The sequence below is a fragment of the Ictalurus punctatus genome, chromosome 6 (genome assembly GCF_001660625.3).
Source record: "Ictalurus punctatus breed USDA103 chromosome 6, Coco_2.0, whole genome shotgun sequence".
Taxonomy (NCBI): domain Eukaryota; kingdom Metazoa; phylum Chordata; class Actinopteri; order Siluriformes; family Ictaluridae; genus Ictalurus; species Ictalurus punctatus.
Genome location: NC_030421.2, coordinates 22,374,831 through 22,428,886, shown reverse-complemented (window position 1 = coordinate 22,428,886; position 54,056 = coordinate 22,374,831). Strand labels below are relative to the sequence as shown.

The window sequence follows — 54,056 nt, the reverse complement described above, 5'->3', positions numbered from 1 at the left end:
ATTTACTTTAATACCATCAAATTTTATACAAACGTTTGACTATAAATGTGCTGATGTGATGTGATTTTTCTTTCATTCCACTAGAGGGCGTGCTGGTAATATGAAATACAGTGCATAGTAAACCTGCTAAGGTTTCTGGAGAGCATTATTTCTATAGAAGCGTGCATGTAATTTGTATGGTGGAAGTCAGGCCTATTATTATATTGTACGTTGTAGGAGCTCTTAGGATGGTAGAAATAACTCCGGTTTCAAGCTTTGTGTTTAGTTCTGGAATTAACAGGTAAGTCGTAGTATATTGTTTGTATGCTTCAGATGGGGAAAGTGCTTAATCTTAATCACTGATCATGTGCTGGACAGAGGAAGGGAGTGTGGGACTTTACATAGTACTTTTAGAAGCACAGATGGTTGGAGGTATCATACTGCCCCACTAAGCATTCATACAAACAGCACAGTTTTGTACAGTGCTGCGAAAATGTTTTTACCCCCATCCTGATTTCTTCTGTTTTTGTGTATGTTTCATACTAAATAGTTTTAGATCTTCAAATGAAATACAACATAAAACAATTGCACCCTGAGTAAACACACAATACTGGTTTTTATGTATTATTATTTTTTTATTATTATTGAAGCAAGAACAGTTATCCATCACCAATATGAAAAACTAATTGGAACCTTAAATTTAAAATCTGGTTGTGTTACCTTTTAGCAGTAATAACTGCAAACAAACTCTTCCGATAACTGGAAATCAGACTTTCACTTAATTCTAGGACTAGGACTTACTCCTTTGCTTTGGATCATTGTCTTGCTGCATATCCAGTTGCGCTTCAGTTTCCATTTACAGACTGAAGATCGGGAATTCTCCTTTAGGATTTTCTGGTAGAGAGCAGAATTTATGTTTCTGTCATTTATGAAAGTTGCCCAGGCCCTGAAGCAGCAAAGCATCCCCACACCATCACACTTCCACCCCCATGCTTGACCGTAGGTATGATCCTCTTTTTGTGGAATTCTGTGTTTAGGTTTACGGCAGATGTAACGGGACCCCTGTCTTCCAAACAGACCTTTTAGCCAACTTCATGCTGTTGAAAAAATTCTATTTGAGTGTTGATTTGATTGAAATATATGAGATATACACAAAACCAAAAGAAATCAGGATGGGGCACATATTTTTTCACAGAACTATATAGTGGCATTGACATTTTAAAGTACTGTTTGCTATGATAACATGCAGTTTATCGTGTCTTCAAAACCATTAGCTGCAATTCAATGAAAAAAAGTTTAGTTTTAAATTTGATTACCACTCAAGTATCTTTCTTTCTTTTTTAATATATACAATATACCAGAGTTTACCGTGCACAATGTGTACATGTTATTTTATATTATTTTATGATTATTTTGCAGTAACTGTATATTATGTAATTCCACCCTAATCCTTCCTCTTATTCACCAATCCAAGCCCAAACAGTAGAGTGCAGTTTATTTCTGTCTAGTTCAAATCATTTAAACCATGTGACATTTCTCTATTCAACACTGAAAAACACTGATTTTTTTTTTTAGTTGAGCACTGTTTTTTTATTCTTAATTCATAAGAGGTTCAACTGAATGCTTTCAGGCTCTCACATATAAAACTTCATTGTGATGGGCCATGATCTCTGGCAGGAGCCTGGTGTTGCCTGTGTAGGAAAGTACTGTGACATTGGGTTTCCCTATTGAATGATTAACAGGTTGCCAGATGGGAGAACCCACGTAACAGGGCTGTTAATGAGTGTGCGTGTATGTGTTTCTGTGTAAGAGGAAAGGGTAGTCCGTCACATGCTCACATTCCTTCACTAGACTCCATGACTCTGATTCTCATGGTACAGTCATTCTTGTCTTGCCTTGCCTTAGTAATGAGGTCAATTTGGGACCCAATTGGTTATGGTTTGCCTAACAAAAATATAAAATCTTTTATGACTTATCATATGAGTAATATTAATGCAAATGTTCAGCATTTTTGCTTAATCTCCTTCATGTCACAGGATCTATCAGTGGGTCTAGATACACATTCCTTAGTCTAAGAAGTAACTACATACTTTTCCTATTAGTCTCACTGTAGTAGTCATTGCATTGTATGCCTTACGATGAATACCTAAATAATGGGAGAGGATTTAAAGGGCTTAAAGTCTGGAATTCATTGGCATAGTTAATGATGTGCTGCACTGCATGCATCTGCACAGCTCAAAAAGCCAGATGCTTTGTGTGGGGGTGGTTATATTATGTTCTCACACAGCATTTTTTTTTTAACTTCCACTGGAACGTTTTATTTATTATTACCAATTATATTAATAGACCTTAATTATATTTTCTGTGAAAAATGTTCAGAATTTTAAGCATAAGAAAAATATTTTAGCAAAGGCTTAGATTTATTCAGATTATTTGTTAGGGTAACTTACACTGATCATCCAAAGCAGTAAATCCACCTGCCTAATATTGTGTAATTCCCCCTTGTGCTGCCAAAACAACTTTGACATAGAGGCATGGACTCCACAAATCCCCTGAAGGTGTGCTGTGGTCTCAGGCACCAAGATGTGAGCAGCAGATCCTTTAAATCCTGTAAATTGTGAGGTAAGGCCTCCATGGATCAGACTTGTTTTCTAGCACATCCCACAGCTGTGCGATCAGGTTGAGATCTGCGAATTTGGAGGCCAAATTAACACCTTGAACTCTTTGTCATGTTCCTCAAACTAAAGCCTTATTCCTGAATTTTTTTTGCTGTGTGGCAGGACGCATTATCCTGCTGAAAGGGCCCACTGCCATTAAGGAATACTGTTGCGATGAAGGGGTGTGCTTGGTCTGCAACAATGTTTAGGTACTGCAATTGGTACTAACTAAACATCCGCAAAGTCAAAGTAACATCCACATGAATGCCAATGTTTCCCAGGAGAACAATGTCTAGAGCATCACATTGCCTCTGCCAGCTTACCCTCTTGCAGTAGTGCATCCTGGTGCCATGGTGCCCCAGGAGTGTATACATGATGTAAAAGAAAATGTGGTTCATCAGACCACGCCACCTTCTTCCACTGCTCCATAGTCCAGTTCTTATGCTCACATGTCCATTGTAGGTGCTTTCAACAATGTACCAGGTTCAGCATGGGCTCTCTGACCGTTCTGCAGCTACGCAGCCCCATACGCATCAAGCTGTGATGCACTATGTGTTCTAACACTTTTCTATCATAGCCGATTTGTGCTGTAGTAGCTCTTCTGTGGGATCGGACCACGGTAGCCTTCACCCATGACCCTGTTGCTGGTTGGTAGGTACTAACCACTACATACTGGGAAGACCCCACAAGACCTACTGTTTTTGAGATGCTTTGACCCAGTTGTCTAACCATCACAAATTGGCCCTTATAAAAGTCACTCATAAATTTACACTTGCCCATTTTTTATGCTACATCAACTTTGAGAACTGACTGTTCATTTACTGCCTAATATATCCCACCCCTTGACAGGTGCCATTGTAACAAGATAATCAGTGTTATTCACGTCACCTGTCAGTGGTTTTAATTTTATTGCTGATCTCTGTATAAAACAATAAACTGAGAGAAGCATCATTTTAGCCCTCTCCATCCTAGCACACCATTATCTTGCAGAATGTTGCTGTTGTTTGTTTCTTCTACTTGTTTCTGAGAATGTGTATATATGGGTGGTTCATAATATTGTTCATAAAGCACCTGTATAGCTGCATGTTCAACCAACCAAGCAGGGGCCGCACCTGTTCAACGGTGGTTCGAAAAAAGAGATCATATGATTAAAAAAATGCAACCAGATTTGTTCATGCTTGGTTGAAAATATAAAATTGCACAAGTGTGATCTAACCGAAGAGAACAAAGATTTCAGGATATTTAGGCAGTACCTACTGATCCCAGCTTAGCCAGTTTTACTACTTTTTACACTGCACTGTCCTGACTGTCATTACCATTTAATTTCAATGGATAGGCAATTACTGATCAATGATTTTCAATGATCATCATTATTTTTGTGTATGGTCACTTTTTCCAATTTTGTAAATACATATTTTATGTTTTTACTAGAAATACATCATGAAGCTCATCTTGAAGCTCATATGAAGGCTTCAACTTTCAGATTTTGCCACTAAAAGTTTCCTGGACTAATTGCAAAACACAGGCTTACATTGCTCTCATATTTATTCCTATCTACATTGGCATGAAAGAGTGACCTGTTCCTATTGTAAGAGGATATCGTAAAACCTCTGCAACCTTGTAGCAAAGCAAAAATAATCTCCTATCTTCTTGATAAGACAAAACATTCTCTCACTGTCTAATAGAACATTTTTGTGGAGCTGTAAACAGCCCAAAGAACACACTGTAAAAGGAGGTATAAAAACAACTTGAGTATTTCCTCTTGTGCATAAGAAACAATAGGGTGTCTGGCTATATCCTGCATCAATTGCTTAAGATCATTGGAAAGGCATGAGGCTAGCACTCTATTCTGTATTGTTACATTCTTTTTAAATATTCTTGTTCTCTGTGGTTTGGCTGCTGGGCTCCGGCCCTGTTTGCAGAAGGACTGGCAGAAAAGTGAGGTGAACCAAGCGAGCCAAGCCTCTGCTCCAGAAGCTACACCGTGTTGGTGTGTGGGTCAGTTTAGGATAGCAGCTCAAAGTATGGAAAATCGTTCCTATTGCACATTTTACCTTCTCACCTACTGTAGCTTCCTGTGTTTGTTCTGACTGTACATGTGGTTACTAAGAAGAGGTTTAGGAGCAGAGACTTCCGGAGTTCTCTCCAGAATGGACTTCTTTGTGTTGGTAAGTAACACTGTTTCTCTGCTAGCTTTATGGTGCAGCTCATCAAGTAGATCCCATTAAAAACGTGTTGATTTAGTTTTGTTGTGAGCTATCAGAACTGTTTTCCCCATTGCAACAACTGCTAAAAAATATAAGCATCATCTCAGTATTGTATGCAACAGTGTATTCTCTGGTGTTCCAGAGAAATGATTATTTTCATGTAATGCATAGAAATTGTTTCTGTGCCTTGTATGACATAAGTGTCCCTTAGGTTACATATCTATTATTAGGTATATACCTGTTATATACCTATTATTATATTATACCTCATATAATAGGTATCCTATTATATGGCTGTCCTCTCTGTTAAAATCTGTATAGTATCTCTTCTCTTACATTAAAATCAGGAATGCCTTAAATCTCACCATAGCCAATATAAAACAGGTTGTGTAGAGACAATAGTAAAAGGGCATATTTTTCTGGGTGTTGTATTGTTTTTGTTGTTGTCTGAATAGCTCTGTCGCTGTTGTACTGAAAACTCTTCTGCCCATTCCAGTAATTCTGGGTTAGGGCATTAAAAGCAACCAATTTTAGCTCATAGGATTTAGACACAGCTGAGCACAACATTAGAAAACATGCACACTGTAGATAATATCAATGGTGATAGGGAAGCGTGTGAGGGACAGTTGTTATTTAAATGTTTCACGGTCACTGTGTTCAGAAATCTGAATGGCATAACATGCTGTGAGTGAGATTCGGCTGTTCAGTGAAGGTGAGGTTTTGTCAGGGCTAGTGCAAGCTCAGGGTTTTTAGGTTTGTTTCTGTTCGTAACCGGGCACTTTTGGGCTGATGCGTGGGCAGCAGCATTTCTGGATCGACACCCTGGTGTCACATCTGTGAGTCAGCATCCTGATGAGAGCAGTTTTTACATCGCAACTGCTTGCTGCTCCCTCCTGAAACTTCTAGTTGCACATGTTCTGCTGCTTGATTAGTCTCAGTCAGTAACGGCTGTGTGACATCACATGATATTCATATCAAAGTATTTGATCTAGAGATGCACTGATACTAAATTTCTCAGCCGATACCAATGACCGATTATTCAGAGTGATATCGGCCGATACAGATAGTTCTGCCTTTTATGCCTTCTTTTAAATTAATAATGATTTATTCCACAATTCTGAAAGAAATACAAATAAAAACATTATTCTCTCAATTTCAACAAGTAGTTTCACAGTAACTGGTCTCATAAACAGAAAACACATTACTCTAATTAATATTAACACATTAAAGATTAAAGTAAGATTTCTCAACTTATTGAATGTTATTAATTCATATTAACAGAATTAACTGACTGAATTCTAAAAAACCTCCGGTTAGTCTCATATTCATTCACCACAATCAAAAGCATTTCTACTCCATCAGTGACATCAAACTGGTAATATATAATATAAACTTTTTATATATATTAACATTAACTGGTTATGAAATATACTACTCTACACATATATTTTTCTGTTCAATATACACTTTTTTTGTCAACGCATCTTCATTTAAATCTTTCAATAGTGTAATGGTGCTTTAATTCAGTGCGAGCAGCGCGTCCAAAAAAATGTAGACTCGACGATGAAACTCCCGTTTCACTGCTGCAGCGTCTAGTGTAATATTTTAGCAGTGTAAAGATTACAAACTGCAGTTTTGTCATCATTCCACACGAGACATCATCTTTACACACAGCACAAAATCAGTGTGTTTTCCCGCCCTCTTTTGGTTGACAGGATATAATCGGCCCTGATCATCAGAAGTTTTTAAATTAATGGCCGATAGTGTGAAAAATTGCCTTTATCGACCGATACCGATTATTGACCGATACATCGGTGCATCTCTAATTTGATCCATATCAAAGTACTGCACAGAGTGATAAATTTCACATATTATGATGGACATCTTTAAATGTATTTTTTTAACATTCAGAAAAGTCACATGGTAAAGATATATAGTACATACTGTATTGTGATGTTAGTATTGTAAGGTTCTATCTGAATAAAGAATGAATGTCCCAATAGGCTAACATTTATTTTTTGGATTCAGATGTTTACAGTAAAATGATCATATTCTAGATTCTTTAATAGCAACCCGTACAAACAGAAGCTCAATTTGGTTTTGGTCAGATGGTTTTGTAAGTAAAAGGCGCATATTAAACATTAATGGAGGCCATAGACACATTTAGGTGGACCTTACAGTGCATCAGTATGTTTGTGAGATTGTTCATTCTTTCCCTCCTTCCAGTCTAGTTAACGAGATCAAGCCAGGGATAATCAAGAGTATTAGCAGAGTTTCCACACCTACTGCTGGCCTGGTGAGTTCCTGTTTTTTATTGCATTTTTTAAGTGCAAGCATAATTACGCACTCGAACACACCCTGTTTCATCCATTGGTGCTCTAAAAGTATGCAGCTGAACCAACCACAGTAAGACTAAGTGAATAAAAATTTAGAAATATCACATATTATCTACCCTTATTAGAATTATATCAATTTGCTTGTTATGGAAATGTAGAAAGAAAAAACGTTGGGGTTGAGAAAAAAGTTGAGAAAGAAAAGAGGAAAAGCTTGAGTAGGTGACTGAGCTATTTTAAGCCAACATTAACTACCGTATTTATTTAAAAAATAAAATAAAATAAACACTGTAATATTTGACCTTTTCTAAAGAACATAAATGTTGTCCAAAGACCTGGGTCAAGCCAAAATTGTGGCAAAGCATGTCATATTATATGTCATATTATTTGGTGCCCATTACTCTTTAAAACAGCAGGATATTTACCAAGGTAAACCTGGATAAGCATCTCCATGCCTAAAAAACATTACAGTGCTATTTCCGTGAGATAGATCCAAACCTGAAATTTACCAAGTATAAACTTTCAACTGGGAATTAAAATACCCTCACACAGGCATGCTAAAGAAAACATTTAAAAACATACCCAATTTAGAGTATATTTTTACTGTACTAAACATCCATTTGAATGGCTCTATGTTGAGATCCTGAACTGGAACAAAAATGTGCCATGAACACAGAGCTCTCTATTTGCCTGTGTTTATGACTGGTGGAATTTATTTTTCCCCTTATTCAGGCCTCTGAAATCATATAATCACAATTACTGTCATATCATTCACATTCATAGGCTATAAATCTTGAATAATGAAGGTTTATTATGGTAAGACTCTCATTCTTTCCAATTTTAATTTATTGACATTGACTTGCGAGCTGTCACGTTATCCATGAGTTTGTTTTGGTTTGTCCGTGGACCAGGTTTCCATGGTAGAGGGTTCTATGTTCCAGCAAATGCCAAAGCTGTGGGTTTCCTCTCTGTCCCATCACATAGCTGATCCTCCTTTTAAAAATCTGGAGAGGAAACCTACACTTATGTGGTGTACTTCTGGGGCCGCATTAAAAAAGTCATTCTGCATAGTCCTTACATAGAGGTTGAGTTGAGAGATCATTGAACATAGCTCCGAGCTCTGTAAACAGGCTATAATTGAGCTGGGTGGATATATCTGAATCAAACCTCACCACTGGCAAAGGGGATTATTTTAATAGATTTTTTTCCACAGACCACCAGATGTGTTTACTCCATAAACTAATGTCAAATGTTTATTATAATTTTACGATGGAGTTTTATTGTGTTTTTGTAATTACACACAAGCGTCAGGGTGTTAGAACATGTTCTTCCACATTAGCTAGGATACTTTGACATGATTACTGATAATACACAGTTAAACTGGTTTCAGTATGCTGTGGCTTGTTTTCAGGTAAGGATTTTAGTGTACTTTGGTGTACACACTTGAGCCCTATGAGGCGATTATAAGTCACTTCTGTTAACACTTAAGGTTATTTACATTTGACTTAACACACTGACCACTTAATAATTACTTTTGAATGGACTACATTCCTATGTGGATTATAATTGTTGGATGGGTGCAGAATTTTTACAGGATTATATCTTCTGACTACAAAGTGAGCGTTTTTTCCCCCACAAAAAGAATCATTATCTCTACATGTTTTGTTTTACAGCTGAGTTTTAATTATGTTCAATAGAACTGGGTTTCATATGCCAGGCCTGCTGGAGTCTAATAAAAGGCCCACTCTGTGGGAATTGTCCATCTTAAATTACCTTAGGAATTATTAACCACTACAGTAATGTCATAGATTAAATGGGTGTGATTGGGAATTCACCAATTATGTTATTTTCAGCATAGTTTACATTCAGATATAAGTCACAGGAAAAGGAATGTACAGAACACCGTGTCTAGCTATTTAGGTCCACCCAGTATGCTACCTGTATGACCTCTCTTGATTATTTTTTTATACTCTTCAAAAGTGATAACACTTACCAAAATCTTCAAGTATCAGTTAAATAGGGCATATTTATTTAAACACTGCCCATCTATTGTGTCCTTCAGCCGCAAAATGACTCTTTCCAGTAAACAAGTCCTATTACTGAAAGACAGTGACCTTGGTATAATCCTTTACCCAAAAATACCAATGTTCCATCAGTCTATTTTTGACTGGCATGTTGAGTCAGATTCGAGAGCTTAATTCTGCATTTCCTTTTGCTAATAACATCTTGCTGTTTAAGCCATTATGGATTTTTAAAAAAAATTTCCTTTACTACACCTGAGTCCTAGAGCTGTACTTTTTTGTACTTTTGTAAATTAGGTGGGACACATGAAAATGAGGTTACCCTGTCTTCCTATCAAAGTTTTAAATCACATATTTGGCATAGGTACTTTTTTCATTTGCTCACAAAACAGATTAGCTCGAATAATGCAAATTTATGTTAGCTAATGTGTCACCAAATGTCATAGCTACATCATTTGAACTTAACTTTAACAACAATTTTCATGTCAATGCATAACGTCAACAATGATCATATATTACATGTGTAGAAACTGCTTGAAATGGAAGCTACAGTTAGTACCAAATTCTCATTATGACGACAAAGAACAACTTTGCCTATAGGAGTCAGTTTATCTATCTAACATTACAGCTATCTAGCTAAAAAGAATGCCCATAGACACAATACTTATTCTAAACATTATCCTAGCTAATAGTTAGCTAGGATAGCATCTTTTATGAGAAGAACGCAAGAGAAATCTTTCCTTTTAATAGTTTCCTTTTAAAATTTAAAAGACCTAGCATAAAATATTCAGCTAGCTATAAGATACTTACACTCCATTCATTAGTTCTTTCAATCCCTGATTGGGTAACGATTTCAAACTAGAGGTTTGCACTAGTGAAAAAAGTTGTGAGAGTGGGTAGCTTTTATTTTAATGCAGGCACAATTCATTAACATAGTAGTATATTAGACATGGTAGATTACTTGTGCAGCAATATGCGACACATTTACCATGCTCATTCATTCATCTTCAGTAATACTTTATCTTAGTCAGGGATGCCTTGGTTTAAATTAATCACATGTATTACCATCGCTACCCGAAGCTATGCATATGGGTTAAAGCACCCAAATCACCCTGTAATTATTTCAGGTTTTAATCCACACAGACAGATTTACACAGATAATGCAAAACAAAATATAAAACACAATTACCCTGAAAGATCTAAAGTTATATCTGTAACCTAATGCAGAAACACTATGCATTATACTGCGTGTACATGCACATAATGTGTACAGCCAGCTGAAACAGGATTTCTAATGCATGCAAACCCAATGGAACAATTGCTTAGGGGTAAAATAGTTTGCATGTCAGTCACCTGTTCACTGTCATAGCAACCACAGTCTCCAAAATAATCCACCCACTGCTGCTGCCACAGGTATGTCATGGCAGTGTGCAATGACAGTTTCTGGGTGTGAGAAGAGCATACACACTTATGCTTGTGTGACTGTGTGCCTGTAAGGCGGGTCATGAAATGTATTTGAGTGCCTTGCATGACTGTGGGAGGGGCTTTTACGAGACTTGTGATTAGACAACCTCTCAACTTTGTCCTAAGGCCAAGCTCCTCCTCCCACACATCTGTCACGGACTGAGCAAGCCCTGCCTTCTTTCTGTAATGTCATTTTATTTGCTACCTGAGGTACATCCTCTCCGCCCCCAGCTGAGCTCACAGAAGCTCTGAACTTTGGATGCAATGATTTCTGAACTGTGTGTACAGAGAATTCCTGTATGATTACAGACTGACACAGACGTTTGGCACATATTCACTCTCGACAGGACAACATCAACATCCTTCTTAAGGCTTGTGCCTGGACTTAAAGAAGCCCTTCTTTTTCATCCTGGGGACCTGCAGGACATATACACAAGTGCAACTGTCAGGTAAATTTTGTTTTAAGGGGTTTAATCGGGTATATTTTGTTTGAATGTTTAATGTATCTAAATTTGACCCTCTATCAACTGCTGCGACATTGTTAAATATGTTTGAATCCTGTTATGGCTTAAAACGTGTTGACAGATAACCAGTGCTGTCCACATGTCCATGTAAAATGATCTTGTGCTACTGACCCTTGGTTTAAATTTAACTGAGTTGATAATCACATCTACAGCTTGTGCTCTGAAATTCAGTTAAACAATCTTTAGGTAGAGGTGTTGCAGTTTTTGTCACTTTTTTTTGTATTCTAACCCAAAGTTTAAGATTAGCTTATTTTGTTTGGAAAAAGACGACCTTTAATTACATCAGAAAGGAAGTGAGTGCCAAATCACTGTCACTGAGATGAAATTAGAGTCTTGACTTGGCCTATCAGGAGATTATAGACTGAAGGAGGTTAGAGATTCCCTCAAGGTTGCGTTGTTTTGTTGTATGTGTTTCATCAAGCTGTTTTAGCCTCAGAGTTGAATTTGCTCCTCACCTGTGACTAGAGTGAAACAAACATGGCATGTTGAACAACCTGTTCAGTTCTTTGACAGGTGTGTCTCTGGGTGGTCCTGCACTAACATGTTCACCATGCGAGCAATGCTGTCTTGTATATGTAAAGCAACACAAGTGTTCTCTGTGTATTAATTATTGTGACAGCTTGACCCTTTGCTCACTTCTTTGCAATAACTAAGCAGGACATGAACTTATTAATTAATTATGCAAATATTTAAAATACACAGTTCTTAATAAAGAGAACTATTAGATCATTCATAATTGAACTATTATAAGCTATGCATTTCTGTTTTGTTTTCTCACCTAAGTGAAAGTGTGGTCAGTGTCACAACTGTGAGCTGAGTACAACAAAGTGAGCTTTGCTAATGACGGTAACCATGCCACACCTTCCTAGCCCTAGCAACCACACTGATCAGCTGTGGTTTATCTGCTCCCTGTGGTTTCTGTGTGTGTGTGTGTGTGTGTGTGTGTGTGTGTGTGTGGTGTTGTGCCTGTTCACTATCAGGTCTCTTTCAGTGTAGGCAGGGTATTGCTTCTAATTATAGAATGGAAAGGTCACTTTTTGATAGTTGGGGTAAGACATGATTAGTGGGTTGTTTTTTAGCTTGTGTGTTTTTTTTATTTTTATTTTTATTTTTTTTATAAACACTCTTATTGTGTTGCTTTAGGTTCGTGCTTATGTTTACACTTTATAAACAACGGCCTTTTATGTTTTTCATGACATCTCTTAAATTGAAACCTGAAGCAAGAATATGCTGGACATGTCAAATGGGAAGCTTATATAATTTCTTCTGCTTTTTAGATGATCGATCGTTAATAACCAATTACTGGATAATTAGTAATGACTGAATTTCGTTATGGATTTATAGCCATATAGGCATGTAGTGCACTTTGGTGTGCATAATGAATCCATATCGACAGTGTGCTTGCTTTTGACTCACTCAGAAAACTTAAAACTATGGCCTTAATACAACTCTGCCATCTTCCCAGATCTTTGCTAGCAAAAAGAGAAAAGGTTTTTCATAGCACCCAGATGGCAACAGAAAGAGATGTTAATATAAGGAACTGTCCAGTGCATTATTGCATCATTACTCATCAGACCATGAAAAGCAGGTATCTCAGGATAGGCAGCTTCCAGTCATAAGCATCTGGGCTTCTCCTTTGCTTTATTCTACTAAAATGTCAGCATATGTCAACTTGTGTAGTGTCTTTATATGTGGATTAGGAACAAATATACCTTGATTTGATGCCTAAATTGCAGGAAAAACTTAACTTCTTCACCCAGTAACATTGATCACCAGGCTCAGACTTACTTGGAAGTGCATACTATTAGTTCTTGGGTAGTTACTGAATAATTGATAATAATTACTGAATAATATGCTTTATGATGACTAGATGACTATTAACCAGAGAGATTAAGCATTTCAACATTTATATGATGTAGGTAATGTCAATCAAATGCCTCACTGTCTCTTTACAGGCATTTTCAACCAGTAATAGCTGATAATCACATTTTAAGTTAATGGGAGTTACTGGACTATGGCCTGAACACATCTTGGTGAAATGTCAGATCATATTATTACTGTATCATAGTTCAGAGGTCTTTGTTGCTGTTTCATATAATGACAATGAAAATTAAAAGTGCTATATGAACTTTGCGCTTGGGTCAGTGTAGTCCTGTACTCAAAGTCCACTTCACAGATTTCCCCTTTCGCCCCCAGATATATTTAGAGAGATAAATAGATAATTACATTCTCTATTTCATTTTATGTTTAGTAATTAGTATTACGTAATTATATGTTCCTTCTTTGTCGTCGTCTAGGGAATTTTTTTTTGCTACTTTTATTTTTAAGCTACATATTTTCTGTTCAGGTCATACTTAGATATTTCTTAAACAATAATTAGCATGTAACTTAAGAAATTATGAAATATCTTTTAAAATATATAAAAGAGTCTGGTATGCAAGTTGAATTATGTAACTACACACCTAGAGCTGTCTCTCAAAAGCAACCAATCATCTTTATGGAACATTTGGATCATTTTAATCCATCATTAGTAAAGTAACCTTCAGTAAAGCTTTTACCAGTGTTATAGTATTTGTCAAAAGTTTTTCATGTCTTGTCTGTGCCCTGGGTTTGTCTTCATTTGATTTTCAAATCATTTTATGTCTGCTCTCTCACTTCAGAGGCATTCAAACTATTGAAATTTGATACTTGAGTGAAAAGGAAGGGCAGATGCCTTGATGAATACAGTGTTTGCTCTTTGGGTGTGTAGTTCTGTATGGTCATCACTATCACAAGAGCACTGATGGAGTTATGCATTGCATAATTGTGAAGGAAAGGATTTTGGTGAATAGGCTGTGTCATAAATGGGCACACAGGAGGGTTGGGTTGTGTATGGGTGTTGGGCCTCTTGAACAACTCTCTTGAAAAAATAAACCTTCAGGGACATATTAGTGTCTTCACAGCTTATGTGTTTATACATGGACAAGATGTGAGCTATTAGGAAGAAGTGTTTGACATCAACATGACTGATGATAAATGGAAAATTTGACTGGAGATAATTATTTACCAGCTGAGTGTTAATGAGCAGTGCCATGAAGTCTTAATAGCTCAGTAGGCAGGGTTAATATATATTGTATGCATGCATGCATGCACACACACCCTTTTACTGACAACAAATTGACAAAAAATTGTTCTGAATGGAAGTATTCGCATTTTATGAAAAAAAAATAAAAAATTCCTGCCTATTCTCACATCGCATTGCTTAGTAGGGCTTGGTGAGGTTTGACTGGCATGTGAAAGAATAACATTCTTTACAAGCACTATGCATTATGACCAGAACACAAGCAATGCCATACTTAAACTTGAAAACCAGACATTCATATCATTCATAAGTGAATGGGTTGCCTCACCCTTAAAGCACTCTATCTGTCTTGTACACATACAGAGCATTTGCATGGGCTTCTGTGATTTGGAACATCCGCCTGCTCTATCCATGATTGCATAGTCAAGGAATGAGTTAGAAATGAGATATAATAGTGATTTTATAATATTTGTATCTGTATGCATCTGGATGGAAGTATATGCCACTGTTTTTATCTGTATGACTACTGTTGTCTAATTGAGGGGTTGCGAATTCGACGAGTACTCATCGCATAATGTCAGGAGGAATTCTCCCATTTCAACTTTAGGTCAGCATTTAAAAAATGGAAGGTTTTCATTTGAAATGAAAAAGAAGTAAGCTGTGTTGTATATTATAGGCCCATTTTTTATTAAAAATGCTCAAGATTAATAATCAGAATTTGCATTCTCATTTGTCTTTCTCAGGCCATCTGTATGAAGTGGATGTTTAAGTAGACATCACATATTAGTCTTAGTACATCTTCTATTTCAAACACAGATTCTATTGATAAAGCATCAAATCATTTAATGGATAAAAATATGTCCAATGTTCTGTACAAAGAAAAACAATTTAATGTTGTCCCAAAGGTTTAATTAATGGTTTTACCCATTTAATATGCTTGTAAAATCTGAAAACCATTACATCTAAGATAAGGTTTTTCCCGTGGTTTTCTTTTGAGGGAAGGAAATAGCATTTTTCCCCTTACAAGTATTTTCCTTGGTCTTGGATGGCAACATACACAACCCATAAAACCAATGGAGCTGCAAGTGTCATGATAAGGTGGTAGAGCATGTATTTGTGGACCATCTTTGATTGTTATAGTGGTTTCACATAAATGTCCACAATTATATAGCTGTTTCATTAAGTATTTATCACTTTTCTTTTGCTATTATCTCCTTTTCCCCACTCCTTTTTCAGCCCATCAGAAATATGAAATGGAGTATGGTGTATGTGGCTGAGAGACAGTACAGCACTCCATTTAAATCCATTTTTATATCTCTTTTTCACATGAGCTGATCATGTGAGTCCACAGTCAGGCCCCTCGGATTCAGAGCAGAAACCTTTCCTTTATTCTGAACTCATTCCCCTGGGAAGTCTTTAGCTTTTGCAGAACACTTAAATTAATATTAGGCAGTCTGTGCTGATGTAAATTGTTCCTGAAATTTCCATACCAACATCCAGTGTGGACTTTGTTACAACCTATGAAAGGGAGACGAATTTCTTCCCCCCTCACAAGTTTTATTGGAGCAATAAATCTGTATTATCTGGTTGACTGAATACCTTGTTTAATTCACTTCAAAGCACCTGTTGTGTTTGTTCACCTACTACTGAAAAGCCACAGGCCACAAAGCACCATCATTATCTTCAGATCTGACTGGCTGAAGTTCTGATTTTAGATATCAGGCCAGAGATTAACTTTGTTACAATGTGTTGATGAGTTTTGTTTCATTCGAAAAATCAGTTTTACGGGGTGTTGGAATGCTGCCACTGTTGAGTAATTGATTTTCCATTGGCACGATATGTGAAGTTCATGCTTTTCTAGCAGGTTCATCCAGCTGTACCACTGTTATCACTTCAAAGGTTCCCTGGCATGTGCTGCTCCTGCTATTGTATTCCTAACGTCTCAAAGAATGTACCATATGGAGATGGTCTAGTCACACTGTGTGTGGCTTTTCTTTTCAAAGTTATTTAGCCCTTTACACTCCCAGAATAACCAAATACAAATTCCCCACTGTTGCATCTACATTCTTTAGTTTAATTGTAGTTACTGAATAATATGCCTTAAGGTGAATAGCTGAATAATAAGCAGAGAAGTTAAAGGTTTAAGCCTTGTTGTGTAGCCTGTACCTTACAAAAACACAGTGGGAAATGAGGGCCAGTGTCAGGAGTTGTTATGTGCGGTGATTGGAAGTACATAAGAGTGCATAAAAATCCTATAATCTGCCTCTTTAGCTTTTATTAATGTTTTTATACATGTCACTGAGGTGACAGAAAGGACCAAGGAAGAGCAAATAATTTGCAGTCCAGTGGAGGCTCCTGGGTCCAACTCTGCTATGTCAGTTATGTTTATGGTTGCCCTTTGAAACCTTATGTGACAAAGAATTTTTATGATGATTTTATTTAGGAGCGGCCACACTTGTGAATGTTCAGGTTGTACGTGTTAATGTGGTTACCACTTTGCTGTTGTAGTTGTGTAAGGCCTGTGTATATAGGCTGGTGAGAGTGACTGTGTTTTTCTGCCATCCTGCACTGACATGGATCCTTTTGTGCAGTGTTGTGAGGGGAGCCTGGCACCATTTGGATTGTGCTCTCACTTTCCAGCTCTTTCAGTCAGAATCACTGTATTCTTTTATTGTCCTTTTCCCACGCTGTGAGCAGTTAATAAAATACAGCTCTTATCTCATGCAGACATCAGAAGACCAGCAGGAGTATTAAAAATGTAAGTGTAAATGCTGCCACATTCCTGTTAATGTCAAATGTTCATGATTCTTATGTCATACACTGACATATGACATACATGTCATACATGTCATACAGGGATGCATCGTTTTACTGATACGATCTGGAATGGATATCGTTAATAGTGGATTTTATTAGTTTTTCTGAATCTGTAAAACCTTTACCTCAACTGTTTCCAAACAGTGGTATGTGTATTATGGGCTCCTTATTGCCTACTAATATATAATAAAGGGTTGCATCGACATGTGCAGGTTTCAGGGTCAACTTAAATACAATTAATGCTTCTGATATGTATGATAAATATAATACACTAATAGTTACATTCATACCCAACTATTCTCCTTCCTGACAAAAAGATTTACAACTAGGTTTTGTGATGAAGCTACAGTATTGAGTCTTTATTGTAATTGCATTTTCAGGTTCTGATAATAATCTGCACAGAAAGGCACAAGTTGATCCATTTTATAATGGAGCTTACTTAAACCTAAAGGCTTATGAGGGATTAGTAGGCAAATCAATTTATAAGGTGAAATAGAAAAAAACACATTGCTGATCTTTTGACATGTATAGCACTTTTAACCTAGGGAATTCTAAACAGACATTGCTCTAAATCCTGGTTTCTGCTCAAAATTTAATTTTAAGCATATTTACTCTGGCATTGCAAACAATTCCTGTTAAGAGTTGAGCAAAGTGTTTGCATGAAATCTTAAATTACACAGTAACATGAGCACATAGTTGATATTCTGCATTCACTGTGTTTACAATGTTCATTTTATGCGGTATTATACATATAGATATTTTATATTTAGGGCAGTGGTGGCTGGGTTTGGGTTACTGATCAAAAGGTCAGGGGTTCAAGCCCTAGCACTGCTAAGCTGCCACTGTTGGGCCGTTGAGAAGGACCTTAACCCTATCTGCTCCAGCTATATCATGGTTGACCCTGCACTCTGACCCTAAATGTGACAAATAAATACGCCATTTTCTTGTATAGATATTGAATATTTTGAATAAAAATTTTAAATATGGTCAGGCTCCAAAATGTATTATACATCTACCAGCCAAAGGATGTCTCAGCTGTGGGGGTCAAAGCCAGTGGCAATCTTCTTTATACAATTTCTTTAACAGTGAGCACAGTATATCCATAAAAAAAAAACATGGCTGAAGTCTTAAGTGTACAGGTTCTGCTCCATGAAGCAGTGTCTGACTGAGAATTTATACTGACAATCAGAGAAATACTGAAGAGCTGAGTCAAGTTGTGTGTGTGTGTGTGTGTGTGTGTGTGTGTGTGTGTGTGTGTGTGTGTGTGTGTGTGTGTGTGTGTGTCTGTCTGTCTGTCTGTCTGTCTGTCTGTGTATGTGTGTCTTCACGCGCATGCGTGTGAGTGCATGGGTGACATTCTTCCCCTTCTGTATTGGACAGGCACTTGAAGATTACGCTTCTCAACGGGGCAGTGTAAGAGACAGCGCCATTGGAGACGGCTGGTACTTTAAAAGACACAAGCTCTACCCACTACAGGCTGCAAAGCAAAGAGAGGACTCATTGGACTGCTTGAACTCACTTGACTCTGGGACTTGCAGAAAATCCCCAAGATACCCCAAGACTCAAAAACAGCACTAAGTGTAAGACCCCATATCTCACAACTCTTTACCATTTATTTATGATATTTGTGCCTTTTTTCTAAAAATGATTCTCATGAATACTTCTAGTATGTAATGCATTCTGAGCATGCAAGTTGCATATTTGCCTTGTTAACATTTGCAACTGATAATATTTGAAATGCACACTTGACACTGCTTGTATAAATAGTGTCGGATGAATGAAAAGAAAAAAAAAAAAAATATATATATATATATATATATATATATATATATATATATATATATATATATATATATATATATATAAAACAAGTTTCACACATACACAGTTCTGTGCAGAAACCATCCATTGGTTTACAATCAAATGGCCATTCAGTACTAAATTATTTAATTATTTGCTGTTAAACAGCCAAACAGCATTTATGACGAGCATTATTAAAGCTGAGTATGACAAATAAAATATTTACAGATTATATGAACACATGGAGGGATACTGCACTTTAATATTGACCTGCATAAGTAAATGTAAATGTGCTGTTTGATTGAAAATGGAATTAATGTGCTGTACATTTTCCCATAATTAATGTTTGCCACCAAATAATTGACAATGAGTACTAAATGGCCATTTGATTGAAAACAAAAGGGTAGGCTCTGCTTTGACAGGACTGTTATTGAGGATAACTGGTATGTTTTTGTCAAACTGTGATTTGGCTACATAGTTTGTAAATCAAATGCATAGTGCCCCCTGCTGGTTTGACTGAGGTGTTTGTCTTTAAACAAACTGAACACAAGAACACAGTCCTGCAGTTGTTCAGACACCCCCCACCCATTCCTACATTGTGGTACAAGTGTGATATTCAGCAGACACCTGCTGGTTTTGGTAGTTATTCCAAATGTCCTCCTATCACACTTTGTCGATCAGAATTTTGTTTTTCTCTGCAGGAGGTTAATTAGGCAGTTCTCTAGACTTGCTCTATGTTCACCTCAGTGAGACATTCCCCTATAGACCACACTAGCTTATAAATGAGCTTGCCGCTGTTGTGTATGTATACATTTCTAAGAGAGACATTTCATACTCCTGAATTTCACTGTTCTCTACTAGGCTGTCTCAGTTACCCTGAAACAGAGCTGGTTTTCATGATGGCAGAAAGCAAGGAGTATCGCCGTTCGCTGGTGGTCACTCCAAAGGCCAACACTCAGTTCAACCAGTTCCTGCCAAGCAAAGAAAAGCAGACGGGCTACGTTCCAGCACCACTACGCAAGAAGCGCTCTGACTATCGCACTGATGAAAACAGACGCAGCTGGGCCAGTCCCATGTTTACAGAGGAGGATGGATCTTTCTCTCGGTAATTTCAGTCCTCTTAAACAGATATTACAGTGATTCTTTATTTCGAGGTGACCCAGGTTGCAGGCATTATCCATCACAGTAGAGCCTCCTTGACTAAAATTAGTCTTTAATTCTGCCAGGGAGCTTTAGCACATCAGTGTTTCTGCTTGGAGAAAGACTAAAGCTTCACTGTTAGAGCACAGATGACTGAAAGGTGATACTTATATGAATGTCTTACAGTATATGATTGGTGAGGCTTTGTGTTTGGCTAGGACAAGTGGAAAATTTCAGAATGCCTTGCTTTTTCATGCCACACTGTGTTGTACGTATGTGTGTGACTCTTCTGTATGAATGTATGTCTGTGCCAATTTATGGATGATGGGCATATGGTAACAGGATAGGCACAGGCTCGTCCTCCATCAATGAACTAGGCACTCAAAGTTCTACACAAGTTGCCTGGCCGTTCGGGTATGAGAGCAGTGATTCAGAGGCAGACCGTCCAGACCCTGACCTCCTCCTTGATGATTTGGCCAGCCGCCGGTTTCACACCCCATCTGTCATCACTCCCACCAACTTTGCATTACCCATGACCTCAGGGGATTCCACCACTATGCCCCAAACCACCAGGCCAAAGGTTATGCTTACTAATGTGCCCCGACCAACGTTGACCTATCTCAGGTCAGAGACACCCCAGAGACTGTTGTGCTATAGTATAACATAACCATTGCTAACATCCTCTTTGTTGTGGGTTGTTTTTTGTGGAGGGTAGCGTTTGGGGGGGGGGGGGGGGGGGGGTTAATTTTTTTTTTCCATGGTTAAAATCTGTGGCCGCCTTCATTTTATTACATTTTGTTATGTTTTGTGTTTAATATGTTGACTTTTATGGATGATTTAATGTGTTCTGATGAGTGGCCATGTGCAGTTACTCATGCATTCAGCTCTCTCTTGAGCAGCAGTGAAACTAGACCTCCTCAGAAGGCTGCTAGGAGGTCTGCATCTGCTGATGTCTACATGTATGATGACTCGGCGGAAGAAGATGATGAGATTGGTTATGCTGATCCTGTTCAGGATGACCTTTATGCTCGTAAAGTGGGCCTGACAGTATCCCAGCCCATTTCCACTGTACACCATGATAAATTTCTCCCAAAGTTCTGGACACCAGAGGAAGACATACATGTGCAGAAAATCAGACTGGGCTCTCAGCGTCGGCCCTGGTACAGAAAGATCCAGGGTTTCAGGTCTGTCTGGCACTGGTGAAAAACAACAACTAACATTAAATACATAGACATAACTTCAAATTGCACATTTTACTGTTGTTATTTTTGAAGACCTTTTAATAGATATATATTCAACTATAAATATTTTATGGGCTTTTACTTCAGTCTTTGCATGTGATCAGAATACATTCCTATATCTTCATTTGTTTGGTCTGCACTTCTGGTCTGGTCTTCCTTCTCCTGGCTAATAGATTTGGGCTCTCTCTCTCTCTCTCTCTCTCTCTCTCTCTCTCTCTTCCTGTCTCCTTTCTCTGTGCTTTCTCTTCATGACCTGCCTGACTTGTGTCTAGTCAGAAGAAGTCTGGCTCATCCTCAGAGGACTCCGACTGTGATGTCAGTCCCCGGCACTGTGTGTCCTCTCCCTCTCATTCTGAACCCACTTCCTTACACGCACAAACTTCACAGCTCAGTCCCATCACTCCCAGGTCCTTTTCACACTTCCACAATCAGTAGCCCTGACTTATCGTACACTCACACACTAGCTAATTCACCTACTCAGCTTCTCTTTACTGACCTACACTGTTTACTTCACACAACATTAATCTTATGAATGATGTCCTTCTCAATAAATAACTAATACTATATCTGTCTGGATTTATGTATCATATAGAATACACTCATGTATAAAAGTAGTATTTTACACATGTAATTTGGATTTTTAGAACAAATTAAGCAGCAGATTAATAAGCAAATAAGTAATTTAAATTAAATGAATTAAAATTAGCACATTACGCAATCCTGTACACTTATTCTCATGTCTGCTTGCTTTGCTGTCTTGTACTATTGCACACTATCCCTTTCCTCTGAAATTCTTCTGCTTTCTTCTTCCCTTTTTCACTCAACATATAGTCCTACCACACAGCCACTCATGCTCATGCAACAGACTTCTGGAGCCCAAAGGTTTCAGCTCCCTGATTTCTGGCCCAGGCCAGACCCCACCTCAGGTCCAAGACTTATTAAGTGCAAGAGACACCCATTATTAGGGCGGGAGCACCCTAACGACCCCTACAATGTTTCTGAGGACATTCTCCCTGACTTGGACAATGATGACATGTTTAGCCGCCGCACATGTGCCTTCAACTCTAACACTGAGCTGGCCAGGATGAAATATGGGGGTCTACTTACCTCACATCACAGGTCTGAGCCATCTATCAGAGTGGTTACTCAGCACAACGATGGCAAATCTACTTACCCTGACATTGAGAAAGACGATGTGCTCACCCGCCGGTTACAGCATCATTCTACGCTGCACCCTCTTTCAGGAGCACCTAATAACTATCATCCTGTGCCTATTCCTGAGTCCTGGGCCCTGCCACAGAAACTTCAGGCCAAGATATCTGCCCCATGCCCACCAATACAGGTGGCTGCCCAGGTGTGTGCAAAACAGAAGGGGGATGCACACCGAAAAACAGATGATATGCTAGTTAGGAAGTTTGGAATTGTACATGTCCAGAATCCCACTGAGGTATCTCAGAGGTCATTTGGAACTCAAACAGGCCCAAGTGTGCCCTCATCCTGCAGCGAGGAGGATCTCCAAAAATGGCATGCCATCAGAGAGGCCAGTCGCCTAAGATATAAGAAGAGGCTGATGGTGGAGAGGTTAGGCTTCTGAGTGTGTAGGAATGACCTGAGTCCCTGCATGCTTTCATGGCCTCTGATATCCCTTTTATATTTATCCCAGTAGTAGCCTAACCTGGATTGTTTAAGTACGCTTTCAAATGGTATTCTATTGCTCTTTAAGCCTCTGATTACTAGTAATAATTTTGAGATTATTATGTAATGTAATGAATAGGCTAGAGAACTTTGTAAACAGTATTAATTGATGTACTTGGGTGTTATTTATTTCTCCAAAACCTTTTATTTGTTAAAGTGCATTGCTAATATGTTTTCAGATATATACAAATACGTTAAGGATGCATGAGTGAGTTTTCCACAACTCCATCAAAAAGGCATGAGTGATATTTAATTATACATAAATGAATGTATAACAATTCTGGGGGGTTTGTGTGATTTTTATTTTTAATTTTTTTCTAAAGGATTTGGATTGCCTGGCATTTTGTCTTGCTCTGCTTTTCTGATAAATAAATGTATTACTAAAAGCTTTTGTGATGAATTCACCTAACAAAAACGCGATATCAAGACTGCTTCCATTTCAGTCAGCTAGCTATTCCCTAAAAGAGGTTCAGAGGTTCACACAGACTTGTGGAAGTGGGAGTGTAATGACCAAAGCTGTCAAGGAATGTGAAAACCTGAGTAATATCTATAAATAACAGAGCCAGACATAGCCACTCTTTACAAGAATGCCAACAGACTGTGCTGCTTAGAAATTCCCCATTGGCATGAGATGCAGTAAACACTAGAAATTTCACTTTTGTCTCTATGGAAATGTACTTTCAAAACACACCCAGCCTGTAATTTCCAAGCCAAACAGTGCCGTTGGTAGGGTACATTCATACCTTTAACCTATTATGAAGAGTTATATCATCTTAACATTTGCGGAACTACAGTTTCCTATGAAGTTAGTGTACCTCTGACTTTTCCTTACGTGAGTTATAACCAATAGCTTGTGTTCACACAAACCTGAAGCTACACTGTAGGTCGTAGAAAGGTGATATCCACTGTATAACTGCTTCACTTCTGCTCTGTGAAGAAAAGGTGATTCTCTGGTAACTGCACCTGAAACATTTTGCATTTAACTAAATCTCTAAGTTGCTGTCAGCCAGATGTTAATCTAAAATGCACAAAAATATGACCTGCCTTCTGTGTGGTTCTCTTTGGTTCTCTAGACTCATGCAAAAGAACTCAGAGACTGATGGGTGAGTAGATGTCTGGGACCAGGAATGTGGCATGGTGTGTCCAGTTGTGTTGTCATGTCCTCGTTGCTTTTGTGTGGTTCTGCTTGCCCCAGCACTAAACATTAACATTACTCACATTGCTTTGGTCCCTGTGGGCTGCACCCCAACTCTTTTCATCACAAAACAAAGAGGACTCAACAGATACACACAATGCTAGCTAATAAAAGCTGATTTGCATTGCACTGTATTGAGGAGTAGTGCATCGGTAATTCAGGAAATATCCAGAGCATTCAGACTCTCAGATTTCACATATACAGAACAAGCTCACTATACTCAGTGAGTGGCGTTGTGTTTTCCTGAGTACTGATGCTATGTATGTATACAACAGCATTGCTAACACCAAGGAATATGCTCTATTGTGTATAAAAAGCTGTGAATTAACCATTCTGAGTAACTTCTTTCCTTTTCAGTATTTTCTGCATCCATGTATATAAGCTCAGTGTGGAAGATGGGGTTCTTCATTCTTTGTTTTTTCTTTATTTCCAGAATCACACAGTCTGTGTACTTTTTAAATTATAAAGCATCACTCTGTGAATTTGTGTTGACAGGTCTGTTTCATTGAGTGATATCCCTGTTGAGCAGGCAGTCCAAAGTGTACGCTATGAGGAGCTGAAGAAGTTCCGTGAGAATTTGAAGGAAAGTGAAGACAAGTGGCAGGATGTGAGTAACACCTCGACCCCCCCTGCCTTTTGTCTGCTTATGAATCAATGACAACAGTGCAGTTTTCTTAGTGCTTTGTTGCTCATAAGATATATTCATGATCTAATCATTACTACTCTGTGAGAGTGGCTATATTTTCCTTGTCTTAAACGTCACTGCATGTGCGCATACTGTAAGAATTGCCATTTTCTAAGTTTTGCAGGATGTTTATAAGGTTTATATGATATGACGTATTTAAGGCACGATAAAATGTAAATAAGTGTTATAATCACACAAAGTGGCATTCTATTTCTGAGTATGAAGCTGTGTCGTGAATGTGACTATGTTGGAAAGGGCTATTTCTCCACACAGTATTTAGGTCACATACGGGCCCCAAATACACAAGGCAAGTGGAGCCAAGAAAATAAATAGCACACCTTAAAATCTAGTCCATGTCCCCCCGCCTTTTCCCTCTCCCTACTTCTCTTTGTCTCTCTCTTTCTGACACTCTGCTGTTCTATCTTTGTCTTTGACTGAGCATGTGAGAGGTTATGGACTTTGAGCATCAATGTCTTGTCTTCAGGATCTCAATAAATGGAAAAGCAGGCGCAGGAGTGTTAACTCGGATATCATGAAGAAGAAAGAAGAGCGAGAACAGATCGAGACACTTACTATAGGAAGCAGCACGAGGAAATCAAAGACCTTCAAGGAAATGGAAGAGGAGAGGTAAAGTCCACATACACACAGATATACACACAGATATCTGCCTTATAATAAGTGTCTAATTACCTGATATGGTTTTTTCCCCCTAGTCATAAATGTAGTCTTGCACCTAATCTTGCATTTACTGTTCTACAATTGTCTATATAACCCTACTTCACTAGTTACCCTAGGGAAAATGGAGCTTGTGTGTGTGATTGTAATTTAATAAAGCCTACCGCCATCCTCCTCTCCCTTTCACTATGCAGGGAAAGCCAAACACCGGGCTTCAGGAGTCGCTTTGCAACCTTCTCCACTTCTGAAGACCAGGATGTCTTTGATGAACCAACACCCAAGACCAGGGTTTTACCAAGCCGCAGCATGACCATTGATACTCCCTTCTCCCTGAGGCAATATAAAGGGGGCTCTCTGCCCAGTTTGGCAGATGATGAACCTGAGGCTGGCAGCCTGGTATCCGATGAGGTAGATGCTCCATCTAGTCCTGTCCCATCCAGCTTAGGGAGCACTCTAAATACAAGTCAAGGAAAACAAACTAGCATCTCCAGCAGCCACAACCTTCTGGATGATCCAGTTCCAACCAATGTCACCAGCAAACCCAGTCTACTAGTGCCCATCAACACCACTCAGTCAAGTCGCACCAGCACCATCTTCAGCAATCCTCCACTGGAAGCCAACAGCAGCTCAAAACCAATTACAAAATCCAGCAACTTTGTTAGCCCTGTGCCTGCACCTAGGCAATTCCAAAGCCAGCCTTCACTGCATAAACCGGTCTCAGCAGCAACCAAACAACCCATTGCACCTCAGGTTTCTGCCTCACTTCCCAGGAGCTACCAGAAATCAGATAGTGCACGGATCACTTCTGTCGTCACTCCCAGACCTTTTGGTGCCCCAAGCACCAAAATTACCTCCTTGCCACGTGCCTATACGGTGAGACTCCTCATTCACTTTCCAAAAAATCCATTATGAACTTGTTAAGAAGTTTTGAGGGAGAGATGAATGTTCACCTAATAGCTGTTGTAATCTATATACAGTCAGTGAATAATCTTTTTGCAACCGAGATGAATATAGAGAAACAGTGTGAAGTAGTAATAAGTTTATTAAGGAAAGTGTTATGCCACATAAACATGTTTGCCTTGTAATTGGTTATGTGACCTGTTATATTCAGTGTCTGGGTATTTTATGCCACATGGAACTATAGTAATGACAATACTAAGGTTATATCCCATGTAGTATAATCTACATTCCTTAAGGTTTGCTATATGCAGTGATGAATTTGAGCAACATTTCCACACTAATACTATCCTGTACCTGCTCCCAGGTGGATGACTCTCGGAAGCGCTTTAATGGTGAGACAAACAGTAGTAAGCAAACTACAGTTCCTAGCCGTTATGCACCATTTGTTAAAGAAGATGAGGTTAATTCCCAGACCAGTTCTGTTCAAAGCAGTAGTGAGGATACAGGGGAGGAAGAGGAGCAAGTGGTTCCCCCTCCTCAGACTTCCTCATCTGTCACTCCAGTCAGCCGTGTAGCCCCACAACCCAAAGCAGTGTCTCTTTTAAATAGCTCACAGCAGGTGAGTTTAAGGTCTAGTATTTTTTGTGAGAATCTGTTTGCACTGACATAGGAACAAAAACCAATAGTTATAATGAAACTCAGATATGTGTGCTTTAGTTTGTTTTGTGTAGCTTTTATAACTTTTGCAATGATAAACTTGACATATTATGAGCATTATGTCCTTGAAAAGAATGGTAAACAACCATATATGGCTATTATAATGTTTTCAACTGCTTTATTTTTAAATGACATGAATCAAGACCATGAAGCCTATATTTTAGACATATCTACTAATTCCAAGCATAACAATTCCTTATTTTGTTGGCAGATCATTTTACTTCCTGCTAGACATAAACACTCGAATTAAGCAAAAATAATCTCCTAATCGAATAAGACAATTTTGTGTGACATGAGCACACATATCTAGAAATAAGCTTAATAATCATAGTTTTTTTAAAGCAATCTTAGAAAAATATTAGTTGAATTTGTCCTATATTTAAGATGTATTTACTTGCTAGAATATAATTTTTGCAGTGCAAAAACAGCTCACTTATTAAATCTTGTGCTGAGTGGGTATTTTAAGACAAGAGAAGGTTTGGATTGGCTGAACTATCCTGTGTGTGTCTTCTAGGAAAACTACAGTGAAATGAGGATCAGCCTGAACCAGAAACCCAAGAGCAGTCATGACTTTGGCTTCCAGACTAACTGGGACTCCATGGGGGCTGTTGTTAAATCTTTACAACCAGGTATAAACAAACAGATGGATGAGATTTGTTTTGTGAACCATGATATAAATGGCTTTCCTCTTTCCTCATTTTTTAATGAAGAAATCATAAGCTCTTAATTAGAGAATACTGCAAGGATATATTAATGAACTAATCTTTGTGTTCAGCTGTAAGCTTAATACTTGGACAGTATAAGTAAAGCTATATGTAAAGCTCACATATAGTATTTAATGTATAATTGAATTAAATTTTATCGTAAAGTTGTACAGGTAAGATGTAGAAAAACTCAAATGGCTATTGTCGATGCTCAAGTGAAGCGCATCCTGTGGCATCCTGTGACTATTGAGCACAGTGATTTGGATTTAAATTACTATGGTTTGTTAAAAAGAATAAACATTATTGTCATTATAAGCTTGACCTAGTCTTGATTTCACGAGGATGTCTAGAGCTAAGGAATTTTTATAATTGGGTTCAGCAAACCTAATGGTTGACAATGGAAAGCATTTCCTTCATGCCAATAAATCACAGCTCAGGACGAATCAAATATGTGTTGCACATATCTCCAAAATAGAAAGACAGGACCCTTTTGGTGGTGGATCAAAGTTTGTGAAGACTGCTTAAGACTCTGCTTAATAAAAGTAAGAGGACATGATTTAATGATTTGCAGCACTTTCTGTGTGTCATGAAACAGTGTGTACATGTGCATTTTTATAGGTAGTCAAGCAGAGCTGTGCCACCTGCAGGTCGGGGATCAGATCTTGGCAGTTAATGGGCAGAAGGTGGCAGACATGAGCTACGAGCAGTGGAAAAGGAACATGGATGAAGCCCTGCAGCAGGGTAGCCTGTTTATGGACATTCGCAGACAGGGAAAGAACAGTAAGTTTATCCCCTCATCCACACTCCTCTGCATTCTATGTGTTTGGTCAGAGGAAACAATGCCTTCAAGCCTGTTTTACCTGAGTGACTCTTGCAGGTATGGCAGATGCAAATGGTCACACCATCAAAGCAGAATTAGTGCAAAACAAACAGTGAAAGAGTTAATCGGTGTCCCTGCTAGGTAATACAGTCAGTTGGTCAGGCTGTGTTTTCCAATCATTTTGTTGCCATTCCTTTTGCAGTTTAGAAAAATGTTGTGGTGGCATTCATTTGAAGTAGGAATGTGGGAATGTTCTTCCTCCTGGGTTGGTAGAGTCACATACCATGATATGGAAGATGTGTATATCAATCTTTGATGACAATGAGTAACACTGATAACAGTCTGCAAAAATTTTTTAAAAAGGCACATTTAAAACAGTAGATGTTTAAATAATGCAAGCATTCTTCTCATAGTCATGTGTGTGTATTCAGATTCTAAACATGATAATAGACTGTTATGCTACTTTCATATAATACTTACATTATCTAGACTAACTCTTAGAAAGAAAAACTTGTAAGCATTTGGGGATATGCCAGGTGTTAATTAGAAACTTGAAAAATAGTACATTAATTTTCAGTTTCCTGCCACTATGTGTGCCTTAACTATCTCCGTGGATGCATCTGCCTGTCTGTCTATCTGTCTTTTTTTTTCTCAGTTTTTCCAATACTAATATCTGTCTTACCCATGCTACATGTGCTTTTATTCACTGTGTGTGTATCCTGTGTGAGTAGTGCAGTGTTAAACCAGCATGTGAAGCTGTGCTATTTAGTAACAGTCATTATATTTACCAGCAAGTATATACCATTAGGAATCTTGTTAATTACTTATTTACTAATACATTTCTTCACCCTAATATTATAAGGTTCTGCCTCCCATTACTTCTTAACTAGTAATAACTTACAAAATTAATGTTTTGATTTGTTTGTATATACTTATCCTCACATGTAGGTGTGCTAGGAGGTGTATGCTTGTTGGTAATGCTGGTGTGTGGTGCTTTGTGTATTGCATGGCAGGGGAAGGTGGTCTGTCTCTCAAACCCCACTTTTAGACACATAGACCTGATAGCAAAGGCTGTTTTGTCAGACGCTTGTGTGTAATCATGTGTCTGGTATTATATTTGCTAATTTTCTGTTTTTAAAATCTTTGACTGTGCCAATGACACAACTATCAGATTGGGGCAAAGACCTACCTTCCCTATCATATAAAAGCCATAAGGTCATCAATCTCACCAGTGCGGATCCTCTAGGTTCCCCTGAGCCAAATGCCAACATGAGCTTGGACTTCACCTCACGCCCAGCCATGGATCCCACTGTGAAATCTCTGAATGTCCGCTCCCAGCCTGTCAATGTGAGCAACTCAAGCACTGAACATGAGAAATATGATTCTTCATTGCTATAATATATTTGAATGTTTTTATATCACTGTTGTACTATGTTGTAGAGTCTGCCTTCCAATGGCATTAATGGTGGAACTAATGAGGAACCTGTGATTCTGAGAAACAAAGGTAAAGCATATATCTCATAGATTTACCCGTTCTGTGACTGAACTACACTAAACAGAATGGAAAGTGCATTGGATGTTGTGTTTTATGCTTGGTGTGTAGAATGTTTGTTTTGCTTTCCAGGTTTTTTTTTTTTTTATATTTACTGTCGATTTTTGTTCATATGAATAGTAATTAAATTGTTTTCAATGCAATATTTTCCAAATGTGAATCAATGAATCTGGATTTCATTTACTTGAGTTGATTCTTGTCCTTTTCTCAATCTCTGTCCTTTCCTTAATCTTTTTATTATCCATGTAGAACCCATTTCTTTAAAAAACCTTAAAAGGAGATCGGAGTTTTTTGAACAAGGTAAAAGAGCAGCCCCTGTTCACTATGTATTTTTGGTGCTGGGCATTACAAGGCCTTCATGCTGCCGTCCTCTTTTCCTTCATGCAGCCGAAGCCGTTGTAACTCACGCACCCTTCCCTCAGGCTCTGCAGAGAGCACAGTCAGTTTATGTGGTAAAGAACACTGAGTGTGCAGTGTCTGTCCACATCAACGCACTGACATGCTGTCTGCAGTAGCATCAGAGCATATAAATATGAAATAACAGAAGGTGTAAAGTGGGAAATTATTTATTTTTATAGTGTAAACTATAATATGTAGCATATATTTCTTTGGTCAGAACTGTAGTAGGGCTTCACAAGACTGCATACCAAAACCATATCAACACCCAAATAACCTCTAAGACTCAACATTATAATATATGCTAGGCCTCCACTGATCAGCTCCATGTCAGATACTGCATTCATGAATAAATTATTTAATAAAAAATATTGAGATATACTGATTAACATGCAGTGTTCCCCTCTTGGCCTACATATGTACATCTCTTGATGTAAAGTAAGAGATGAGACTATAGTAGGATGCAGTGCGGTGTGTGTTGGTATGGCGTTCAGGTTGCCTACAATGTTCCTCTTCCCTTTTGCATGCTGTGCTGAGCATGGATTTGGTGTCTTGCATGTAGCTTTCGACTATTTATGTTGGGAAGTGTGGGCTTTTTTCAAGTGGTAGTTTTTGCTACCTTTTTGCATGTGACTAAATTGTGAGTGAATTGGAAATAATACTGTGCACTGATAATACAATAACAAAGATTTCTCAGTGTTTATTTCCATGTTACAATTCATACATTTATTTTTAGTAATGCCATTATAAAAAGTTACAATTCAAAAATTACTCTTCATAAATCCAATCTAATTTTAATTTTTCTTGTAGGTGGATCTGAAAATCAAATACCAGATGTAAGTCAAAAAGTGTGCTCATAATATTTGTACAATGTGTATTATTTGAAACATGTTGTAGTCAGCCTGTCAGATGATGTGAAAAGAATAATCAGAATAGTATGGGAAAGCACTGAATTTAAATTTCTTTTGCCTGGGGTTAGGGATTAGGTTAGGATACTGTCTCTAGTAATGACTCAACAACAAAAACAAGAACTGCAGCTCAGAGTGCTTTAAATAACATTACTAGTGAGAAAATGGTAAAAAAATAATTCTCAAATTCTGATCGTTAAAGAATTTAGCTGAAAAAAATCAGAAGATTTTATAATAATATATATATTATTATATTATTATATATAATATATAAGATTTAGAAATTCTTAGAAATAAAAAAACCCAGTGCAAATAATGAAACAAAATAATAAATAAATACTGTTTTACTATTTATGTAAAATATTAAATAGTATGTTGGAATATTTTATCCTTTAAATTGTTTTTACTATTTAAATTAAAAAAATTATTTGTATGCCTATTTAGACTTTTGTATGATAATTTTTTTTGTTTCTTTCTTTATGTATTTATTTATGTATTTTTATTTAGTTAGTTATTAATGTCCTAGTTTCTGCCATGAATTTAGCCCTTGATGCTGGCATAGCATTAAAAAATTAAACACCTAACCTAAACAGTAAGTAAAGGAGAGGACAAAAAGGAAATATCAAATCAATATATACAGTCATAGCTATGTGATATACTTGGTTCATATTGCTGTTGATAATTGTAGCTGTGTAGTTTAGTACATGTGTGCTTGCTGGTTAAATGACAGAAATGTGCCTGTGTTCTCTAGCTACCAGTTCCCTCTCTGTCAGCCTCCTCTACTCGCTGGTCCTGGGACCCAGAGGAAGAGCGCAGGCGACAGGAGAAATGGCAAAAAGAGCAAGAGCGCCAGCTCCAGGTAACATTTGCACCACCTTTTTTTATTTGAGCTATTTATGGTCTGTTAAAATTACTCTTTGTTTAACTGTATTTACTGACAGATTAATGTTTTCCTGATAAACAGATGGATAAGGTTACGGCAAGCTTCATTTAATCTGTTTTTTAGCTTGTGGCCCAAGCTATGAAAAATGTATTTTCATTTGCTTTCCTGCAGGAAAAGTATCGACGAGATCAAGAAAAGCTAGAGGAGGAGTTTAGAAAAGCCCAGCAAGAGGCTGTAACAGAAGGCACAAAACAATATCAAGAGGTATCAAGTATTGTTAAAAGAATCCACTCAGTTTACTTGAGTAAAAAATTAGAGATGCTTGAAATGTCTTCCATGGTTAAAATAATAAATAATAAAATCATATATAAAATATATGATTAATAAAATCTTCTATTACATGTACTCAAGTATCAAGGTACTTATGTATCAAAAAATAGATTTAAAAAAACAATTGATCAGAACTTTTCTCTGATTATATATGCGACTCACCTCACTGCAGTCTTCGGTGTTTGCTAATACTAGATAGCTAGCTAGCATGAGCTAACTTAACAGGATTTCTGAGAGGATTTTTAAGACATAAAAGACTTGTAGTGTATCGAATATATGTAGTCATCTATATGTAGGCCTAGTCGATTTGAGTACAATAAATAATAATAAGGTTTAAAGCCAGCATCAGTTATGATAATGGTGTGTGGCTTTCAACATTGCATGCCTATGTTAAATTTCAGTTAGCGAATTAGCTCAAGCAGTAATGTAATTTGTTTGTCTATAATGTTGTTTCTCCAGCTATGCCATCAGAAGAGTATCTAAGTGAAGTAAAACTTTAAGTTGATACAAATAGTTAAAGTTGAATAAAGTAGAAATATTCACAAAGCATTCTCAGGTATAATACTGAACTATTTCACCTTCATCGCTGTATACAAGTGATAATCATGACCCTTGACTCTGTTACATTTGATAATAAAACATTACTACAGCATTAATATATGATTTATACTTACAAACCTTGATGTACAATGTGTGCTTATATTTAAAAATGTAAACACCAATTTTTCCAAAGAACCCCAATGTGAAATATTTGTGATGCCACTAAACAGGAGTTGAGGAGCCTTGAGCTGGAGAAGGAGGCTTCAAGACTGGCCCTCAAAGAGGAGGAGGAGAGGAGGAGGAGAGAGGAGGAGAGGAAAAGAAAGGAGGAACAAGAGCACCTTGAGGAGGAGAGGAAAATAAAGGAGGACCTGGAGCGCCTTGAGGAGGACAGGAAAAGAAGGGAAGAGCAGAAAAAGAGGATAGAACAGAAACGCCTGGAAGAGCAGAGAAAGAAGGAGGAAGAGGAGCATAAACAATGGGAGGAGGAAAACCGAAGGAGAGAGGAAGATGCACAGAGACTGCAGAGGAAAAGAGAGGAAGATGAGGAGAGGAGGCGCCAAGAGGCCCATCAAAGACTTCAGGCAAAGTAAGTAGCTGTGTTCTCACTTAGATTCCTGAGTATTTGGTTGAGGTTTGGAGTAATTGTGGCACTGCATGTTTTCTGAAGCTGCATTTTAGAGTTGCCATGCAATAAAAAGAGTTCTGTCAAGTGCGTTTACCATTGCTGCATGGTTTTGCTGTGAATAACATACTATATACTCACTGTTGTGTGTTGTCATGCATTAACAACTAGACCACAAACCAGACCAATCTTTATTATTTGTGCCCATTTGTGTTTGAATGCTATAAACCTCTGCTTCTCTGTGCTGCTTTTGCTGTTTTGATCACAGTGTTGTGGAGTATACTTTTCCTGAGCTATCCTACTCACACAGGTAAATTTAATTGTTTAGTTGTGGACACACTGTATGTGACAAACTGCATTGAATGTGCTTTTAAGAAGATTAGTTGCCTAACTCAAAAAAAAAAAAAAAAAAAAAAGTTTTTGTTTTTATAAACTCACACATAGCCTATATAAATTTTGTAACCCTTTTTGGTTAACAATTTTCCAGGGCCAAGTCCAAATCTACTCCAGAGCTGGATGACAATGACAAAAATGATATTAAAGGTCAGTATATTCAATTAGATACAGAGTGTGCCATATGTGAAGTTGCATCAGATCCTGCCGCATGAACGTAACATTGGACTAAGACTTACACAGACAAAGTCTTGTATAATGACGCTAATTCACAGAATTTACAGTTAGTCTGGTCAGTACTGAGCAGTACCGAGTAGTCTGGTCAGTACCGAGCGTGTGTGTGCGGCTGTATGCAGGTGTGTATAGCAAGCACAGGGGCCTGGCAGGTTGGCTTCTGGAGGAAGAGTTACGAAGGAAGAAAGATCCTCATATCCTGAGACATCAGGCTGCATCTGAGCTGGAACTAGAGAGGAGAAACATCCTTAGTGCTATGAGATACAGTAACCCAGAGAGAGGTGGGCCATGGCTTGTGACCATGTCGATTATGAAGCCCAGCCAATCACCTGATCAGCAAAAATCTATGATCATTAATCTAATCAAGTCTGATTGAGAGTGTGTTCTTTCTTCACCATTCAATCAACGTGCACGAGAACTTGATTCAGGATATAAATGCCATGTACACATGCTATACATGTGAGCCAACTGTCTGATTTCAACAGTTTCAGGCTTGAAATGAAGTGATGTGGTGTGCATGTATTTATATTTATGATACTATCTCTGAGGTCCTGTTCAAATAATGTCTTGTTTCCAGCCGTAAGCAGTGGTCTGGGTGAGAGCGCTCTGTATAAGTCCAGCCAGAATAAGAAAGAACCATTATCTCAAGCTGAAGCGGAACGGCAGCAGATCATTCAGGACATGAAGAAGAAGACTTCATTGCTGACAGACAACAGCTGGATCCGTGAAAGTGCAGTCGACAATACAAACAAACAGCCAAACAGCCTTCCCATGAGGAGGTCAGTGTATGTTATCTTTAGCTAACATGATGGGTTAAAAAAAAAATGTGAACAAATTGAAGGACAGTGCTTAGTGTCTCCGTGACATTCCTATTTTCCTATAAACTTCATTTCCTTGAGATATACAGGTGCATCTCAAAAAATGTGAATATCATGGAAAAGTAAATTTTTTTCCCATAATTTAATTCAAAAAGTGGAACTTTCATATATTCTAGATTCATTACACATAGTGTGAAATATTTCAAGCTTTTTTTGTTTTAATCTTGATGATTACGGCTTACAGCTCAGGGAAATCAAAAATCCAGTATCTCAAAATATTACAATAAAGAATTTATAATACAGAAATGTCGACCTTCTGAAAAGTATGTTAATGTATGCACTCAATACTTCGTTGGGGCTCCTTTTGCACAACAAAATTTGTGTAATAAATCTAGAATATATGAAAGTTTTTTTAAATTAAATTATGGAATAAAAAATTCCATGATATTAACATTTTTTGAGTTGCACCTGTACTGATGTCTTTAAAAAAAGCTTTAAGTCAATGCAAATATATAGAAATATGCTTAAATTGGCATATGACGTTCTGTATAATACCATAACTATACAAAAGTGACTGACTGTGATTTGGCTTTTGTACTGGCTTGATAGAGGTGAGTCTCTGGACAACCTGGACATGACGACAAACCGGCCTTCCTGGAGGTCATCATGGACTCCAGGCACCACTTCCTCCATTCCAGACTATAGCCGTCCTTATTCATCTCTTACTGATTCTTCAATCCAAAGTGGACGTCCAGGTGCTGCCACAGTGCCTTCATATCAATCTCTGAGCTCCCATAGGCCATCATTGCCCAATTCCACATCCAGCACTCGCACAAATCCTGAGAATCAGCCATCCTCACAAAACAGGTACTTTGTGAAGGTTTTAGGGTTAGAAATGTTCTGGAACATCGTGAGGTCAAATCCTAGAGCTGCCAGAGGCTTGTTGTTGGGCTGTTGAGCAACACCCTTAAAACTGTATATTTTTTAACCTGTTTTTAAGCATTTTAGTTTCAGCAACTATGAGCAAAGCCCTCAGCCTTACAGTCTTACATTGGCATTATACAATGACCAAGTTAGGATTTACAATATTTAGGGAATATTGGCCTCTAAGAAAATAAAGTTAGCTGTAAAATTAGCTATACCCCCAGGGCTTCGACATTCCATTATTTTCCTGTGTATTGTATTGTGTCTAGAGTGTCTAAACACAAACAGAATAATTTGAATCATGTGGTGGTTCATTTTGCTGGTCTCTCAGGTCATGTTTACATTCTATAATTTAGGTCAGTCAGTGGCAAGAAAATGTGTACTAACTGTGATATGCCACTGGGCAAAGGAGCAGCAATGATCATCGAGTCCTTGGGGCTCTGTTATCATTTACAATGCTTTAAGGTGAGAGTTCTGAACACCCTTCTCTTGGGATTTGGGTCAACCTGGTTACTAATGTCTAATGTCTAATCTGTCTTACTCAAACTTTATTACTCAGATCCTTCTCACTTTGCATACATGAAAAAGGAATAATTGAAGCTAACATTTTGTCCCTCTGGAATGCTTGCATCTGCATCAGGATGATTGTAACAGTCCAGTTTCTAGGGGAATTCACAATTTCTCTCTTTGCATTTCCTTCTTCTATATCTGCGGTGTTGCATATTCCCCGCTGAGCACCCCACTATCACACCTTCATAGGGTTTATATGCTTGTATCTATTTTTATTTCCGGTTTGTTCTTGAGCCTGTTGGTGAATGGTTTCCTCTCATATTACGTTTTTAAATATAACTTACTGCCTCTGAGTCAGAGATCTGTCCATTTAGGGGCATATGCACTTGGCCTACACAGTCTTCTTACTCTGCATCCCTGTGTCTCATATTTCAGTGCATTCAATGCAAAAAAGATCTTGGCGGCAAAGAAAGTGGTGCTGAAGTCAGGATACGAAACAAACAGCTCTTCTGTAACTCCTGCTATATCCAAGTCAAAAGTAAGCCATCATTCACTCTGCACATAAATAGCAACAAGTGACAAATTAAAAGAAAAAAATATGATAAAGTGTCTTGGGTTACCACGAAAAGCTAGAATAGTACCTTGGAACAGAGTGGACAAGTCTCTGGAACTGTACTGGAGGGATGAACACCATTCTTCCAAAAGATTCCTTCAATTGGTATGATGATGGTGGTGATGACAATGCCTAACCGATGTCAGTACAAAATCTCGCACTGGGTTGAGATCTGGTGATTCCAAAGGCCATAGCATATGATTTACACAATTTTCATACTTGTTAAACCATTCAGCAAGCCCTTATGACCTGTGAATGGAGACATTTTCATCCTGGAAAGGACCACTCCCAACAGGATAAAAATGCTTTGTATTGATTTTCAGTGATGCTTCTCTCTAAGAAGAAAAATGAACCCAAACCACATCAGCAAAATACCCCCTACAGCAAAACTGAGACACTGTTTTTCATTTAATTTGTCACCAGTCTTTATATCATAGGTCAAACTAAATAAAAAAAAGAATTCTGTTTATTTTGACGTCATGGACAAATTATATTCCCTCCACAGCAGGGCAGCCCACTTCCATGTGACCTCACTGGATTATTGCAGATTGAGGAAGAACCTGGCCCAGATACATAACCATGAACACTATAACTAGAGCTATGCATGAGGACAACACTATGGGATGACGGTCAAAATTACACAATAAACATCTGTGATTCCTTTTTTACCTAATAGAGGGGGAGAGGTAAAGTTATACGTTTCCGTAAAAGTATTACTGACTATGCTCGCACAAAGTACAATTGGCATGCATTCACTTAGAAGCTAGTAATCTATTTGAAATTATTATCATTGTGTTCTTCATAAATGAAAGCTCTGGATGATTTGTCATGAGAGACATATGTCATGAAGGTCTGTTTTGTAGTAATTTTTGGAGTGTTAGAATCTGCTGGTTTTCTCATTGCTTTTCAAGTCTATCTTCATCAGATGTCTGCATGTTACGGTGTGTCGCAAAATCCTGTTATCTATTAATCATATATTTGTGATGGGGAAAGACTATTTAGAATACATTTATCAAGAATATATTTAAAAGTGGCATGGTTTGTAGGAAGAGTTTTATGGAATCCATTTAAGACATTGAAGTGAGATTTCCCACAAAGTAAAAATCTTATACATACAAAAGGAATTGTATTCACCAATATTTGTAAATAAAGTGACCAAATCAAAATGTATGGCTTAGTATAAATCATTTAATTGATCCCCAGCTTAGTACCACATACTATTATGAGCTTCTGAGATGTTTATTTATATATTTTACTTCTTATTGTGTTGTTGTGTCTACTGTATGCTGTGTGTATCTAAAGAGTTCTACACTTCTCAGCACAATGGGTTATGTGTGCAGATTAAACATGGTATGGACTACATTTGATTAACTTACAGCAGTACTATCATTTACTGGACACTTACACTTTATTAATATACAATTAATCAGTTAACATTTGCATATTATATTCAACTGAAAATGTTATATTGATGATGCCATTGATAGTAGTGTTACAATTTCCCTTCATTGGAATTAAGGAGCCTAAACCTGGTCCACCATGACAATGCCCCTGTGCACAAAGCTAGTTCAATGAAGACATGGTTTGCCAGGATTAATATGGAAGAACTGCACAGTATCCTGACCTCAACCCCACTGAACATCTTTGGGATGAATTGGAATGCCGACTGCACCTCAGGCCTCCTTGCCTGACATCACTAAATGTTCGTGTGATTGAATGGGCAAATCCCCACAGCTACACTCCTAGTGGAAAGCATTCCTGGAAGAGTGGAGGTTATTATAACAGCAAGGAGGGGGACTAAATCTGGGAAGGGACATTCAAAGAGCAAATATGGGTGTGATGGTTAGGTATCCAAATGCTTTGTGATACAAATACTTTCTGTAGAGTACTGTTTATACTGTTTTTAGGAAATATAACACAATTATTGATCATTCATATTCTTCCATTTTATTAAATTCTTATTATTTTATTATTCTGCGATTTTATTATATTTATACTCTGAACGTTATAAAATGTACCCATCAAGACAACAATATAAGCATCTTATCTGCATTGTCTTTAAAATCACCAGGACTGTTGGTTTACTCTCAATAATAACTGAATGAACTGTCACTTTTTTCATGGTCAGATTTTGTTCTTTTAAAAGATTCTTCCTGATACATTCCATCTTTTAAAAGAACAAAATCTGACCATGTTTTCAGCCATTGTTCATGTTCAGAGGCTCTGGATGAATTAGTTAGTTGCTACCATCTTAACTTTTAAAGGTTTTAGAGCTTTTAAAAGAATTTAGTACTCTGATTAATTTAGGAAGAGTCACACTAAAACATTATCCTCTACTGTCCATGCAAAATAGATCATTTATATGCAGCCTCACAAAGACCCTGGGTATTGCAATTGACTTTCAGTCAGTGATAGAATATTCACATGAAGAATTTTTGTGTAATGAGTATTTCCGTCATCTAAGACACCCACCAACCTCCTCCTACTGCAGGCTGAATTCACTTTAATTTTAGTAGACATGACTGATGGCACTTGTATCTTTTACAACCCCAATTCCAAAAAACAAAAACAGAATGTGATGATCTGTAAATAGTAACACTTTTAGTAACACTTAATTTGCCAGCTTTTTGTTGCCCAAGTCTCAACTTTTTTGAGACGTTTTGCGGCCAATAAATTCAAAATGACCTTATTTTTTCCTTAAAATGGTACATTTACTCAGTTTAAACATTTTATATGTTTTCGATGTTCTATTGTGAATGACATATGGATTTATGAGAGTTGCAAATTATTGTATTCCATTTTTATTTACATTTATTTACATTTTACACAGCGTCCCAACTTTTTTGGAATTGGGGTTGTACCAAGTGCTTATTTGTGGTGAACATTGTGTGTGCTGTAGTGCAGTCTTATGGCTGTCAAGCCAATGAGGCAGCTTGGAGAATGTTTTATGTAACATGTAAAAGTGTACAACTGTTGGCTTCTTATACATTATGATATAAAGAATAATTAAGAGTGGCAATATTTTCAGCTTTTTGGCAAGACTGTAGCATTTGGCACAGAGCATTGCATCCTATCAGGTTTTTATTTTGGAACCATGTAAATATATGTGCAAGATATGAAGTAAATATGGAAGCAAAAAAATATATATATATCCTTCCAAAAAAGGCTTAAATACTGTAACACAATTTGTAAAGTGGCCAAGAGATTGGATCTTGCAGAGCTGCTTTATTATAAATTGAAGCAGTGGTCTCATCTTTAAGTAGTAAAAAGCGTCACCACAATGTTGGACTTTATTGATTGCAGGTTTGTACTTTGGCCCCTGTATTAGCTACATACTTAAATATGTGGCTGTTTCTTTTTGATAAGCTAAGATATATCCAAACAATTTGAATAGAAGAGTTCACAACAGAAAGTTAGATGGCCTTCTAGTGGAGCAATGTGATTTAATCAAGAGTTAAGCCAAATTTTTCAGTATTGATACCTTACTTTAAGTAGATTTTCATGATCACTTCTATCTGAATAGTTTCAAACAGTTTTATTTGATTCATAACCATACATAAACCAATGTGGAGTGAAGTTCCCAAAAATGAATTTATTTTGGTTATTTGAATAGTGCATTAAGTCTTTATTGACATCTTCTAGTGTGCCATGTTTCACATAAAGCCTGTCAAGGTTTGTTAAGATAGAAACTCTGTTCGTTTGATCAGGGTAGGGAAGTCTGTCTGGCTCTGCTAAAGAGAATAATATTGTACAGATTGCTCATTATACCAACACTTAATAAACTGACAATCTCATTCTCATGACCTTCAGCCGTTCTTTAGATGACGCATTGTGTTTGCTCTGTCCTATAGCACCAAGAGGTGGCACATATGTCTGAATATAAAGTGCCTTATGGTGCTGAGAAGGAGGTTTTTCTAAAGGAAAGGAATTATTCATTCAGGTGTGAGAATCAAAAGGGATTTGAAAACGGTCAAGGCCTCTATTTCACAGTCAAAATGTGAGAGGTGAAGAAAAGCCTGCTACTGGCAAGTTCTTATTACATTTATTATGAGAGAATCTGAGTAGGCATGTCTGATCAGATATTGTCATTTCTTGTGCTGATTTGTAATGGCCTTTGTTGGCATAATTAAGATATTTTATCCTACCCAGTTACAGCTGGAAGATGCAGATATGTTTCAAATGTTATTTTGCCCTAGACCAGCATAAACCTAGCCAATAATAAGGAGCATAGGAAAGAAAGGAGAATTCTTCAGTTAATGGTCTCACTTCTATTTCCACACTAACAGTATTTAGTAAATGACAGGCATGTAGAAACATTATAGGAAAAACAACAACAACATGTCTTAGTAACATGATGGGCTACAACATGCTTTCAGAATATTTTAGGATTGTATCTTAAGTGTACCTTAAGATTGATTCTTCAACATAGATATATCACTCTATCGAGATTTCTAGAGCAAGACTCAAACAGCAATCAAAAACATAGTGTGCAAGCAAGACAAACATATTCAGTAAAAAAATAAATAATATAAAATACAATATTGGACATAGAGTGAGTATAGCTTTATACAGTGTGGTAAATAAATTTTGGGCTCGTCAAAATTCTTTTTCAGTAAATATATTTCCAGTGAGGCTATTCATGTGAAATTTTCACCAGACATTGGTATTAACTCAAGAAATCCACACATATAAAGAAATCCAAACATTAAAGTCCATAAATTAAGTTGTGTGTAATAAAGAGGAATGACACAGGAAAAAAGTATTGACTGACTGACTAACTGAAATTTATTTAATACTTAGTGGAGAAGCCTTTATTTGTAATGACAGCTTGAAGACGCTTCCTGTATGAAGAAATTAATCAGTCACAGTATTCATGTGTGATTTTGGTCCATTCTTCTATACATATTGTCTTTAAATCTTGTTCAATTGGATTCAAGTCAGGTGATTGGCTGGGCCATTCTAACGCCTTGATTTTTTTTTTCCCTCTGAAACCAATTGAGAGTTTCCTTTGCTGTATGCTTTGGATCGTTGTCCTGCTGGAAGGTCCACCCACGTCTCATCTTCATCATCCTGGTGGATAGAAGCAGATTCTTCTCAAGAATCTTCTCATAAAGGGCTCCATTCATCATTCCTTCAATTATATGAAGTCTGCCAGTACCATGCGATGAAAAACAGCCCCACACCATGATGCTTCCACTTCCAAACTTCACTGATGGTTTAGTGTTTTAAGGGTGCTGTGCGATGCCATTACTTCTCCAAACATGGTGTGTAGTATAACAGCCAAAAAGAAAAATTTTGCTCTTGGCTGACCAGACTACACTCTCCCAGTATTTCATAGGATTGTCCAAATGAGTTGTAGCAAACTTCAACGAGCTTTGACATGCCTTTTCTGTAGTAATGGAGCCTTGCGTGATGAGCGTGAGCAGTGGAGTGCATTGCCTATTGTTTTCTTTGTGATTTTCTGAGCACCTGCTGCCTCCAAGTGTTTCTGGAGCTCTTTCCGAGTGGTCCTTGGCTCTTGGGCTACACTTCTGACTATTCTTCTGACTCCCTGGTCAGAAATCTTGAGAGGAGCTCCTGTGCGTGGCCGGTTAATAACGGAGTGATGTTGCTTCCACTTGCGGATAATGGCCCCAATGGTGCTTACTGGAGAATTCAGGAGTTTTGAAGTACATCTGTATCTGATTCCATCAGTATGTTTTGCAACAATAAGGTTGCGAAGGTCTTGGGAGAGATCTTTGCTTTTACCCATCATGAGATGTTTCTTGTGTGACACCTTGGTAATGAAAAGCCTTTTATAGACCATCAATATACTAACCCAGCTGATATTAATTTGCACAGATTGGAGGTATAATTACTTATGGATTTCAGTTGGTTCCTTGCCTTACCTTGCCTTGGAGAACTGCTTTTTCTTATCGTGTTCAATACTTTTTCCTGTGTCATTCCACTTATTACACATAACTTTATTTATGGACTTTAATGTTGTGAATTCTTTATATTTCTGAATTTCTTGAGTTAATACTGATGTTTGGTGAGAATTTCATGTGAATAGTCTCATTTAATATATATTTAAAAAAAAATAAAAGAAAAAAATAAAAGAAATATATTTACTGAAAAAAATGTTGACACATTCAATACTTATTTTCCCCCACTATATACACTGTCTTCTAAGTAAATGTGAAACGTGTCAGTGCAAATACTGGAGCATTAACCCCAGGGAAGATGAATGATTCATGTAATGTATAATGCAAATGGTGCAAAAGAATAGGTATGGAATCACAAATGTGTAGCAGAGTAGCTGTGATCAACAGAGCAACGACAGTTGTACAGTTGCACAGTGCACTACTCATGTCAACATAATAGTATTATGAGTAGCATCAGTGCAATAAGTAGAATGCAACCCAGCACAAAAATGTAACGTGTCCAATGAGCTTACTCTAGGAATAGTCTCTAATGCACAATAATGTCATGGTACAGTGATGAATTGTTGTATTGTTCCTTGCTACAGCAGAACTGAATGAACCTGTTTGACCAGTAGGGCATGGAGGGGATTGACACATTGTCTAAGATGGATAATAGTTTGCCCAGTGTCTCCCATTCCACAACCACTTAAAAACTGTCCAGGGGGCATCCCAGGCAAGAGCCAGCTTTCTTTATTAGTTTGTTGATCGTCCTTGCTCCCAATCCCATCCCCCCAAAATATTGTATCAAAGAAGACAACACTTGCAACAACAGACTGGTAGAAGAGCACCAACATCTGGCTCAAACATTAAACAACCAGAGCTTCCTCAGAAGATAGTGTCTGCTTATCCCCTTCCTGTACAGCCTCCATGTTGACTTTTCAGTCCAGCCTTTTGCTGAGGTGGACACCAAGGAATTTGTAGGTGTCAACAAGCTCAACATCCTGCTGCTCAGTAGCTGCAAAAACAGGCAGCTTCCCAGCTGCATGAACTGAGGTCTGTCTGACAGATAGTCTGTGACCCAGGTGATCATGGAGGTGCTGACCTGCATTGTAGAAATCTTCTCAACACTTGCTAGGAGGGGTTGGATGGTGTTGAATGCATTTGAGAAATCAAAATGTGATTCTTGATATGGTATTGCTGCAGGCTAAGTGTGAGTGGACTGTCTGCAGTAAATAGATTACTGCATTGTCCAAGCCTACCTGTGGCTTGTAGGCAAATTGCAGGGGGTCCAGGAATGAGTCTCTGGAACTGTAATGGAGTGATGGGCACTGTTCTTTTAAAATATATTCCCATTATTGATGATTTGATGATGGTGGTGGAGAGTGCTGTCTAATATGTTGCCCCAAAATCTTTCTTAGGTGTTCAGTTGGGTTGAGCTCTGGTGACTGTAAAGGCCATAGTATATAAGTTAACACATTATTAATCCCAGGCAGGAAATTTCATTAAATTTACATCATTTTTATCCTCATCAACCTGCTTAGTGAGCCCTCATGCCTTGTGAATGAAGATTTTGTCATCCTGGAAGAGATGACTGCTATCTGGATAGAAATGTTTCATCATAGCAAAGACACTTCCCTCTATGGGGACAAGTTGATACAAATCATGCCAGCAAAATGCATCACAACATAACAGAGCCACCATTTTCTCTTTATTTTTGTCACCTGTCTATATGTGTGTACAAACTTTTTATCTTAAATCATTTAACATTTAAAATACAATCATAAATAATTAAACATTCTTTTTAAAGCTTCATTTATAATAATATTATAATACAATATGATATTAATATGATAATAATATTATTAGAAATGTTTTCAGATTTCCTGGATGTCTTTCTTGACACATCATTCTCAAGCTTCCTTTATCCTTCCAATGCCATCATATGTAATTCCCCTCCTCAGTTAATTAGAATCCACCCCCTCCCTCCCCCGGTTGAAAAAACCTTCAAAGCCAGTGAACATTTTAAACTGTTCTTTTTATGTCACCCGTATCAGATTTGCTTTTAAAATATTCAGACTGCTGAAATGGCAAAAGGATGACATCCAACATGGACTTCATTTGAGTCGCCAATGATAAAACATTATTAGGCCAGCAAAAAAGAAAGCAATTTAGCGATATTAAAATGTAGCCAAATAACTTGCAATATGTGCATGCCTAGGGAGTTCTTAGAAAAATATTCTTTCTCTTTTTCCATTAATTGTGTTGTAGTTAATACAACAAATTTGTGCCATGAATTGGTGGAATACGGCTCTGTTGATCTTATAATATTCTGTTGTTCTTGTGTGAACTATTAAAAATGCCATCGTAGACCTTTTCACATTAAACGTTTCAGTGGTTATCAGGTAGTATCAAATGATATGTCAGGCACAGGCAGGATGAAAGTGTAAGGTCTTATTAAGGACCAACAAAGTAGACAAATCCAAAGGGCATATCAGAGTCAAAGTCATGATACAGGTGATCAACAAACAGACTAGCCTAGACAAGGCTAAACTCAATAAACTCGACAGACAAGGTCAAAACCAGATTAGTGTGTACACAATGAAAAAGGCTTGGTAATGTCTGTAGTTCACTTAATGTGGGTGTTTACAAGGTCTAACTCATGGTCTTGGTTTGGGACTCAGCACCTCTCCTCGGGACCATTCTTCTGCCAGTTGATGAAGTACTGCATTCTTCCACTTTAACATCTGCAATCTACAATTTCCTTAATCATATGATCAGGTTGATAGAGAGGAGGTGGAGGATAGTTTCTAGTTTACTTTATTAATCCCACAAGGTTCAATTAGCAATAGCGCTTAAAACAACACACAACCAACACATTAAAGGACATGTTTAAACATATTAAAACATGCATCAAACTAAATGCAACATGCTTCAATATAAATTCAGTTACTCATAAATACCTAATGAATAACAAATTAAGAATCACTTGAAAAATTTAAGGTGCATAGACAGATAGCCTCTGGCAAAAAGGTAAAGTTGTAGTGGTTGGTCATACACCTGATACTCTGGAGCCGCCTGCCCGAAGGCATTATCTCAAAACATATGTGCAGGGGATGTGTATCATTACCTATAATACTCCAGGCCTTCTTTATATCTTGTCCTCCTCTACTCTATCAACCCTCATATCATGAATATACATGGTTTTCAACTTGGGAGCATTTTTTTCTAAAATCAATCACCATCTCCTTTGTTTTAGAGATATTTAGTTGCAACTCTGCTCCATCACACCATGTAATGTGTACTGGGGATTCACAATGCAAAGGACTGGATACCAACGGGTTTTGTAAGGACACATAGGATGATGTTGATGGGTGTTATTGTAAAGGCAAGTCAAACTTATATGTTACTTTGTTGACGGGTTCCAGAGTCTTAAATGGGCCAATGTATTCATGCATGACCTTTCTACAACAATGTTGCAAACAAGCATCTAAAGTGGAAAGTCACACCCTGTCCTATGGTTCAAACATGGATGAAGCTGCTCAGTGGTGACTTTTTCTAGGTGATGATGTGTGCTCTGTAAGACTTCCTCACACTGTCATTTGTGAACTGCTGGAGGAGTGGAGTGGAGCTGGTGTGATGTGGAGTGTTCTGGGCACATTCAGCTTGAGGTAAGAAGAGTGACCAATCCTCTTTATTGTCAGCACAAAAAGTTCTGAGAAACCAACACAGTTTGAGAAGATGGAGAGAGGGGTCTATTAAGTCAAAGAAGGTGAAATCTATCAGAACAGCAAGATTAACAGTTGTCCCTAGGTCTCTTAAATGTTCTATGTAGATCCATGCAACACACTGTTTATCAAAAAGTTCTCCAAATTAGAACCCTTTTAGAAAACTAAAAAACATTTAACTACACAAAGAAGTCCCTGAAAACCTACAAAAGACAGAAGAAATTAAAATTACAGTAGTAGGATACAGTGGAACAACAGAAGCAAAGCAGTTCTTTATATAAAGGAGTCAGAGAAGGAGTGCAGACCATGTCAAAAGACTGAAGGTCTTACTCCAAAGAAATGTCTGGCATTTGAATTGGCACAAAGAAACAACATTCCAGTCAGCAACAACTGATAAAGAAGAGGGTTTCTCAGGTATGGTTGAGGAAAGGCTGAGCTTAAATGATTTCAGTGGGAAATGCATTATCTGAGGTCATCTGCTTTTGACAGTGTGTCTGGAGGATAAGACATACAGCAGTAAGGAAGAGACAAAGCATGACTTGAAGGCAAGGCTTAAACCTGGCATTAATATGTCATTCAGCTAATATAGCTAGTGACTCTATGAACAGCCCATATATATATATATATATATATATATATATATATATATATATATATATATATATATATATATATATATATATATATATATATATATATATATATATATATATATATTATTGGTTTAGTCAAATATGGAAAGCTTAAGATCTTTTCTATCAATGTGCCTGATAAAATGTATGAATATATAATCAGGGTTAATAACTATATATTCAAGATTTGTATTGATATATTCATGATTTATAAATATAAATTCAGAATCATAACTAACTTTCTATTAGGATTTATAAATATATATTGGGATTCAGATTTCTGCATAAATATTACCTAAAACCTCATCAGATTTTCATACAAGTTCTAAAATTAGACAAAGAGAACCCAATTAAACAAATGAGACAAAAAATATTATACTTGGTCATTTATCTATTGAGGAAAATCCAATATTACTGTACATATCTGTGAGTGGCAAAAGTACAGTATGTGAACCTTTGCTTTCAGTTTCTGGTGTGACCCCCTTGTGCAGCAATTACTGCAACTAAACATCCAGTAACTGTTGATCAGTCCTGTACACCAGCTTGGGGGAATTTTAGCCCATGCAGGAAAACTTTCATTTTAGACGATTGTACACAGAGGTTCATAAAGGAGTCGCAAAACAATGTACTTCTTAAGTGGGTCACACTTGGAAAAAGGTTAAGAACTTCTGGTTTAAACTCTCTGCCACTTCCCCAGAAGATCCACCCTTTCATCATCAGTAACTGCTTTATTGTGGTCAGGGTCGCAACAGGAGAAAATACAAAACTCAAGGTACATAAAGTAAACCAAGCTCAGGATCGAACCTTAAACCCTGGAGCTTTCATCCTTTAGAAGTTATAAAATATAAGCTATAAAATGTGAAATAATAACAGTAGCTTTCATTGCTCAAATACTGAATGACTAGTCAAAAGCCTTTTCCTCAGCATTTTCATCAGTTATGCAGGTCCGCTTAGCTACTGACCTAGTTCCTTCAAAATGCAACATTTTTTTCTTCAAGAATACTCTATTCTGTACTGAGAGAACATGATTCAGACTCTTACTGCACTATCCCACCTGCTGTGTCTGTCTTAGACTTCTATTTTATCACCTGCTGTTTGACTTTAGAATCAGTGATCTTGGTAATGATGATAATTACAAGATACTTGTATGTTTGTTTTTGTTTGCAATGTCTCTGCTGTAATTATAGCGCATATCCCAGGAACACTAAATATAATTATAAATCTCATTTAGAAAGCTCAAGAGGATGAATTGTAGTCCTACAATAGTTGTAACATAATGATGCTTTCATAGCATCGACAGTCACAGTGCTTTTTATTCTCAGCAATACTGTCACAAGTTCTTTCCTTATACAAAGTTAGAACTTTTGCAAGGTCTATTAAATGACAAAGTTTAGTTACCAATTAAAGAAAATAGAGTTCTGAACACAAGATTGCACCACTCAAGGGTCATGCCTTGTGCATGTCTCTTGTTTATTTTGGGGTTCTATATTTGTAATCTGTGTACATATGAGGTACAACAGAGAGGGATGAATAAGGAAAACTTATTATATTATATATGTATATACTGTATAGTGTCTCCATTTTAGAGAGCTGAAGTCAATTGGAGCACAGAAAAAAAGGTCCAAAATGAAGGACAGAAGTGAAGAAAGATAAGCATTCCTAATCCCTGCTATCTTGTTTGGAAACGTTCCTGATGCAGAACAGTAAGTTTGATGAACTATTCCTTTGACATTAATACTAAAAAAAGACTTGAGACACTTCTGGGTGTTTCTTTTCTTTTCTTTCTTTTTTTCTTTTTCTTTTTCTTTTCTTTTCTTTTCCTTTTTTTTTTTTTTTTTTTAAATCTAAGGACCCTTGAATGAATCTGAAAATTTCCTGATGTTGAAGTACAGGGTAATGGATTCACACAAGAAAGTGAAGTGTGTCATCATTAAAGACCTTTGCCTAGTATCCCACAGATATTTTACATGTACACTGTATGAGGTATAGGCCTATATGGCATAGTAATCAAACATTTTTACTTGTAAAGATTTAATTAAAAGATTTAAGTCATCAACAAGAATGACATACTTTGTCTACCTTTTTCCCTGAATTTTACTAAACATATTAAAACATGCATAAAACTAAATGCAGCATGCTTCAATATAAATTCAGTTACTCATAAATACCTAATGAATAAAAAATTAAGAATCCATCCATCCATCTTCTATACCGCTTATCCTTTTCAGGGTCATGAGGAAACCTGGAGCCTATCCCAGGGAGCATCGGGCACAATGGCGGGGTCCACCCTGGACAGGGTGCCAATCCATCGCAGGGCACAATCACATACACATTCACACACACTTTGGACATGCTAATCAGCCTACCATGCATGTCTTTGGACTGGGGGAGGAAACCGGAGTACCCGGAGGAAACCCCCGCAGCACGGGGAGAACATGCAAACTTTGCACACACAGGGCCACGGCGGGAATTGGACCCCCGACCCTGGAGGTGTGAGGCGACCATGCTAACCACTAAGCCACCGTTTGCCCACACAAATTAAGAATCACTTGAAAAATTTAACTTGCATAGAAGGATAGCCTCTGGCAAAAAGGTAACGTTGTAGTGGTTGTTCATACACCTCATACTCTGGAGCGGCCTGCCCAAAGGCTTTATCTCAAAATATATGTGCAGCGGGTGCTTATCATCACCTATGATACTCCAGGCCTTCTTTATATCTTGCTGCTCATAATACTTAGTTAAACTCCACAGTTTAGTAGAAATAGTAGAAAAAACCTTTTTCTACTATTTTAACACACTTATGTACCTTGTCTCCAAATATTATTTTAATGGGAGATTTTAATATTCATTATGATAATACTACTAGCACTCAATATAATGATTTAAAATCAGTTTTGGATAGTGCTGACCTTGCTCAGTTTGTTAATTTTCCAACACATAACAAAGGTCATATTTTAGATCTAGTATGTTTTTCTGGTGTCATGCCTTTTAATTTTACTTAGACAGAATTTCCTATTTCAGATCACAAGCCTGTGTTTTTTTATGTTTCTGTTCCCCTAGCAAAGGTTAAATCACAACGCAGTGTTTCATTTCATAACATTAAAAATATAGACCTTATTGTTTTGCATGGAATGATTGACTACTCTGTAAATCAGTGCTGCTTTAACTCTTCCACATCAGATTTGGTAAATTTTTATGATTACAGTTTTTCACAAATACTTGACACTGTGGCTTCTGTGAAAACCCATAGTGAATCATTTGTTCATTCTTCCCCTTGTATACCCCTGAACTTCACCATCAAAAGACCATAGGTCATTGATTAGAGAGACTGTGCAAAAGAACAGGTCTTACAGTGCATAAGCAGATATAGTCTGAGCATCTGGTTTCATATAAGGCAGCACGTAATACAGCTAAATTGTCCGTTTATCCAAATATCATTGGCTCTGGACAGGGTAATACAAAGATTTGGTTTCGCACTGTTAACAAACTGTTGAAGCCTCTTAATACTGTTTCTTTTTCTCCAAATCAATGTGTATCTTTTTCTGAATGTTTTAGATTTAAAATTGGCAGTATACACAAATAATTACTTAACTCTATTTCAATGTCTAGTGGTTATCAAAATGGAAAAAATCAAATCTGTTGGTCCACAAATACTCTGTCTAATTTTGAGCTTCCTTCAGTGGATTATATTACTAGATTGATTATAAAGTCTAAGTCTTCTACTTATCCACCCAATCCTTTACCCACTGTTTTGGTTAAATCTTGTATTCATTCAATTTCTCTTATTATTACAGCTATAATTAATTCTTCAATATCTACTGCTACTGTTCCTACATAATTAAAATTGGCTTCTATCAGTCCAATTCTTAAAAAATACCCGTGCGGATTCTAGTGATTTAAATAATTATTGGCCCATTTCCAATCTTCCTTTTATTTCAGAAATTCTTGAAAGAACAGTAGCAACCCAACTCGCATTTCCAAAGTAAAGTAACCTTTACAAGCCTTTTTAGTTGGGCTGTAGATGTAAACATAGTAATGAAACAGCTCTGTTAAAATCACAAACTTTGATGTTTGATACCATTAATCATACAGTATAATTAGATCGATTGGCTTGTATTGGGGTAACTGATAATGCACTTGTTTGGTTTTCATCCTATTTATATGATAGAAAATAGTTTATACGGATAAAGAATGTTCAATCAGAGCCAATATCAGTTACTCATGGTGTTCCACAGGAGTCAGTGTTGGGTCTGCTTTTATTTATCATTTATATTTTACCTTTTGGTAAAGTTTTTCACACATATGGCATTGATTTCCATGTTTACACAGATGGTACACAGTTGTACATATTTACAAAACCTAATATTTCCTTTCTCCCTTTTGAACTTACTAAATGTTTACAGGAGGTTAGAAAGTTCTTCTTATTGGGTCTAGTTCTACCTTATCGAAAACACTGTCTTTTACTCTGCTTATTGACAACTGCCCAGTTAGTATTTCTACTCAAGTGAAAAGCCTTGGTGTTATATTTGATGGTTTGCTTTCTTTTGGCTCTCATATTAATAATATTTCACATATTGCATTTTTTCATTCATGTAATATTGCTAGACTCCATTCTACACTTTCTGAACATAGTATTGAAGTCCTTATTCATGCTTTAGTAACATCCTTGCCTCAGCTGCAAGGATTGTTAGCCGTACACGTACTTCTGACCATATTACACCGATTCTTTTTCAACTACACTGACTTCCTGTTCATTATCGCGTCCATTGCAAAATTTTGTTGCTCAACTAAAAACCTCTTCATAATTTGGCTCCTCTTCATCTCTTAGACCCTCTTCAACTATACATTCCTTCACGTTCTTTAATATCATCTTTTGCAGACTTATTGACTGTTCCAAATAATAAATTAAGTTCTTTCGATGATATGGCTTTTAGTTGTTCTGCGCCAAAATTATGGAATTCTTTACCACTGCATATTTGCCAGTTGGATTCTATTTCCCAGTTTAAAGCTCAAATTAAAACTTATTTGTTTAGAATTTTATTGATTTGATTAATTTATTATTTTTGTATCATTGTAAGTTTGTGTTTTTATGTTTGTATGTTTGCTTTATATTTTATTGATTTGCCTCTATGTTGTAAGGTGTCCTTGAGTGTCTTGAAAGAGGCCTATAAATAAACATTATTATTATTATTATTATTATTATTATTATTATTATTATTATTATTATTATTATTAACAATTATACAGATACCACAGAAAATATATTGTCATAAGTGTCTATGACAGTTCACATCCAGTGCTATAATTATGTTGTAATTGCCAGTAATTCATGATAAAGTCATGATATGCATCATGTTTGAAACCACAAAACCTACAAATATTTGTTTTGGTCAGAAAATGTCATCAGCTGTAAATCAATGCTTTCAGTAAGTGTTTAAATGTAACCATGACAGTTAAGCATAAACAACAGCTTAAGCTTGGCATCTGTTCATGCTTCCTTGTCACATAGCAAAACAAAAATAAGAAAAAAATATTCTTAAAGGGATTATGTGTAACCATAGTAACAATTAGATTAGTGTGTTGTGTGGTTGGGAATAAAGTTTTCAGTTTTAAGAAAGCAAAACTTGAACAAAGCCCTTTTTGTTTTCTTCCTACTTTTTGTCAAATGTTATTAGAAACTTTTATTAAACATTATACTTATATGAATAGACTTCTGTACTGAAGATGAAGGAATTTGCAGGAAGAGTAAAAATATCATCTGCATATAGGCTGATTTTATGTTGCATGTTAAATGTCTGGATATCACTTATGTCTAATTGTTGGCATATAGGTGCAGCTAATGTTTCATTAGCAGGAGGTAGCTGTGCAGCCCTGGTATATTTGTGCATTGTGAAACATTCTGTTAGTAAAAAACTGTGGCCTTAAGTGAAGTGTAAAAATATGAATACATTGATTAATCAATGATTCTCTTAAATCTAATTTAATGAATGTAGGAAATAAGAATTTCCAATTGGCCTTGTCAAAGGCACTCTCTGTATCGAGTGTAACTATGTTTCTGATTTTTGCTGTGATGAATGATGCATCAGGTTAAGTAGGCTGTGCATGTTAGTAGTTGAATGTCTGCCTTTGATGAAGCCTATTTGATCATGGTGGATTAGTGATGGCAAATTCGCTGTTGCTTTCCCCTGTCAATATCACTTCCTTGCAGATCTATGAGCATATTGCCATTTGCAGGTCCCATATGGTGTTTTTTCCTCGATATTGGGTAGGGGTTGGGGGATGGATAACAAAGAGGCACTTACTGGACCTGTGCTGGGAGATGAACATGTATGTAGAATGTGTGAGCAATGATTAAAGCTGTACACCCTCACACACACACACACACACACACACACACAAGAAGCTCATTCATTTTAATCCTAATTTTAATTAAGA

At 37.2% G+C, this 54,056-nt stretch overlaps 1 protein-coding gene across 11 annotated transcripts; it reads left to right on the top strand.

Moving 5' to 3' along the window:
- The first annotated feature begins 4,460 nt into the window (after positions 1–4,460).
- Positions 4,461–38,736, top strand: lmo7a (LIM domain 7a). 11 transcript variants are annotated; one of them, XM_047156035.2, is made up of 32 exons: positions 4,461–4,804; positions 7,070–7,139; positions 11,009–11,110; positions 16,974–17,004; positions 18,444–18,643; positions 19,725–19,968; positions 20,346–20,627; positions 20,903–21,187; positions 21,517–21,651; positions 22,076–22,825; positions 24,013–24,042; positions 24,630–24,741; positions 25,304–25,446; positions 25,689–26,367; positions 26,759–27,013; positions 27,626–27,740; positions 28,434–28,595; positions 29,807–29,982; positions 30,076–30,139; positions 30,437–30,487; positions 31,394–31,419; positions 32,243–32,350; positions 32,546–32,638; positions 33,475–33,833; positions 34,138–34,179; positions 34,357–34,412; positions 34,619–34,777; positions 35,074–35,275; positions 35,924–36,181; positions 36,595–36,703; positions 37,184–37,286; positions 37,867–38,736. In XM_047156035.2, exons 6-32 carry the CDS (start codon positions 19,760–19,762, stop codon positions 37,887–37,889), a joined length of 4,986 nt encoding a protein of 1,661 aa, XP_047011991.1. In that variant the 5' UTR covers positions 4,461–4,804; positions 7,070–7,139; positions 11,009–11,110; positions 16,974–17,004; positions 18,444–18,643; positions 19,725–19,759; the 3' UTR covers positions 37,890–38,736. The 11 variants fall into 11 exon arrangements, with proteins under 11 accessions (XP_047011991.1, XP_047011990.1, XP_047011989.1 ...); XM_047156034.2 differs by lacking the exon at positions 16,974–17,004; XM_047156033.2 differs by lacking the exon at positions 16,974–17,004 and having other exon boundaries at positions 10,971–11,110.
- Positions 38,737–54,056: the final 15,320 nt, after the last annotated feature.

Excerpts from the sequence above, each read along its gene's own strand:
- lmo7a (XM_047156034.2), top strand. The coding sequence starts at position 19,760 with ATGATGGCAGAAAGCAAGGAGTATCGCCGTTCGCTGGTGGTCACTCCA. Across the intron at positions 30,140-30,436 it reads TGTGATTCTGAGAAACAAAG|AACCCATTTCTTTAAAAAAC; the intron begins GTAAAGCATATA and ends TTATCCATGTAG. Across the intron at positions 34,413-34,618 it reads TGACAAAAATGATATTAAAG|GTGTGTATAGCAAGCACAGG; the intron begins GTCAGTATATTC and ends GGCTGTATGCAG.